Consider the following 72,089-nt stretch of genomic DNA (forward strand, 5'->3'; position numbering starts at 1 on the left):
GTTTATAATATTATAATGTTAATTAATGCAATAGTTACAGTATATCTCATCCAAGTTCTGATGACATGAAAATGTTAAAAGTTCTTAAACTAGATCAGTTTAAGAAACTGTGGAAGAATTCACTACTTGTTACCATATGGCATAAGTCAAATATTGGAAAGTGCAGCAGTAAGTGCGATAGTAGAGTACATGATCATCTAAGATGACATCACTTTCCACAGCTTATTGTGATCCACACAGTCAAAGGCTTTGGCATAGTCAATAAAGCAGAAATAGATGCTTTTCTGGAACTTTCTTGCTTTTTCCATGATCCAGCGGATGTTGGCAATTTGATCTCTGGTTCCTCTGCCTTTTCTAAAAGCAGCTTGAACATTTGAAAGTTCATGGTTCACGTATTGCTGAAGCCTGGCTGGGAGAATTTTGAGCATGACTTTACTAGCATGGGAGATGAGTGCAATTGTGCGGTAGTTTGAGCATTCTTTGGCATCACCTTTCCTTGGGATTGGGATAAAGACTGACCTTTTCCAGTCCTGTGGCCACTACTGAGTTTTCCAAATTTGCTGGCATATTGAGTGCAGCACTTTCAAAGCATCATCTTTCAGGATTTGAAATAGGTCAACTGGAATTCCATCACCTCCACTAGCTTTGTTCTAAGGCCCACTTGACTTCACATTCCAAGATGTCTGGCTCTAGGTGAGTGATCACACCATCATGATTATTTCGGTCGTGAAGATCTTTTTTGTACAGTTCTTCTGTGTATTCTTGCCACCTCTTCTATCTTCTGCTTCTGTTAGGTCCATACCATCTCTTGAGAAACCTGTGTGCAGGTCAGGAAGCAACAGTTAGAACTGGACATGGAACAACAAACTGGTTCCAAATAGGAAAAGGAGTACGTCAAGGTTGTATATAGTCACCCTACCTATTTAACTTATATGCAGAGTACATCATGAGGAACGCTGGGCTGGAAGAAGCACAAGCTGGAATCAAGATTGCTGGGAGAAATATCAATAACCTCAGATATGCAGATGACACCACCCTTATGGCAGAAAGTGAAGAGGAACTCAAAGGCCTCTTGATGAAAGTAAAAGAGGAGAGTGAATAAGTTGGCTTGAAGCTCAACATTCAGAAAACTAAGATCATGGCATCTGGTCCCATCACTTCATGGGAAACAGATGGGGAAACAGTGGAAACAGTGTCAGACTTTATTTTTTTGGGCTCCAAAATTACTGTGGATGCTGATTGCAGCCATGAAATTAAAAGACGCTTACTCCTTGGAAGGAAAGTTATGACCAACCTAGATAGCATATTGAAGAGAAGAGAGAATATTTTGCCAACAAAGGTCCGTCTAGTCAAGGCTATGGTTTTTCCAGTGGTCATGTATGGATGTTAGAGTTGGACTGTGAAGAAAACTGAGCACCGAAGAATTGATGCTTTTGAACTGTGGTGCTGGAGAAGACTCCTAAGACTCCCTTGGATTGCAAGGAGATCAAACCAGTCCATGCTAAAGGAGATCAGTCCTGGGTTGGAAGGACTGATGCTGAAGCTGTAACTCCAATACTTTGACCACCTCATGCGACGAGTTGACTCACTGGAAAAGACTCTGTCTGATGCTGGGAGGGATTGGGGGCAGGAGGAGAAGGGGACGACAGAGAAAGAGATGGTTGGATGGCATCACCGACTTGATGGACATAAGTTTGAGTGAACTCCAGGAGTTGGTGATGGACAGGGAGGCCTGGCGTGCTATGATTCATGGGGTCACAAAGAGTCGGACACGACTTAGCAACTGAACTGAGTTGACTTCACTTTATTTTTAATTCCTCTGCCGACAATTCCTGGCAACCACCTATCTTTTTACTGTCTACATAGTTTTGTGTCATAGTTGGAATCACATTATACAGCCTTTTCTGATTATCCTCTTCCACTTAGTAATACGCATTTAAGTTTCCCACGTGTATTTTAGTAGCTTGATAGCTCACTCCTTTACATCACTGAAAAATATGCTATTGTCTTGCTATAGCCCAGGTTGTTTACCATCCACCCTCCAAAGGCATCTTGGTTGCTTCCTGATCTGCCAATTACGAGTAAGGCTACTGCAAAAGTCTTTGCACGGGTTTTTGTGTGTGTGTTCTCAGTTCTTGTGGGTAAATACCAAGGAGTGTGTTTGCTGGGTTATATTGTAAAAGAATGTTTTGTTTTATAAGAAACTGACTTCCAAAGTGGTTTTGCATTCCCACCAATAAGTTCCACATCCTAGGCAACACTTAAAGTTGTCAATATTCTGGATTTTGGCTATTAGGAGTGCTGAGGTGTCACACTGTGGCTGTTTTAATTTGCGTTTCCCTGATGACTTACGGTGTGAAGCATCTTTTCACACGCATATTCACCATCTGTATTTCTTTTTTGTGAGGTGTCTATTAAGGTCTTTCACTCGTTTTTCATTCAAACTGTTTTCTTACTGTTGAGTTTCAGGAATTCTTTTATAATTTGAGTAACAGTACTTTATGATGCTGAAAAGGAGTGGTCAGATATAAGCCTCACCTTATATCTAATCTTAGTGAGAAAGCATCAATTTTCTCAGCATTAAGTATGCTGTTAGCTGTATTTTTTATTTGTTTGGTTGGTTGTTTTTGTAGATATTCTTTATCAATTTGGGGAAGGTCCCCCTACCCAGAGTTTACTGAGTGTTTTTATCATGAATGAGTATTGGATTTTGTCAAAAGCTTTTCCATCTATTGATACGATCATTAGATGTTCTCTTTTAGTGACAGAGTAATACTAGTCAATATTTAAATGTTGAACCAGTCCTGCATATTTGGGACAAATTCCACTCGGTGCATTTATGTAGTTGTTCCTCCATATCCATGGGTTTCATATCAACAGATTCAAACAACCCTGGCATCAAAAATATTAGAAATAAATACAGAAAGTTCCAAAAAGCAAAACTTTAATTTTCCAGGCATCAGCAATTCTTTACTTAGCCTTTGCACTGTATTTACAACTATTTACATGGCATTTATAATGTATTAGGTATTATAAGTAATCTAGAGATGATTTTAAATATACAAAAAGATGCATGTAGGTTATCTGCAGGTGCTACAGAATTTTATACAAGGGACTTGAAGATCCATAGATTTTGGTATCTGCAGTGGGTCCAGGAACAAATCCCTGGTGGATATTATGGCCCAACTGTATGTTATTGAATTTGATTTGCTCATTTCTTTTCTTTTTTTTTTTTTTTAGGATTTGTACATCCATGTTCATGACAGACATCGGCCCATAGATTTCTTTTTCGATAATGTCTTGTCTGATTTGGTATTGGGGTAATGCTGACCTCATAGAATGAGTTAGGAAGTACTTCCTCATATTTCCACTATTTCTCTCCTTTGAAAGAAATCATTAAAAAAAAAGAAATCATAAACAACTAGTATAATTTCTTTCTTAAATGTTTGGTAGAATTCACCAGTTGACATATTTGAGCTTGGTGCTCTCCATTTTGGAAGGTTATTAATTATTGATTCACTTTCTTTAATAGATATAGATCTATTCAGATTTTGTATTTCTTGTGTGAGTTTTAACAGAATATGTCTGTCAAAAAATTGGTCCACTTCATCTGGGTTATCAAATTTAAGGGCATAGAGTTGTATAGCATTCCTTGATTATCCCTTTAATGATCATGGGATGTACAGTGATGTCTCTTCTTTCATTTCTGATGTTAGTAATTTGTGTGCTCTTTTTCTTAGCCTGGCTAGACGCTTATCAATTTTATTCATATTTTCAAAGAAACAGCTCTTGGTTTTACTGATTTTCTCTATTGATCTCCTGTTTTTAGTTTCATTTATTTTTGCTCTGTTTTTGGATCTTTGGGGGCTATAATTGACATCCAGCACTTTATAAATTTAAGGTGCACTGCATGCATAATGATTCCACTTATATACATCATGAAATGATTATCACAATAGGTTTAGTAAATATCCGTCATCTCATACAGATAGAAAAGACTAAAGAAATTGAAAAGGCTTTTTCCTTGTGATGAAATTCTTAGAATTTACTCGTAACAATTTTCATATATAACATACAGCAGTACTAATTTTATTTACTATGTTATACATTATATCGTTTGTCCCTATTTGTCTTACAACTAGGAGTTTGTACCTTTTAAATATCTTCATCTAATTCCCTCTCTCCCATCCCCTGTAACCACAAATCTGATCTTCTTTTGATGAGTTTATTCATAATCTTTAAAATTTTAATATAATTGGGATATAGTTGATTTGTTTTGAATACTAACTAAACAACACTATGTTAGTTCCTGGTATACAACATGGTAAGTCAGTATTTTGATACATTTCAAAATGATCACCACAATAAGTCTAGTGGTAACTAGACTTATCTGTCACAGAAAGGTATGACATTACTATTGACTATATTCCCTGCAGTGTACATTTCATACCTAAGGCTCATTTATCTGGTAACTGGAAGTTTGTGCTTCTTAATCTCCCTCAACTATTTCTCATTTCCCCACTCCTTTTCCCTCTAGCAACCACCTATTCTCTGTATGTAGGATTCTTCCTAGTTTTCCATGTTTTTCTTTTTAGATTCCACATGTAAGTGAAATCATACAGTATTTGTCTTTATCTGTCTGACTTATTTCACTTAGTATAATACCCCTTGGGGTCCATCCATTTTGTTGCAAATGGTAAGATTTCATTCTTTTTTATGGCTGAGTAATATTATGTGTATATATGTATATATATAATTAACTGGTACTTAGGTTGCTTCCATATCTTGGCTATTGTAAATAATGCTGCAATGAACAGAGGGGTACATATGTCTTTCCAAATTAGTGTTTTTGTTTTCTTCAGATAAATATCCAGAAGTAGAATTGCTAGATCACGTGGTAGTTGTATTTTAATATTTTGAGAAACCTCCAGTTTTCCATAGTAACTTTTTTTAATTTTATTGATGCCTGCTCTAATTTTTATTATTTATTTTCTTCTGCTTACTAATTTAATTCACTCTTCTTTTTCTGTTTTTTTCAGGGAGAAACTTAGATTATTGATTATAGAAATTTCTTCTTTTCTAATATGTGTATTCAATACTATAAATTTTCCTCTAAGCACTGCTTTCACTGTATGTCACATATTTTAATAAATTGCATTTTAATTTTTATTCAGTTGAAAGTATTTTTTAAATTCTTGTGAGATATCTTCTACATTATTTCGAAGTTATGTGTTATTTAGAAGTGTTGCCTAATCACAGCATATTTTGGACACTTTCAATTACCTTTTTTTTCTTGATTTCTAGTAGATTCCACCATAGTCAAAAAGCAGACATTTCATTATTTCTGTTCTCTTAAATTCGTTAAGGTGTTTTCCAGAATGTGGTCTTGGTGAATGTTTCCTGTGAGATTGAGAAGAATGCATATTTTATGGTTTGGTTTTTTTTGAATTTTGTTTTTTGTGGTTTTTTTCTGTTGTTGTTTGTTTGTTTGTTTGTTTTGGCTGTGCTGGGTCTTAATTGCCACATGCCGGATCTTTAGTTGTGGAATGTGGGATCTAGTTCCTTGACCAGGCCCAGGATCCCTGCATTGGGAGCACAGTCTTACTGCTGGACCATCATGGAAGTCCTTGTATATTTTACTATTGTTGGATGAAGTGGTCTGTAGATGTTATTATATCCAGTTGATTGATGGTTCAACTATGGTTCAACTGATTGAGGTCAACTATGTCCTTACTGCTTTTTTGCCTTCTGGATCGGTCCATTCTGATAGAGGGACACTGAAATCTCCAATTATGATGATGGATTCATCTATTTCTCCTTGTAACTCCCTTAGCTTATGCCTTACATGCTCTAAGGCTGCATCACTTTTTTTTAAGCAAAGGTATCCTGTATAATTTTTAAAATTATATGAATAATGCAAATGCTTAGCACTTAAAATTATCAAAGCTTAATTTAAATAAAAAACTTTATTAAACAATGATGATTAACTCCAAGAACTATTTCATTTCTGCTATATAATGCCAATCCTACGTGATACAATGAGAACTGCATCTTCACTGTTCATTTTTTTCCACTGCTCTTCTGAATTCTAAAGGGCAGAGGAGGGAGTAATCAGACAGACACAAAGCAAAACACAATCCAAATATAGTGCTCCCGGGCTGATAAGTTTTGTTTTTACAGCTTAGTAAAAGCTTTGTACTAAGTACTTAGTGTATTTAGTAAAAACTTTGTCACAGTTTAAGGATGCATGCTATTTAAATAGAAATTACATATATACATTTAGTGTCTGTAAACAGTAGAAATATGTTAGACAGGGTGGGTCTATGTATTCCTCAAAAGTTGGGTAGATTTTAAAAAGGATGAAGTAACACGAATTTCAAGGTCCAGGGGAATCCTGCCTGAAGGGTTTATCTTCATTGTGCAGGAGTTAAGGCATCTCTGGGACCCTTAGGGTTTGTCCAAACTGGATTTTCTGGTCTTCAGTATAGCAAGTGCATCTTTCACTCTGTGGTAAGTAACATTCTTCACCTTAATTTATCTTCATGATTAGTATAAGTTTGTGACAGATACCAGAATTCCTGAGTTAGCCAGAAGCATTAACATGCTCTGGAGAAACAAAATCTTCAAACACTTTGATGTGACTATGTAGGTTATGAACCTTACAAGGAATTCCAGCTGGGATAAATGCCACATCTCTAGAAACTGTATAAACTGTATAATAGCCCAGCCTTGAATGCCATATTCTTTATGAAGATATTTTCTTAGTGATCAATCTAAATACCAGCTCTAATCACTGATAGGATCATGGTTACAGGGTTTTCTTGACTATTCTCTTTTGATGCCTTTTTAAAGAAACTTCACATCTTCTTCGTGTCTTCACTAGCATATATTTGCCAGAAGGCTCCTGCCTTCTCTTCCAATAAATTGCCTTGTTGTGAGTTCTTGAGAATTTCCATCTTGCACAGCTTTAAGGATTTCCTAGTCACACTGTCCTTTGAGAATTCCCACATAGACCAGAACATTAGCCGTATCTGATGTCTCAGTAAAGACACTGCTCCACATTTTTAATCTTTTGGAGTAATTAATCCATAAGCATTATGGACCCCATTATGGGACCTCAGTCTGAGCAAATAAAGTAGTTAGGCAGCCTAGAGACAAAATTCAATTGTCATCTCACCCTGCATACTCAAGTAACGGGTGCTGGCTTTGGTTTGATCATCAAACCTGGAGGACCTGGTATCTCTGAACTTCCCCAATAGCCAGTCCTTACGTATCAACATCATTAATTATTTTTCATCTTCCAAGAGATTTGGAAAATCTTCAAATCCATTCCAGAAGTATCCTACTGTGGCTTCTGTGACGATTTCATTGTTCCTTGGTACAGACTAAATGTTTGTGTCCTCCCAAAATTTTATGTTGAAACCTAATCCCCAAGTGTGATGGTATTTGGAGGTGGGACCTTAGGTTTGAAGGCAGAGCCCTCACGAATGGGATTAGCGTCCTTATCAAAGAGGCCCCAGAGAGCCTCACTGCCCCTTCCATCACATGAGGACACATGAAGACAGCCAGCTGTGAACCAGGAGGTGGGCCCTCCCCAGATACCAAATCTACTGGCGCCTTGACCGTGAACTTCCCACATTCCAGAACTGTGAGAAATAAATGTTTATTTTTTTTAAGCTATCCAGTCTATGGTATTTTGTTATAGCAACTCGAACAGTCCTACAGTTTAGTAGATCTACCTCCTGGTCCCCAAACACTTTGCTGAAGGACTCAGGTTTCTAAAATTCAGTGTCCAGTTTATGATGGCTGGTTGCCCCTGTTTCCAGTACTCTCTGAACACATTCCAATTGCTCTCAATATTGGATCTTGCAAGTACTGAACGCAATTACCCCCACAGTCAGTAGTAAAGAGCATAGAATGTCAGGTATGTCATGTGTCCTTGAAGTTCTTACATAAATCAGAGAAAGACATTTTCTACCAAAGAAGGAAAAATGTCACCAAGGATTTTTACTGCATTCTTAAGTTCATCATATGTCTTTTTCCCCTCCCTGTGGACATGCCTGCTGGTTAGATCTCACAGCCAGTTTAAAAGGGAAGCGCTAATTGGACAGGCTGATTTCATGCTGCTAGCTGGATTGGAGGCTGCACCCCTCCTCAACAATGCTCATTCCAACAGAGAGATTCTGCAGGAGGAAAGCACCAAGAATATTTTTTTTTTCTTGACTAAGGCATTCTGTTTTATGTCTTCCTTTGAGACTGGCTTTATAAAGAGTTCAAACTGCCTGTGTGAACAAGGACAATTTGCCTGACTACTCTTACAAAATGAACAGACTTTAACATCATAGAGGGTTTTTCTAAGAATGATCTGTGTAGGCATCAAGTTCCCTGGTTCATGTATTTAACTCTTCACACATCTCAACCAAGAAAACGTCTTGTAGGTAATACCCCATTGGCAGTCTTTCCCCGTCATCTACTAGCAATTCACACAAACTCCAAATTCACACTGAGGATACACTCAGTGCAAACTGAAGGCGGTGGAATCACACACATCACACATTTCCTGAACACTTTGACAGCTCACTCCTAGCAACCCTCCAAGAGACGCTCTTACTATATGGTTGCACTGTGGACATGGCTTCCTTTTCAGAAATTGCCATTTGATATAGATGTCTCCAACATGGTCCAGGATGTACTTTTCTATACCCACATCAGTCACTAATATTTTTGGTTACAGGTACCCATAAGCCATGAAATTAAAAGATGCTTATTCCTTGGAAGAAAATTTATGACCAACCTACATGGCATATTAAAAAGCAGAGACATTACTTTGCCAACAAAGGTCCATCTAGTCAAGGCTATGGTTTTTCCAGTGGTCATGTATGGATGTGAGAGTTGGACTGTGAAGAAAGCTGAGCACCGAAGAATTGATGCTTTTGAACTGTGGTGCTGGAGAAGACTCTTGAAAGTCCCTTGGACTGAAAGGAGATCCAACCAGTCCATTCTAAAGGAGACCAGTCCTGGGTGTTCATTGGAAGGACTGATGCTAAAGCTGAAACTGCAATACTTTGGCCACCTCATGCGACTAGTTGACTCACTGGAAAAGACCCTGATGCTGGGAGGGATTGGGGGCAGGAGGAGAAGGGGACAGCAGAGGATGAGATGACTGGATGGCATCACCAACTCGATGGATATGAGTTTGGGTAGACTCTGGGAGCTGGTAATGGACAGGGAGGCCTGGAGTGCTGCGATTCATGGGATCGCAAAGAGTCGGACATGACTGAGTGACTGAACTAGACTTACTGCCCACAAACTAACTACTTCATTGTTATTAGAAATATTTTGACAAAGGCCAGGTTCTAATAACCTAGTAAATAAACCACTAGCATCTGTGTGAGGAGACTTGTAATCATATAACTCCCTTCTCTCTTTCATCACTCACCTCAGAGAAACAGTGCCTAGGATGACTAAACTGACATTATTTTAAGTATACTAGGTCAGGAGTGCCTTGGGAAGCAGAAAATCTAACTAAATAAAGAATGTAGAGACTGGTGGTCATTGATATTGGTCAACCACTAAGCCATGTCATCAAGAGCCTATACTTAATTTGCTCCATCATCCTTAGCTGTGTGGCTTCCCAGATGGTGCAGTGGTAAAGAAACCACCTGGCAATGCAGGAGACACCAGGGGTGTGGGTTTGATCCCTTGGTCAGAAAGATCCCCTGGAGTAAGACATGGTAACCCACTCCAGTATTCTTTCCTGGAGAATCCCATGGACAGAGGAACTTGGCAGGTTACAGTTCATGGGGTCACAAAGAGTTGGACACAACTGAACATGCATGTACAACCTTGATCCTTAGCTGTTAGCTTTACATCTTTTTTCCTCTCAATTTATGGTCTCAAGATGCCCACTGAATTTTCAAGCAAAGAAGAAGAGGGAAAGACCACTTAAAGTCCCTACCATGCCTTTTATCAAGGAAGAAAAAGCTTTTCCAGAAGTCCCCAGTAAACATCGTTGCAAATTTCTTTGTGCAGTCTGGGTCATTTGGACACTCTTACCTCCAAGAGAATCTAGAAATCAACTGTATTGAAGAAAAATAACAGAATTAGCTGAGATCAATTATGATTCATCCCCTGGAGCTGGGTAGACTGCTGCCTGTATCAGTTGGCTACTGCTGTGAAAATTCTCGATAACAAGCAACCCCACATTCTTAGTGGTTTACAAGAACAAGCATTTGTTTCTTAATTATGAGCAAGTAGGTCATGTGTGTGGAGTAGGAAATGGCAACCCACTCCAGTATTCTTGCCTGGGAAATCCTATGGACAGAGGAGCCTGGTGGGCTGTAATCCATGAGGTCACCAAGAGTCAGACACGACTGAGCGACTAACACACACAGATCATTTGTGACTCTGCTGGGTTTGACTGGGATCAACTGGACTTGAATGTAGTCTGTGTGTTTTCATGTCCACTCCATATATCTTCTTATTCTGGCACTACTGGCCACATAGCATATTCTTCTCATGGCAAATGGTAGGTGCACAAGAAGCCAGGTAAAAATCATACTAACACATTCAGAGGATCTGCTCGTGTCCTGTCCAGTAACATTACATTTGCCAGACAAATCACCTGGCCAAGTCCAATACAAACTAGGCAAGAATATATGCTCTGCCTATCCCAGTGGAAAGTGCTATAAAGTCACGTACCAAAAGGTGTGTTAATGGTTGTATAATTCTATTAGAGAGAGAGAATGAAAGACTGGAAACAAAAATTCAATCTGTCCCCTCATTCCACCAAGCTGGGGAATGAGAGAGAGAGGAATGGCTCTTGGGTAGGCATCCAACAGTGTCTTCCCACCAGAGTAATCAAAAGAAGCCTTAGAAACTTATTTTTCTGATTCAGTTAGCAGAGGGAAGAGAGGAAAGTAAGGAAACAGTAAAGTTACAAACTGCTTTCCTGGGCAGGGGTCTCCAGCTATAACATTGATGGATAGTTGAATAGGCTGGCATAGACTGTTTAACAACTCAAAGTCTATTTCACAGTCTGACTGCCTGCAAATAGCCCGTGTCTCTGATGCAGGAGGTGCCAGGTATGACACTAAGTACTTCGAATGCATTAACTCACTTTATCTTCACAACAAATTTATGAAGCTTTTTCACTTTATAGTTAAGTGGTCAAGGGACTTAGGCAGCTGCGCACACATGGCTAAACTACCACTGAAGCCCAAATGCCTCTGATTTCATTCACTCAGCCATCTATTATTTACCAAGTGTTGACTGAGGATGCAGGCCAGTAACACAGTCCCTGACCTCCAGGACTTCAGATCTCAGTCTCCAAGTTTCCCAGCCAACTGGACTTTACATGTCAACTAAAAAAAAAAAAATGAGTCCAGGACAAATGTGCTTTATTTTTTAAATCCATATACTTTATGCCAGTTACAGTTCTAAAGGCTTATCATTTTATATTCCAATAAACCATCATGCCCTCTCTTTGAGATAAGTACTATTATTCCACAACTTAAGTATGAATAAACTGAGATTCTGAGAGGTTACCTTTGTTACCTTTGTGAGTGGGAGTGTTCTCACATCATGTATGGATGTGAGAATTGGACCATAAAGAAAGCTGAGCACTGAAGAACTGATGCTTTTGAACTGTGGTGTTGGAGAAGACTCTTTAGAGTCCCTTGGACTGCAAGGAGATCCAACCAGTCAGTCCTAAAGGAAATCAGTCCTGAATATTCATTGGAAGGACTGATGCTGAAGCTGAAACTCACCTGATGTGAAGAACAGACTCATTGGAAAAGACCCTGATGCTAGGAAGAACTGAAGGCAGGAGGAGAAGGGGACAACAGAGAGTGAGATGGTTGGATGGCATCACTGACTCGATGGACATGAGTTTGAGTAAGCTCCGGGAGTTGGTGATGGACAGGGAAGCCTGGTGTGCTGCAGTCCATGGGATCTTAAAGAGTTGGTACCCAGCTGAGTGACTGAACTGAACTGAGAAAAGGATGGAGCAGGGTTAGAAACCAAGCCACTTGACTCCAGAACTCACCTTTTCACCACACCTGCCATACGCAGTCCATGACCAGTAGAATATAGATTTCTTCAAGTAAAGTAATAAATCAATACAGCTTTTCCTGATGCATTTTCTCATTAAAAGATACTAGTTATAAACTTATTGCATAAAGGCCTATTAACTGCTGCTGCTGCTGCTAAGTCACTTCAGTCGTGTCCGACTCTGTGTGACCCCATAGACGGAAGCCCACCAGGCTCCCCCATCCCTGGGATTCTCCAGGCAAGAACACTGGAGTGGGTTGCCATTTCCTTCTCTAATGTGTGAAAGTGAAAAGTGAAAGTGAAGTCGCTCAGTCGTGTCTGACCCTCAGCGACCCCACGGACTGCAACCTACCAGGCTCCTCCATCCATGGGATTTTCCAGGCAAGAGTACTGGAGCCTGTTAACTACTTTATGTTAGAGTTCCTCACACTTAACACAGGATTTCCAGGTGGTGCTGAGTTCAGCTCAGTTCAGTCACTCAGTCCTGTCCAACTCTTTGCAACCCCATGGACTGCAGCACTCCAGTCTTCCCTGGCCATCACCAACTTCCGGAGCTTACTCAAACTCATGTTCGTTGAGTCAGTGATACCATCCAACCATCTCATCCTCTGTCGTCCCCTTCTCCTCCTGCCTTCAATCTTTCCCAGAATCAGGGTCTTTTCCTGTGAGTCAGTTCTTCACATCAGGTGGCCAAAGTATTGGAGTTTCAGTTTCAGCATCAGTCCTTCCAATGAACACTCAGGACTGATCTCCTTTAGGATGGACTGGTTGGATCTCCTTGGAGTCCAAGGGACTCTCAAGAGTCTTCTCCAACACCACAGTTCAAAAGCATCAATTCTTCAAAAGCACCAGGTGGCGCTACTGGTAAAGAATCCACCTGCCATTGCAGGAGATGCAAGAGACACAGGTTCGATCGCTGGGTTGGAAAGATCGCCTGGAGTAGGAAGTGGCAAACCACTCCAGTATTCTTGCCTGAAAAATCCCATGGACACGGAAATCTGGCGGGCTACAGTCCATGGGGTCACAAAGAGTCGGACACAACTGAGCAGACGTAAAACACTTGGGGTCGTGGGTCTGGTATTTTTTTAAGTGTTTCAAAATTATAAATTAAGAGGGAAGATATTAAAATATAAAATGACAGTTGTAGTTTCTTTTTCTTTAAATCTCAGAGACTAGATTTCATTGATTCCACTATTTTATCTGCTTGATGGTCACACAATACTTTACAACTGCTAATTAATCACACTACATTTTAGCAATAATTATTAAAATCACCTCGTATGGGGGTGCTGGAGGCACTTCTGGAGCCCTCTTGCCGGCCAGTCCCAACGAAGAGTCAGAAGTGGGGCGGCAGCCGGTCACGCTGGCTCCTGGTCCCCGGCCACCAGGCGACACAACTGCGGGGCGACCTGTCGGCACCCGGGCGGCGCTGCTGAGCGCTGCTTCCCCGAGGCTGCGGGGCTGCCCGCAGCCGCCCGCCTCCTGCAGCAGCTTCCGGTCCAGAGCCCCCGGCTCCACGCTGAGGACCGGACCCCCGCCCACTCTGCAGCAGACTGGCCCTGCGCCATATCCAGGGCGCCTTTCAGCCGGAGCATGTTTTTCAGAGCATCAAGCAAGACGACAGTCATTATCAGAAGTGGAGTCATTCAGAAGTTGTTCTTAAAGCTTGTGTTTCGGGAAGTCATCTCCCTCCTCGCATGCCCAGCATCTAGGTTCTCCAAATTCCTCCTGGATGAACACCAAACAGTCCTCCTTCATCCTCCAGCAAGTTGGAATAATGTGTAAGCATCTCTTACAAGACTAAAAAGATCATATTTAGGAAGGGTATAAGCAAATCCTCTACAGCTAATTAGCAGAATGGTATGAATCTTTTGTGAAATTCACACATCTTGAGATTATGCCATGAGATGAGAGGAGGCCAACAAATTAAGTGTCCTGAGGCTGTTTGCACATCTGGGTACCAGGCTAGCCATCAAAGAGATGGCTGGTATGTACTTTTTGCAGCTGGTTTGGTTTTTCACATTTCACTCCAACTTGACTACATCCTGAGAACACTTAAGTGTTTCTACAGATCCTTTTTATGAACTTAAACTTTCTGATTGCAACAAGGATCTCATTTCTGTTCACCCAATAAACAGCCATGCCCTACTGGGATAGATTTTTCAAACAAAACACCTGGAGGAACAACTTAGCAAAATATACCTTCAGTGGCATTTAATGAATGGAGTTTCCCCATGCACAATTCTGTAAGATGTGTGTGTATGTATCTTTTACATTATTGCTTGTTTTGTTCAATAAAAAAAAAAAATCCTTAGGGATTTTGGCTGTGAATGTGACACGTGATAACTATGGTTAAAAGATCATTAATGTTTTGTGACCATGTATTTAATACATTGCAACAGTGGATTCTGTGTAGGAATTATGGTTAAATACAGGGGTTGTTTCCAGGCACAGACTGTGAATCATAAGTTAGTACGGACATCAGATCTTCTTATAATGATATAGCAAAATCTGTGGTCCTAGGTCTGCAAATGCATGGTGGGGAAGTAGGACAAACCAGAAATGAGCCCCTGACAGCTGGGTTCTCTCTAGCTGGTATTAGGAAAATACTTTGACTCCAACACTTAAACACCCACGTGGCGCCTGTGTTTACTCAGTCGCATAAAGAGCTCCCTAGACACTGAACCTCTAAAAAGAAAACACTTCCTCTGGAGTGAAAGCATCAGGATTTATTTGGGAGCTTAGCAGAGGTGAGAATAGGGTGGGCCTGATTCAGGAGGCATTGCTGCTTGGCAGAAACCACTTGAGCTTTGTATCTGTTCTAAAAATAGAACTTGGATTCTTTGGTCAGATTCCCCCAAATTCTTTTAAGAGGTGTCCACATCCAACTGGCTTGAGCTTGGTTTTGGCAGCCCTTCCATAAAATTGCTTATGGATTGTTTTTCACGTTGTTTCCAAGGCAGAGAAACAGAAAGCAGCCTCTGGTTGGAGGAAGTGGAAGTTAAATATACATTTATTCATTTACAGTGACTTGTTCAGGACTACATCTTATAAAATGCGTTGTTTCTTTTATTATTGTTTCTAGAAAGAAAAGTTCTATTAAAATTAATAGTTTCAATATGGAATAATTTTTTTAATAGGGCTTCTTTGGGGACTTCTCTGGTGGCTCAGTAGTAAAGAATCCACCTGACAACGCAGGAGCCATGGGTTTGATCCCTGGTCCTGGAAGATCCCACATGCCAAGGAGCAACGAAGCCCTTGCGCCAAAACTATTGAGACTGTGCTCAAGAGCCCGTGCTCTCCAGCAAGAGAAGCCAGCACAGTGAGAAGCCCGCGAAACCACAGCTGGACAGAGTCCCCGCTTGCCACAACTAGAGGACGCCTGCACGCAACAGTGAAGGCAGCCAAATCAATAAATAAATACAATTATTAAAAATGGTAATAAAATGGAATAGGGCTTCTTTTGAAAAATTAAGTTTAATTCCAATGGGAAAAAAAATTTTAAGGTAACCTTATTGATAAATACAGTTGCAAAATTCCTAAATAAAATATTCACAAACTACACTTGAAGGAAAGTTACAAGGCTCAAAATAGCCTGGAGTTAAAACTCCCCTCCGGGTCCTCCCCATCATTCTATACAAAACAAAGGACTCTCTCACCCGAAGAAAAAATGGACATTAATGTTGATTACACCCAGCTCCCAGCTGGTCCCAGCCTCTGGCTGATCTCCAGAATTCCTTACCCCATCCTTTTAAGAGATAACTAACCTGAACAACCTTGGAGAAGAACAGGCCCCATTAGGACAGTAGATTTCCACATATATGCCTATATATACTTACTCTTTTCTTGGGTTAGTGCAGCAGCTCACTAATCTGACTGCTGCCCCTTCTTGCCTCATTAAAGGTGATCTGTTCCTGTAAAGTGCCGGTCTCCTTTTTCTGAACCTCGCCTTCTCTTAACACCCTTACCCTACAACACTCATCAATGTGCAAGAAAAAACACTACGTCATAACCAACGGTGGATCTAGAAATGCAAGGATTTTCCAATACTGGAAAATCTATTTATGGAGGTGACTGAAATATAAATAATATTTAAATCCTTAGTAATAAAGGAGATTCCCTAAGAAAGACAACGTAGATAAAGTGATTCCCAAGAATGTAATCTGCAACATTTAAAACGTATGCAAAGGAGATCTCAAAGGAGCAGCCAGTTAAATAAGGGTGGAATTGGCAAGAGGGATGTGTGGTGTCCAGGCATTGGAGAGAAGAAAGTGTTTCAAGTGGTCAAGCCTTGAGATGTCAAGTAAGATGAGGACTGAGAACTATTAATTCAGCATGGTAGTGGTTGCTGTTTCTGGGATAATCACAATTTCTGTGGAGTGATGGGAGAGAGACCTGATCAGACTGGGTTAAGGAAAAATGCGAAGTGAGAAAATGGAGCTCAGGCTATAGAAAATTCTTTTAAGAAGTTAAGAGTTGAAGGGAACAGATAAATGGGGTGGTAACTTGGCTCTTTTAAGAGGAATTGGTGAAAGAAAGGTTTTGTTTCTTTGTATATTGTTTTATATTTGTTGGTGTATTTAAAGATGATGGTACTGGACATATTTTATACCAAAGGGAAAAAAATCAGTGAATAAAAGTTTGATGATGCAGGAAGAAAAGACATAATTATGGGAGTAATGCTTCCCCACTCAGCCAGGAAGACCTTGTGAAGCTTCAACTCAGGTGAAAGTCAACTGTCTTCCATGCTCCTGAGCTTAGTAGGAGGGTGGGGGGTGGGGGTGGGGGTGGAAATACACAGCTAGTGTCACTTCAAATCCATGACTACAGATCTCAAAAGAACACTTAACACTAACCAACAGTCCTTCCACACTTTGCTAATATGATGACTTCGCCTGTCTCCAAAATGACTACATCACACACTCTTCTTTCCCCCACTAAAATAGGAGCTGTTGGGTGGGCATCCCCTCATCTTCATACCGCCACATCTGCCTGCTTCCACGCACCTGTCTCTTCCTTCTGTCTCTCTGTGTGGTCTGGACCCCACCTCATTATAATTGGACACCAGTTAAAGGATAACTGAAATACGCAGACTTTCTTAGAAGAAAGCCTCAGTCTAAATAAAACTGAAAAATCACTAAAACTGTACACAATAAAAATGTGACTAAAATTAATGGAAAAATTCAATCTCCTGGAAAAAGTTAGGCGCACAAACTGACCTGGGAAGATTAGATTTGGTAGTAATAATGCACCCAAACAAAGGTCCAGCGCTATGTGTCATCAGCAATAAAGATCTTTTTTAAAGATTCCATATAAGTACAGTATTTCTCTGATTTACTTCACTTAGTAAAATACCCTCAAGGTCCATCCATGTTGTTGCAAATGGCTGTAATAACCTTTAACGTTCATTACAAAGAACCTCAGTGTCTTTACCGAGAAACAAATTTCAAGCCATTTGCTGCTTTGCATTTAAATAAAGAGCTTGGCCATAGCCCTTTCAACCTAACAAGTAAAAAGCTATACAAACTGAAAAATCCACAATCTTCTTGGATCTATAAAAAGGGGAAACTGCAAACTTCTGCCCCCAAGACTGGAGAGGCAGACAGGAAATACAGAGTCACGACTCGCCAGACCAGAAGCCCCCTCGGGAAGCAGCTGCAGGGCAGGAAAGCTGGGCCTGTAACCGATGCACTGCTGGAGGCTCGGTGTGGACAGCTCTGGGCGTTAAAAACTTCTTGGGACCCAGTCAGAGGGCGCCCCGCAGTATCGTGAGATTTGTTTCCAGGAGCTCAAGCAGGTTCGCATAGTAAATGTTGGAGAAAAACCCTCTCCTGTTCCCGGCGGGAGCGGGGAAAAGGGGCCCATTGTGAAATATGTCAGCGCGTTCGCAACAAGGCCGGCCCTCAGGTGAAACAGTTAACCAGATCCCAACATGCTGGAGCGTTATTAGAACCTAACTCACCTGGCTGGGGAAGGAAATACTCCAGTCAGCTCCAGCCTTTCTCATGGGGAGGGGAAACAGCCAGCCCCAGCCCACTCTTGCCATCCTCTCCCACCTAACTGAGAAACTCTTGTGATGGTCACAGTCCAGAGGCACAACTTCACCAAGAGGCTGAGACCTAATCACAGGGCTGTAGAATCCTTCCCCCCACGCCACATACCTCACCACCATACTACTAAAGGCCCAGTACGGCATTTCCTCTTACCCAGTACATCACGTCTGGTTATCAGAGAAAAAAAATTACAAAACATACTAAAAGCAAACAGCACCACCAAGGCCTACATATTCCAATAGAAGAATGCATTGTATTCTACTTATACGGCTCCGATCTCTGTTGTTTAAATTTTCCACCATCTTAAAATGATAAAAACTCGTGTATATACAGATATTTGTACTTTGATATTTGTAATCAGATGGTAAATTTCCTTAGGATGTAAAAAGTCCTTGCTAAAAGTCATTTGCCCGATGTTTGAAAATAATAGATTATCAGTTAGCTTAGAAAACAAATACTGTACAATATTACTTATACATGGAATCTAAAAACTACAACTAGTGAATGTAATTAAAAAAAAAAAAGACTCATAGAGAACAAATCGGTGGTCACCTGTAAGGAACGGGGACGGAGGGGCAATATGTGCATACATGCTTAGTCACTAAGTTGTTTCCGATTCACTGTGACCCCGCCAGGCTCCTTTGTCCCTGGAATTCTCCAGGCAAGAATACTGCAGGAGGTTGCCATTTCCTTCTCCAGGGAATCTTCCTGACCCAGGGATCGAACTCAGGTCTCCCGCATTACAGACAGATTCTTTATTGTCTGAGCTACCAGGGAAGCCCAGGGGCAAAACAGGAGTAGGGAATTAAGAGGTACAAACTATTAGGTACAAAATAAGCTACAAGTATATATTGTACAGAGAGAGGAATAGAACAAATATTTTATAATAACTATAGAATTTTTGAATTCACTATATTGTATACCTATAACATTTAATAATTTTAAAAAATTCAGCCTCTGGCATAGGAGAGAAGAGCATGGGCAGTGTGGGGGAAGCAGAGAAAATAAGTCAAACTAGACAAAGATATGACCAACCGAGACAGCATATTAAAAAGCAGAGACATTACTTTGCCAACAAAGGTCCATCTAGTCAAAGCTGTGGTTTTTCCAGTGGTCATGTATGGATGTGAGAGTTAGACTATAAAGAAAACTGAGCACTGAAGAATTGATGCTTTTGAACTGTGGTGTTGGAGAAGACTCTTGAGAGTCCCTTGGACTGCAAGGAGATCCAACCAGTCCATTCTAAAAGAGATCAGTCCTGAGTGTTCATTGGAAGGACTGATGCTGAAGCTGAAACTCCAATACTTTGGTCACCTGATGTGAAGAACTGACTCACAGGAAAAGACCCTGATGCTGGGAAAGACTGAAGGCAGGAGAAGGGGATGACAGAGAATGAAATGGTTGGATGGCATCACTGACTCAATGAACATGAGTTTGAGTAAGCTCTGGAAGTTGGTGATGGACAGGGAAGCCCAGCGTGCTGCAGTCCATGGGGTCTCAAAGAGTTAAACATGACTGAGTGACTGAACTGAGCTGATCTGAGACTTATTACCACATTTATTTCTCTTTTTAAAATGTCTATATTAATTTTTTGAGTATGATAAAAATATCCTTGGATTTCAAAGAATGCGTGGAGAAAAGTAAACCTGCCTCTCATAAGTCTCCCCGTTCCTAGTTTTCTCCCTAGTTTCTCTATCCCTTCAGATATCAGAGTGAACCAAACAAAAAAAATGATTTTTGTAGATCAAACACAGTTTAAAGTTTTGAGAAATGCAATATGGTTCCACCTAATATGATATGCATGTCCATTTACTTTTCCAAATATATAACCATAATATGCTCAGTGATGTTTTTATATATATCAGGAAGTTTTGCTCTCAACTTCTCTCCTCAGCAGGGACAAAGAAAGTGAAGTTGCTCAGTCATGTCTGACTCTTTGTGACCTCATGGACTGTAGCCCACCAGGCTCCTCCATCCATGGAATTTTCCAGGCAAGAGTATGGAGTGGGTTACCGTTTCCTTCTCCAGGGGATCTTCCCAACCCAGGGATCGAACCCGGGTCTCCAGCATTGCAGACAGATGCTTTTCCTTCTGAGCCACCAGGAAAGGCCCTCAGTGGGGACAAAATATCCACAAATCAGGTTTTAAAATTAAAACTGCCAAGGGACATCAGATAAGTGGAATAGAGGTCTTGGGAGTGGTATAACTCATTTTCCAAAAATGAGAAATTATTTACTTTAACTTGAAGAGAGAGCAACACTTTTGAAGTCTATAAGTTACATAAACAAATGATAAGAAAACATATTTTGTGAAGAATATCTCCCACTATCAAAGCCCAATAATTTCCTATAGTAGGAGAAAGCCCAGCCTCAGGCTATGAAGGCATGCAGGCTAGAGGGTGCTGTGGTTCTTCCATGCTTGTTCCGGTAGCCAGGATTTGGGGATAAAGTTACCTAGAATAGTTTTTGTACTATTAAAGGACCATGGGTGAATAGTGTGTCTGTTACAGCACCACTTCCTGAAGTACCTTTCCTGATTAAAAAGAAGAAGAAGAGGAAATAATTAAAAATACTTAGCTATGTAAGTAAAATAATATCTTTTCAAGAAAAATGCAGATTATAGAACTGGAAGAAACCATGTAAACTCCATGGTTCTTAACAAGGAATCTTATCAGTTTTGCCATGGCATTTTAGCTAATTGTTCAAGGGCAGTAAAATGACCTTTTTTTCAAGTTTGAACCCGGATCTTTGGACATGACAGCTTTGGAAAGTGATTCTTCCTATTTTTGTTGTCCAGCTTTTCTGAATTACAGCTCAGTCATCTCTTATCATTCTCTCCACAAAGTCAGCATTCCTTATCATTCTCTCCACAAAGTGTGTATGGAATTACTATATCCTGATCAACTCTGCTGACCTATAAAATGCATTTCTTCAATCCCAATCTCTGAGTAAAATTTTCCCTATACACAGTATGAATTCTGTCTATTCATGTATTGGGTTTAATTTGACCTTCCCTCTCCTCTGTATAGTGCGTTCAGTCTCCTGTTAAAAGTAGTTGGTTTTACGTTGGGCTGTTTGTTTCCATGGGAAAGTATGTTTTGTGTCAGTTTAGAAAATTGTGGTTGGGCTTCCAAGACAAAAAAAACGATCCAATCTATAATTTACCTGAACCATGGTGCTGATGCCCCCCTTTTCAATTATACCTCCATTCCATTGATAGGCACTGACAAGGCATGTACTATAAGATTTCATTGTGTTCCTGATGTGGGACACTAGCAGCAAAATTTCTCTTAACTTCAATAGGAAGCATGACCACTGGCTGCAGAGTCAAAAAGAACTGCTGGGCATCAACCTCAGTGTTCACTCACTGTATTTGAAGTACCTCTGGTCCTCAGGGATACTCTTGTTTTCAATAAACAACTATCCTGAAAAATGGTGTGTAATCAAGCTAAGGAAAACATGGCAAAATTCAAGCGGGAACAGTTCCGACAGTGTTTCGTCTAGTAGTTAAATAAGTGAGCCAAGGTAAGCCTTTCTACAAATCCTTTGCTTTTATTTCAAGTTAGCAGCAGATATGTAGGGAGCATTAGGGCAACAGCAAGAAAGAAACTTAGAAGACTTCTCTAAACATTGCCACTTCTCAAAATGGAAGTAAAAGAATGTGGGAAGAAATTAAAAATGGAGAAGATAGAAGGGTTATCTGGGTGCCTTCAGCGAGAGGCAGCATCTGTTCCTGCAATTTGGTGTGGTTTGCCCTGGTTCATTTGTAAGTGGTTGTATGATGTTTTCCTAAAAGCAACAATGATGTTGCTGCTGTGTTATCAGTTTACATCATCTCAAAAACAAGAACACACCTGGACAAGACTTGGACAGGTCACAATTACATTCCTAACCCTCTGCCAAGTGTGTCTCAAATTGCCCGTAAGGTCACCAGCAATGAAGCACGCAAGGTGGATGGCTCTGTGAAAATCCACTGTCACTAATGAAATCAGATTCTAGTGTCCAGTTCAATGTCAATAAGTCAATCACATCCTATTTGTAAAGAAAAGACAGAATTTATTGTGTGAACAGAGGTTCATTAACACAACTCTTTTTTGTTTCAGAATATTAGTTTGTTTGCTTGTAAGTGGACACATTCGCTGCACAAAAACGAATATTCTCATGCTGAGTGGAAGGTAAACACTGTCGGAGAATTTTCTCTCTTCGATGAGCTTTGCTGTATGGGTGGAATATGGAGGCTGATGGGGAAACAGGGAGAATGATTATGGAATAAGTAGCAAATATTTCCCGGTAGTTGGTTTACATAAGATCAAGTACAATTAACCTGTTCCTCTGACTCACTAAAACTTTTCTCAGTCCAAGAGGCAAGGTCTGCACCTGGTATTTGAGGGAAGTCAAAGACCTTTCTAATTACTCACCTGCCAGAATATCCATTAGCTCAGATCATGTGTGTTAGTCGTTCAGTCATGCCCAACTCTTTGTGATCCCATGGAGTGTAACCCATCAGTCTCCTCTGTCCGTGGAATTCTCCAGGCAAGAATACTGGAATGAATTGCCACTCCCTTTTCCAAGGGATCTTCCCAACCCAGGGATCAAACCTGGGTCCTCCCCCATTGCAGGCAGATTCTTTACCACCTGAGCCACCAGGGAAGTCCAGCACAGATCATGTGAGTGGATTAATCCATTGTCAGCTGTGGCCATCTAAGAGAAAATTTTCCTAGAAAATAAATCGATCTTCTTGAGACTGAGATGTTATAATGGATGGTGAATGCTCTAAAAAGGGAAAGAGTATTAACATTAAAGGACAGTTTCCTTAGTTGAATTCAGGACACATTGTGTCAAACTAACAAATATGAATTTGTAGCAGTACCAAGTATGAGTTCTCTGCTGGAAAAACATAAAAGATACAAAAAGGACTAAGATCTTGGAAGGCAGTTTACCTCCTCATAGAAGCTTCAGGCTTAAATCCCACAGGCTTATTCTGAAACAAAAAGAATTATATACTTTTAAAATATTACTTCATACTTCTGAATATGTTTTGCCAGGGAAGACTTCAGGTTACCATCAAACAGAATCAATTCTATTCTTGCTATTTGGTATCACACATAAAGCCACACATTGTCATCTCTGGAGGTGGAACACAAACTTTCCAGTCCAACCATGTGGTCTCGCTCAGTAAGAATCCATTTCTGGGCATCTCCAATGGATGCAATCGTGACAAGCTGTACCAACGGTGGAGATGCTAAATGACAACAACAAGAACGAAAACAACAACAAAGCTCAACTCTAGTTGACCCATATATATTCAACTATATTTGAAGATACTTGCTCAATGTTTGACCATTTTTCAACTAGGAGGAATATTACAAAAACAGTAAAACGTTTGTTTAAACATGTTCAACTTTTGGTAATTGATCAGTAACAAAGGAATTTAACTAGTTATTTTAGCATTTGGTATACAGATACCACAAATAATATATAGGGGCTTTTAGAAATAATGACTCATTATAATGAAAATTCTCTTTACAGACTCTCCCATGCAGACAACAGATTATATTTTTAGAGATCTCATTTAAAAGCATGATTTCTCTAAACCATTGACTAAAGGGCAAGATGTTTTTAGACTAGAAGGAATTTACAGAAAACAGAGACAAACGGCTTTTCTAATATGATTCTGAGTTAAAACTATCACACTTACTTCTTTATAGTTTTTTCCCAACTGCTGCTATTCCCAAAAACTTTCTAAATTTCAGACTACTGACTTTTCTTAGTAATACAAAACTTAATCCTATGCTTGGATTAGAGAACTTTCAGCAGAATATTAGTAGTTTAAAAGCACTTAAACTTTTATCTGAGGCAATGCCAGTCACACTGTTTGCACTGTGCACTTCACCAATATCTGGAGAGCCATCCTCAATGTGGAATTAACAAGTCGTCTCTCGGTAATGCATTCCACTGTCATCGGCATATAAACAGGAAATCATTTTTTTCAGTTTACCAGATCAAATCCATGTATTTTGTTATAGTAAATTTTCCTATGATTATAAATGCTGCTGCTGCTGTTGCTGCTAAGTCGCCTCAGTCGTGTCTGACTCTGTGCAACCCTATAGACTGCAGCCCACCAGGCTCCCCCGTCCCTGGGATTCTCCAGGCAAGAACACTGGAGTGGGTTGCCATTTCCTTCTCCAGATTACAAATGCTAGGGAATCTATAAATGCCATTTCAGTGTAAATGAATTAATCTTTATTTTGTGAATCTATTTTTAAGCCATCTATCTGAAATCACATTATGCATTTCAGAAATGCATTACTGTTTATTTTAGAGCATGGAAGTCAATGTTTCAAAGTCTGAAAAAAACCATACCTAAAATACAAAGGTTTTTGCTTGATTCTTCTCTATTCATTCAGAAAGAATCTAAATGAGATTCTAAAATGTTCAAGGATTTTTTTAAGGAAGAAATATCTGTTGTCAGTAAGCACACATCATTTAAAACTCCATCTTTTAAAATATGTTGAGTTGCACAATAGCACAAATGTTTGGCAAGCAGTGTTGAAGCTCACAGGGTCTGATGTTTCCTCATTTGGGATATCTGGTAAGCAGAATCTCTTGGCTATGCCTTCATCCAAGATTTGGTGTAATGTGTGTAAACTAGAAAAGAATTGGCCACACAGAATTAGCTGCCAGGCTTCCTCTATCCTAAGACATACTTTTCCCCAGTTTAACTTTTCTAAAATCAAATAGTTCTATGTTAGTGTGATTATATTTAAAATAGTGGCATGTTCTTTTCCAATGAGCTGGGAGGAGTTTTGTTTGTTCTTTTGTTCTGCCTATTTTTTTTTTATGAATCCCCTCTGCTTTCAGAGAGATTTGGTGTGGACTGGTACTGCTGGAGCCCTCAGGCCCATCACCTCCTGCCAGTTTTCCATGTGTGGTTTGCCATGAAAAAGAAAGGAAACTATTTTCAAATTAGGGGTGAATCTTATTAATACAGTGGATAGTGTCTGGACAAGTGTCCGTACTTTACAAGTATATTGAGAATGCTCCTTTTAACATCTTTTTTTCCTTCCTGAAACCCCACAGAGAATGTGTTAATTATATTAACATATTGGTTTTAGAACCATGACCTAAGTTTACATGTGACTTTCAAAGAAATATTTATAGCCAAGACTTAGATTATAACTGTCACCATAAAGCTAGCTTTAAGGGGAAATCACTCTTGATAAAAATCTAAATAAACCAAAATCAAAGAGCTTAATTTTCTGCACTGCAATTCTTTTTTTTTTCATATTTTTCATTTTTCAGTAGTAGCTAATAGGCTATTTAAAACTAACAAACCTTGAATTCTGAAATGAACATCTAAAGTCTTTGTAAATCAAATATCTCTCTTCAAGTATAAGAAAGACTGATACAGCTGGAAGTATTCTCCTAAATTAGGAGTGTGTGTATGTGTGTGTGCTGTGATATATTTTGTGTACGCTGTATATGTAACTGTGATGAAAGCTACATCATTCTTGTGGTTTTGTTAACCACAAAAGTTCAAATTCAGACTTGACCAAGTAAAGAGAAGCCAAGAGCAATTACTAGTACTGGGAAAAGACAGAACTTGGCATTGCAAAATCTGGGATGAAGTCCCTGCTCAGTCCCTTGGGTTAGGCCCTTAATACCTCTAAACCTCATTTTGTAACATCTGGCATTAAGAATACATAATATGCTACTTCTTAGGATGGCTGGGCATCCAAAAGCCATAATGGAAATATAATACTTTACAAATTATAAAATGCTCTACAAATGTCATTTTAAAACATTTGAAAAGTAAAATCTGAGATAACTTCCTAGCTGAGCAGGGCCTTCGGGAATTATTTACATAATCAGAAAAGAAGAGCATTAGAAGCTGAACTTGGCACAATTAAGCATGAGATAGTCACAATTCATGCCGACTTACCAGGCCAGTGTATTAACTCCAGGATCCTCATGCCCTTGGCTATGGAAGGAAGCCTCAGTCTGTGGACCTGGGAGCCCTGGGGAAAATTTTCAGGTTCCTGAATGACCAGGATGAGTTGGTTTCTTCATTCATACTCTGCACTAGCCTCTGGAGATACAGAGAGGGCTAAGAGCCAAGGCATCTGCTCTTCTGGAACTTAGAGTCCAGTGAGAGAGACACAACTCAATCAACTAATTACCTAAATACATTAAAATAGTGAAAAGCCTTTAAGAGTTCAGGTGGCTCTGAAGCATACGAAATGCAGACTTAATTTATTTTGGTTTTGTCAGAAAGCTTTCCTGAGGAAGTAACATTGGGGCTAATACATGACAGCAACGAGATGACGTTGGGGGCAGGATAGAGAGGATCTAGCAGAGAGAAACATTTTTGCAAAGACTTTGAGACCGAAACAGCTGAAAGGAGGCTGTGTTGAAGGAAGCAGTCAAAGAAATAAGTAGGATCCATTCTGTGTCTGAGAGCAGAGACGTGGCAATATTACTTTCCTGAGATAACCCTGTTGAGTGAATTGGTGGGCTGAGAGGCAAAAGTGAAAAGCAGTAAGTTTGATCACCATGGCGTGTTTGATTCAATGGAGAGAATTTGCTAATTTCAAAAGAGGTCTGCATACCGTCCTGTACCTGTGGATGTAGATTAAAAAGTTGAGGAATAAGCCTTGAGGGGCTCCACCTTTTAAAGTCTCAATAGAGGAGGAGAAGTCTAAAAACAAGAGGTAGGAAGATGAGAGGAGCATTAAGAGTCAGAAGCGGGGATAGTTGCTGCTGAGTGGTCTAGAAAGGTGAAGACTGAAAAATTGCTCACTGGTTTAGTGACATGGAGGGCATTATGTCAGCAAGAACTATACTGGAGGCGAGATGGGAACAAATGTCAGCCAAAGAGTGAGAGGAAATAAAGAAATGGGACTAAGTTGCTTAAGACAGTTGGTTATGAAAATTACAAGAAAAGACTGTGGTAGCTGAGGGGGGAGATAGGGAATACAGGGGGACTTTTTGTCCATCCCCCAAATCATCCACTGGTCACTCACTCTATTGGTCTAGAATTTCTTTCTCCCTTAAATTTGGGATGTTGTTGGTCCTTAGAGAGTATTTGAAGAGGAGGATGGATAGTCTAATAAATATAGTCTCCAAAATAAATAAATAAATGGGTTATTCATTTCGTCACTACCCACTATCAACAAGTCCCACACCAGCATGTATGATTTCTAAAAGAAACTTTCAATGATATGGTACTGGAAGAAGGAAGAAAGAAAGATGCAATATTTCTCAAAGTAAGTGTGGGCTTTCCTCTCATTCAGACTTCTTTTCCCAGACAATTATTTAAAGCCAAGTCCTGTTCCTTCCTAACACCTCTTGTGGGTTCATTTAATCCGTCTGTGTCTTCTCTGGCTTGGAAATGTCTCCTCCGTGTTAGGCCCTGGACAGGTATGGCCCCAGGGCTCAGGGGAGATGTCACCGCCTTCTGTACCCGGTCATCACTCCTCACCCCTCCCCCTCACAGTGGGGAGACTTCTACTGAGTACCCAGCCACTGGTGTTTTGCTGGGCTGTGCTGGGGTTGCTCAAGATGAGATTCCAGTGCCTCTTGCCACTGGCGTTTCTCCTCTGCCACTCACTGATAGTAAACCGCACACCACAGGTTGGCCATTGGCACTTGTCTTGCAAGCCTGTTGAGTCTGGCCTCCAAACACTGGTTCAACATCTTCTAGATCCTGCTGAGTCTTTTTGGAAGCTTTCTTCTAGCTAAACCTAGATGTCAATGGGCAGTGTAGTATATTCTACAACCGAAATGCATTTTTGTCGAAAAGTAAATTTATTTTCCATTACTGATCTAATTTAGTAACCATTTAACTGAAATAAATAGAATCGCTGAGTATGTGTCTGACTGTTGGTGACCCCATGGACTGTAGCTCTGCAGGCTCCTCTGAACATTGAATGCTCCAGGCAAGAATACTGGAATGGGTGGCCATTTCTTTCTCCAGTGGATCTTCCTGACCCAGGAATCAAACCTTGGTCTCCTGCATTGTAGGCATATTCTTTACCATCTAAGCCACCAGGAAAACCCAGTTAGAATCCCTAAGGATCACCAATAATTGATAAAGTTAAAAAAATTTTTTTGAGAATGTTCTGGAAGCTATTTCTCTTTTGCTGTGTACTCAGGTGACTCTTGAGTACAAATAAAAGGTTTATATCAGTAGGACATATGTTGCCATCTGTTTGAAATGAAACAATGACAAATAACTCATATATGGCATCAATGTATTTTCCAATTTAAAAACAACTGAAGTTAGAAAGCTGTACACTTTAAAATACAAAGTAGGACAGAAGATGCAAATAGATGTTTCACTGATGAGGCTGTATGGATGGTAAACAGGCACATTAAAGGATATTGAACATCATTAGCTATCAGATAAATGCAGCTTAAAATGACCATGAAATATCACTATATCACTATGCTTTCCAGAACAGCTAAAATAAAATTAGTAACAACCAAACGCTAGTGAGGATGGGCAGAAAGTAAATCACACATTCATTGCTGGTAGGGAGCATAAAGGTGTAGCTGCCCTGGAAAACAGCTGGAAGTTTCTTATATAGCTAAACAAACAATATTATTCAACCCAGCAAATACATTCTTGGGCATTTATCTTAGAGAAATTAAAACATATGCCCACACCAAATGCTGTACATGAATTGTCATGGCAGCTTTATTTGTTAGAGCCAAAAAGTTAAAACAGCCCAGATGTCTTTCAACACAAACTGTGGTACACCCTACCATGGGACACCACTAAACAATAAAAATAAATGAACTATTGATATCTGCAAGGGGCTTCCCTGGTGGCTCAAACAGTAAAGAATCTGTGTGCCTGCAATGCAGGAGACCCAGGTTCGATCCCTGGGTTGGGAAGATCCCCTGGAGAAAGGAATGGCAACCCACCCCAGTATTCTTGCCTGGAGAATTCCATGGACAGAGGAGTCTGGCCGGCTACTGTCCAGGGGGTTGCAAAGAATCAGACACGACTGAGTGACTTACGCTTTCACTTTCACTGATATTTGCAACAACTTAGAGAGAACTTCGGAGAAGGCAATGGCAAGCCACTCCAGTACTCTTGCCTAGAAAATCCCATGGATGGAGGAGTCTGGTAGGCTGCAGTCCGTGGGGTCGCTAAGGGTCAGACACGACTGAGCGACTTCACTTTCACTTTTCACTTTCACACATTGGAGAAGGAAATGGCAACCCACTCCTGTGTTCTTGCCTGGAGAATCCCAGGGACGGGGGAGCCTGGTGGGGTTCCGTCTGTGGGGTCACACAGAGTCGGACACGACTGAAGAGACTTAGCAGCAGCAGCAGAGGGAACTTCAGAGAATCATGCTGAGTGAAAAACATCAGTGCTAAAGGTTGCATCATACATGATTCCATTTACATATTTTTTAAATGACAGAATTTTGGAAGTGCAGGATGGATTAGTGGTGGCCAGGGGCGAGGTATAGGGTGAGAGGTGCAGAGGGGGGAGGAGGGGATGTGGTCACTGAAGGGGGTGGGAAAGGCACTTGTCCAGTATCATGACTGGCGACACATACAGGAAACCTACATGTGATAAAATCGTATACAACTAAACACACGTTCTAGAGGAAATCAGTCCTGGGTGTTCATTGGAAGGACTGATGCTAAAGCTGAAACTCCAATACTTTGGCCACCTCATGCGACAAGTTGACTCACTGGAAAAGACTCTGATGCTGGGAGCGATTGGGGGCGGGAGGAGACGGGGACGACAGAGAATGAGGTGGCTGGATGGCATCACCGACTCGATGGACATGAGTTTGAGTGAACTCCGGGAGTTGGTGATGGACAGGGAGGCCTGGCGTGCTGTGATTCATGGGGTCGCGGAGAGTCGGACACGACTGAGCGACTGAACTGAACTGAACTGAAACACACATGCACACACACAAGTGAGGACAAGTAAAACCAGGGACATCTCAATGAAATAAAACCGTGGGTTTTACCCTGATCCTGGCTGTGATGACACACTGGAGTGTGCAGAATGTTAGCACAGGGAGAAACTAGGGAAGGTATAAACAGGGTCTCTCTACATTGCCTCTTGCAACTGCATGTGAATCTATAGCGATCAATATCTTAATTAATTTCAAATTAAAAAGTCTTTCTCGTTGTTTAGTCGCTAAGTCGTGTCTGACTCTTTGGGACCCTGTGGACTGCAGCCTGCCAGGCTTTTCTGTCCATGAGATTTCTCAGGCAAGAATATTGGAGTGGGTTACCATTGCCATTTCCTTCTCCAGGGGATCTTCCTGATCCAGGGATTGATCTTGTGTGTTCTGCATTGGCAGGCGGATTCTTTACTTCTGAGACCACAGGAAAGTCCAAAAACGTCTTTACCACAGTTTTTTTAACCACCATGAGTTTCTTTTCTTTGTGAGGTACTCCTCTAAGCAAAATGGTGGTGAGCAGTGAATACTGGTGAGCACACACTTTGCCACATGAAGGTTAAGACAGCTGTGTCAATAGGATGGCTGGAAAATGATAGTTCAAGTAGGTTTTATTCAGATAGTCAATGAGTACTTTATAGTCTTTTCAAATAACATCAGGAGCCAATTTACTGTGCAAAAACCACTACTATTAATTTTTCCCAAACCTTTTTTTTTTTTTCATAATCCACTTCTACGAAAATGTAAGTAGGAACCTCTATCTGGGTGGGAGTTTGCAAAAGCTCTGTAATTTGCCTAAAAAATTTTGACCTTGCTTCTTAGCCATGCAGTGACTATATGAGGAACTCTTATCCATTTATAACTCAGAATCTTGCAGTTTTGGAGTAGGTTTGGCTTTGAACCCTCTTCTCTGCTCTTTGTCTCACAAGCTCATCTGAATCCTGAAGGGGTAACTCATTACCCTAGCTTCTCAACAGCTTATCACTGCATCAATTAGATCACATTTTTAAAAAATGCATTTCTAACTTACTCTAACACAGATATGGGGCTCCCCAGGTGGCAGTAGTAGTAAAGAATTTGCCTGCCAATGCTGGAGACACAGGAGGCACGGGTTCCTCCCTGGGTTGGGAAGATCCCCTGAAGTAGGGAATGGTAACCCGATACAGTATTCTTGCCTGGAAAATTCCGTGGACAGAGAGGAGCCTGGTGGGCTACAGACTATGGGGTTGCAAAGAGTCGGACACAACCGATCAGCTGAGCACAACACAGACATAATTTCCCAGCACAGCTTAACATTTTCCTTTCTATTTTAGAAAGGTTTATTATAAGAAATAACCATCTGAAGACTGTTTCTGCATCTCCTCAAACTATGAATTGAAGGTACTATCTACCATATTATTAAGTGTCTCCTATGTAATAATTCTGTAACAAATTTTTAGGGAGAAAATGAAATGTCCCTTTGAATACAAAAGTATAATTATATTAGGTCACGAGAAATATAGAATCTAACATGATTTAATTTTGTCCTACCTAGAAACTCAGAGCTAAGCTTTGTTCTCATTTACTACTTTTACCTAACTACAGATATTTATCTCTTCCCCATATCTGTTTACTTTCAATATAATTTGTCTTAAAGGTTGAACTTACTAAAATTTTATCAAAGATCTCAGTCAACTCAAGTTCATTTAATTCTAGCAATTTAATAACATCACTATAATACTACTTAAGCATTATGTATTTTAATTCTTTTTCCAAAAAGATAAACAATGTACTCTAAGGAAATAAAACTAGCAAAAGGACACATGCAGGATTACTTAATATATTTGTGTTTCCATTCATTTTAAAACTTAAGACTCAGGGATACTTAGTTCCCTATTTTAACAAACTCATAAGTTCTCTTGATTTAAGAAAAACTGGTTGCCTGTAACTAAATTCAAATCACTAAGTATAACTCACATGGTAGGCATTAAAAAGAAAAAAAGCCCACTCTGCCAGAAATTCCTTCAAATTGTTTTTGGTCCTAAATAGAAGGAATGACTTTTATGTAAATGTATTTTCTGCTCAGGTGTAAGCAAAGGCCTAGGTAACCATCTTTTCTCTTACCCTCTGCTGGAAGCCCAGGATACATTATCACTGTGTACCAGCTGGTCCAAGCTGGCGGTCTCTTTGTCCCAATTTACTTCCATCTCTACCCCTCTCTTCTCTATCAAAAGTGACTTCCACTGGAATTTCAGAGAAAGCTGGAGCCGTGCAGCCTCCCGGCCGGGTGCTTCCAAAGCCGTCTCCTCTTGGGGCTCTCAGCTGTAGATTTCCTCGATTTCTCTGTTAGTTCGCAACATCAGCAGTTCAGATGTGTGATCCCAGACACTTCTCTGGTTTACTATGAATAGTTGTAAACCTACAGTTCCAATCAGTGCTGACCATCCTGTTAGCACTGTCAGCAGCGTTCTCACTTTTGTACATGGCGACCATGACCCTAAGTCTTAACTGAGACTGACTGGTTTATGCAGATACAATCAACACCCAATAAAGGAGAAGCCAAGCATCATTGCTCTGCTCATTGCCAAAAGTCCAGGCCTAGACCCCAGCTCCAATGCTCTGGCCACTGATGCGAAGAGTCAACTCATTGGAAAAGACCCTGATGCTGGGGAAGATTGAGGGCAGGAGGAGAGGGCGACAGAGGATGAGATGGTTGGAAGGCATCACCGACTCAGTGGACATGTCATTGCTGTTGTTCAGTCACTAAGTCGTGTCCAACTCTTCATGACCCCACGGGCTGTAGCACGCCAGGCTTCCCTGTCCTTCACCATCTCCCGGAATTTGCTCAGACTCATGTCCATTGAGTTGGTGATGCCACCCAACCATCTAATGAGTTTCAGCAAACCAGGCAAAGGTGAAGGACAGGGAAGCCTGTTGTGCAGCAACCCATGGGGTCACAAAGCGTCAGACACGGCTTACTGACTGAACAAGACTCCTTCAGTACTGTACTTTAAACTCCTCTTCATCTTGTTCCTGGACTCTTAGATTCCTTCTTGACTTTTGGATCCTGACTTTTTTTTTTTTGGTCTGATTTTCACCCATAGCACTCTTCCTTAGGTGCATACTTCAAACTAGCTCTCTGGATGCCTCTGACCCACATGGGTTAAATAATAACTACCTTGCGTAGTGCTGCATAGGCCTATCTTACTCTGCCTTCAACCCCATTATGGGGCCTACAGCTTTTTCAGGGGTTACACTCAGAGCCTCTTAAATGAATGCTCATTCCTATGCCTCCAGAGAGGTGCCCCTAGTAAGGGAGAGAGGACAATACTCAGAGCTGCTTCACAGACTTTCTCCTGTTCTTTTTGGAACCAGAGACTAAGCCTACTCTTGTTGCAAATAAGCCCTTGAATATTCAGGAATGTCCACCCAGGGGCTGCTGTGTGGTGTCCATCACTTCTCTACATCCAATTCAGTATGAAGACAACTTGAACACCTAAATTCCATTTCATTTTTGTTACTCACCCAAGACACTAATCCAAATCAGATCATAAGAACAACCTTGGCTATTTCGTAGTGCCCCAAGCCGGATCAATTAGTTGAATTCTAATGTTCAAAGTGCTCACTGCTTATACTGATAATTTTAATTTATACTATAATTTTAGCCATTAACTAGCTAATTTTAACTGTTAACTAATTTTAACTATAGCACTATGTTTCCAGTCACTGCTCTCCTTTCAATTCCTCAAATACACCAAACGCACGGTAACAGTGCTTATCTGGCCTTACGTAATCGCGCTTCTGCAGCTTCTCCATGCTCATCTGTTACCACTTCCTTTCTCACTTCAGTCATGCTGAATTTGTTTCGGTTCCTCGAATGCTCTTACTGGGATTCGCACTTACTTGTGCTTTTGTCTGACACTATTTAGCCCCCAGCTTTTATTCATCCTTGTGACAACACCTCCTTAGCCCAAGTTTGGATCATACGGTCTATCTGTGAACATGCATGGTGGGGAGCTGTACGGTATCATGCTATAATGGGGATTAAAATTACATTTGTTTAGCTTTTTCAAAGTGTTTCCTGGTTATGTCTGTTTACTTGATGGTCTCTACCATTAGACTACAAACTTTGTGAGGTCAGAGGCCGTGTCAACATAGTAAATGGTCAATTCATATTTGTTGAATGAATGAACCATCAAACTGTAATTTTCCAATAAATCTCTTCAAATGAAGTGTACTTAGACTGTTATATTAGTTATATTCACACTCTTGTGAACACGGAAATCCTATGTGGCTGATGTTGCCTCAACTCCATATCCCTATATCTCACAGTCTCACAGCTGAGGCTTACCTATTTTGACAGTGAGAAGTAAAATGGGGCTGCCTTGGTTTCACTGGTAGATTAATTTCCTAAAATGAGAGGGAGGAAAAAGCTCAGACAGCAAATACAACATCATGTTCACAGACTAAGCATTCAGGCTTCAACGGAAGGTACTTGAAAAGCCATCTCATCCTTTCTTCTTCTATATGAAAATATTGACTATGACTGTGTGTAGTCCAAAGTACAGAAACTTCAAGTTAGGCAGAGAATGTTATCTGTAAGGTGATGTCTGACCAAATACTGGATTATTATTTCAGTTCTCCCTGTCAGTCACTTTTTCTGTGATTTTACCACAAGCTTCAAACTGAGTGAATTTTCAAAAACAGCCTAATTTTCCTTCTTCAGACAACTTTAAAAGCAGTATCTTTGAGAGTCCGTGGAAGTGGTACTAATAAATAGATCTGCATTGTTTTTCCCCTGACCACAGCCATCCCCATTTTTGTTAAATCACCAACCATGCTATGCTTTGCTTTTTTTGCTCTCATTGAATCGTGTTTATGTATCTTACCAAAATAGAAACACTGTAATCAGTTCCTTTGAGAAGGAAGTAAACATTGGCTCTTCCCTCATAAGACAAGGTTCAGTTCAAAATAAGTCCTGACCAGAATACAAGGAGTGCTGACTCTTTTTTAGTCAGATTTCTGTATAAGAATAGGTTTCACCTATTCCAGAAGGTTCAATACCTGTTGAGTAAAATACTAATTTTCCCCATTTTTTTCCTTGAATTTATTACACCTAATTAATAGATTCATTTAATCAAACATTTGAAGATACCATTTTATTCTTAAACCTTTTAAGAATGAAAGAAATAATAACCATTTCAGCCTCTACTATCGAAAATCCAGATTATCTTTCAAATAGTTTTATCATTAATCAAGACAACTGCCCAAGCAAATAATTTAATCCTATTCAATATCTTCAGCTAGTCAAAGACTGACTTGAGACTTGAGATCAAACCAGATCTGAAAACTCTCCAGGCTTCTGAGATTCCGGGACATGTCTAGATCAAGACTCAGTACAGTGCAATTAGGTGTAGGGTGGGGATGGTTTGGTAGAGAGGTCAGTCCTGTGGGAACAAGACACAGAAAAGAGAAGTATTGCTGGTAAGGAGGAAGAAAACATGGCAGGCTCTAGTCTTGAGTTGAGCCACAGATTTTTTTAAGTTGAGTTAACATTGGCTTATGCCATGATATAAGTTTCACGTGTATAACATTGTATTTCCACTTCCGTAAGCAGTGTGTTCACCATGCAAAAAACTAGCTTACACCCAACACCAAACAGTTGACCCCCTTTACTCCTTCTGCCCTCTTCCCTGCCCCTTCTTCTCTGGCAATCACTACTCTGTTCTCATTATCTACATGTTTGTCTGGTTTGGTTTATTCATTTATTTTGTTGTTTGTTTGTTATATTCCACATATAAGTTAAATCATATGATATCTGTCTTTCTCTGACTTGTTTCATTTATCATGAAACTTTCAACTTCATCCATGTTGTTGCAAATGGCAAGATTTCTCTCTTTTTATGGCCAGTGTTATTCCATTGTATACATATTCCACTATTCTTTATCCTGGGGTTTTCCTGGTGGCTCAGTGGTGAAGAATCTAACTTGTCAAGGCAGGAGATGCAGGTTCCATCCCTGGGTGGGGGAGATCACCTGAAGAAGGAAATGGAAACCCACTCCAGTATTCTCGCCTGGGGGAATCCCATGGACAGAAGAGCCTGGTAGGCTACAGTCCCTGGGGTAACAAAAGAGTTGGACATGACTTAGTGACTAAACAGCAACAATTCTTTATTCTATCATCCACTGGTGGGCACTGAGGTTTTTCCCATATCTCAGTTATTATAAAGAATGCTGGGATGAACATAGGGTTATATATATTTTTTCAAATGACCATTTTTACATTCTTTGGATAAATATCCAGAAGTGGAAAAGTCAGACCATATGGTAGTTCTGTTCTTAATTTTTTGAGGAGTCTCTATATTGTTTCCACGGAAGCCGTGGGCTTTCTTGAAATACTGACCCAGAGAGAGAGAGCTGTCTGGGATAGCGCACTCACCCATATTCCTGAGTTGTTACTGTCATTTGGCCAAGGAAGGCAAGCTCCAGTCATGGGTTGTTCTGCTTGTTGTTTTGAGTGAAATGATCTCCATTCTTCCCTGTTGCACATGTCTATCACATGTTTTGTCTCATTATGTAGCTATCTTTTTAAGCTTCTTGCGGCAAGCATCTGTGCGTTATAATATTCTATACCATCATACATCTGTGCCTGGCACAGTGTAGTGAAGTCGCTCAGTCGTGTCTGACTCTTTGCGACCCCATGGACTGTAACCTATCAGGCTTCTCCTACCATGGGATTCTCCAGGCAAGAATACTGGAGTGGGTTGCCATTTCCTTCTCCAGGGGATCTTCCTGACCCAGATATCAAACCTGGGTCTCCTGCATTGCAGGCAGATGCTTTACCATCTGAGCCACCAGGGAAGCCTGTCACAGAGCAATATGCAAAAGAGATTTGTTAAATCAATGAATAAATTAATTTTTATAATGCTTGAGGTTCAGTGTAACAAAACACTGAGAAAAGCATATTTTCAACATAGGTCAGTCTGTACTGTTTATACGATGAACAATACACAATTTGCTCCCTATTAATACTTCTAAATGCATAAATTTGAAGAAAACACTAATTCACCAGCACAAGATGCAAGGTAACGTCTTCTTATCTGGAATATGCTGGTATTTAAAGGGATCAATAAGCTCCAAGAGCTGGTGATGGACAGGGAAGCCTGGCATGCGTAGTCCATAGGGTCACAAAGAGTCGGATATGATGGAGCGACTGAACTGAAATGGAACAATACTCAGCATTTTAAATTGCTTAGTTTGAGACTAGTTCTGCTTCCTCATTTTTGTTAATCATCATGTTTGTCACAGGCAATCATATTCTGTATTTATTCCACAATATTAGTTCATCTGTAAGCAGATATGGTGTTTCCCCTCTTTGACATCTTCTATTCCAACTTCCTCCACAACGCATCTGTGCCAAGCAGAGATGCATGGCTGTGCACATTATTATAAGACATAGATGCTTATCTCAAGAAGCTTAAAAGGATAGCTACGTAACTAGATAATACATAAATTGTTTCTCACCTTCAGCTCGTTCAACAAAGCATAAATAATAAAAAATAATATTCATTGACCTTTGTTATCCCTAGAACATGACAATAAATGTTATATTATTTAATCTTGTAGCAACACTTTACAGCTGGGAAAAAAACAGAAGTTCAGGAACTTGTATAAATTGTCTATAGTCACATAGAGGTCAATGCTACTGGCACTAATGCCTAAATGGAGCTCAAAAGAAGAGGCAGTGTAGGAGAAACAGTGTTGATAGTGGCAGCTGATGGCCCAGTGGGAATTGCTGATAGGGTTCAGTTCAGTTCAGTCGCTCAGTTGTGTCCGATTCTTTGCAACCCCATGAATCACAGCACGCCAGGCCTCCCTGTCCATCACCAACTCCAGGAGTTCACTCAAACTCATGTCCATTGAGTCAGTGATGCCATCCAGCCATCTCATTCTCTGTCGTCCCCTTCTCTTCCCGCCCCCAATCCTTCCCATCATCAGAGTCTTTTCCAGTGAGTCAACTCTTCTCATGAGGTGGCCAAAGTATTGCAGTTTCAACTTTAGCATCAGTCCTTCCAATGAACACCCAGGATTGATCTCCTTTAGAATGGACTGGTTGGATCTCCTTGCACTCCAAGGGACTCTCAAGAGTATTCTCCAACACCACAGTTCAAAAGCATCAATTCTTTGGCGATCAGCTTTCTTCACAGTCCAACTCTCACATCCATACATGACCACGGGAAAAACCATAGCCTTGACTAGACGGACCTTTGCTGGCAAAGTGATGTCTCTGCTTTTTAATATACTATCTAGGTTGGTCAAAACTTTCCTTCCAAGGAGTAAGCGTCTTTTAATTTCATGGCTGCAATCAGCATCCGCAGTGACTTTGGAGCCCTAAAAATAAAGTCTGACACTGGTGGGAATGCATGAAATGACTATCTCAGGGAGAGAAAATGAATGTGAATAAGCAATTCCAAATTAATCCTGGGTGAAGAAACAGAAAGAATGAGAGAAACTGAGAAGGAGCCATAGAACAGAAAGAAGAGACCTAAGAAAAGGTAACACTGTAGAAATCAAGAAAAAATGACCAACAGTGTAACTGCTACAAAGAAGTCAAGGAAGGTAGGGCCTGGAAACAGGTTCTGGACTTGTCAGTAATAAAGTTATTAGCAATCCTAACCAGCATATTTTCTGAGGGTTTGTGGTGATAGAAGTCAATTTGCAAAGAGAGATCAGGAAGTCAAAGAGAGAAAATATAGACAAATCTTATACACATTTTGGTGTCAAAAGGAAGAAGATAAAGCAGAACAGTTGGCTGTCTGTATTTGTGAGTTCCTAATGTGTGGATTCTATCAAACTTGGATAGAAAATATTGGGAAAGAATTCCAGAAAGTTACAAAAAGCAAAACTGAATTTGCTGCACACAGCACCTGTGTACACAGCATTTATATTGTTTTAGGTATTATAAGTATTCAAGAGATGATGTAAAGCATACAGGAAAATGTGTGTTAGGTTATATGTTAGTTAGATAAGGGACTTGAGCATCTGTGGATTTGTGCATCTTGGGAGGATCTTGGAACCAGTTCCCCACAGACACAAGGGATGACTATGGTTTGAGTCGCAGGCAGAAACAAGGGGCGGTTCTTTAAGCCCTTCATGGCTCTAGAAGAGCCAATAATAACCAACTGAACAAAGTCGTAAAAGGGAAAGAAAGGATTCCCTTAGGGAGACAAAGCGCAGAGGGAGTGGTGGGTGAAGTTATTCATGCTGGAAGGATAGGGAACGGAAATAAATGGGCTTTATTGTATCTGTGACTTAAGAGATAAAGTCATATACCTAGAATGAGAAGATGAGTAGGATAAAGAATTGCAGAGAGTCTGAAAATAATTGGGACCATCCCAATGAACAAAAAGAAATGAACCTTCTAACAAAAGAAAGAAAGGAAAGAATATCTGGAAGCGCCAAGCGCTCAGAGGGAGGGTGGACTCACCATAAATTCCTTAGTTTTCCCAACATGACTCAGGTCAGCAAGTTTCCTGCCCACCATGCCTCTTAAAATCAACCCCTCTTCCTAGTAAAATGACATTGAAGATGGGAAACCAGATTAGCCAGATTTGAGTCGGGGAGAGGTTGTACTCTCTAAAATAAACTACACTCAAGATAGAGTAAGGGTTTCAAAACCAAACTGTGAGACAAAATAGAAGCTTCTTTGTATCTTTACCCTCTCCACCCTCCAGTTACTTTTCCTGCTCCCGGAGAACACTTCACTTTCCTTTCCTTCCCCCTCACCTATTTTTCTCAAACTCGACCCACGTTGTGCCATCTACTGAATTCAGAACTGAAAAATGCACATGTGTTATTTTTTAGTCCAAGCATCACATGACTGGAGAATATTTCATTTTTATTTCACATTGTCTCAGGTCAATGTGCCAGGTTCTTAAAGCTGTCACAAGTCTCAGAGATCACTCCCGAGAACTGCAAAACAAAGAATCCTGTGACAGAAATGCTGACAACGTGGAAAGACTTTGTGATTTGCTGAATCACTAATCAGAACTTTCAATTTTGAATACTTTCTTTTAGAATTAAAATTCCATATCCTAACATGCCCATCTTTCTCTATATATGCATTAAAAGTCATTTAAAATTGACTTGCATTTGTAAATGAAACAATATATTACGTTTTTGAGTACCTCTTCCCCCACCATACACATTCAACTTTTAAAACGGTCAATTTCTCATTAATTCAATCTTTTCTTTTACTGAAAATTTGGTGTAGTTTAGAAGTGACCTAATTGTAAACTTTCGTTTTGCGCATCTTTCAAGAAGCAAGAAGAGTAAACACAATTTCAAAACTTATGTTTACTTGAGTGGACAAATTGTGTTGAATTTTGGAATGAATATATGCCAATGGAAACATTTCTATGGTGAGATGAAGCACTGCCACATTGTCTAACTATGGATTTGCTGACCGTTCGTCTATATTGCTTAAAAACAACCTCTACTAGAATGCATGTTGACCTAGATCCAGGTCCTGTCTCTATTTGAAAGTACAGTTGACCCTTGAACAACAAGAATTTGAATTGGAAGTGTTCACTTATATGTGGATTTTTTTTTCAACGGTAAATACTACAGTAATACAACAGTAAATACTGCATAATTCATGGTTGGTAGTATCTGCAGATATCCAACCATTGATATGGAGGAACCGCTTATATAAAGGGCCAACTGTAAGTTATACTTGGGTTTTCGACTGTGCAGAGTTGAAAACCTGGGGGCGCTTGGCGCTTCCAACCTCAGGTTGTACAAGAGTCAAATGTAATAAAATTGCATTCCTATTTAAATGTTTTATTGGTTTAAGTAGCATAATAATTCTAATCAGTCTTGATCATAATTACTTAGTGTATTAATATAACCTTATGTTTATCTTACTTCTACCTTGTAAAGTATACATTGTTCTTATTCCTATGAAATTCCTGAAAACAAAAACATTTATTTCACCAGTGTCAGTCTAAAATGCTTCTTTAATATCAGATCAGAGGTAGTATTTTAAAAGGAACAGTTCTCAAAAGCCTTGACAGTTCCTGGCACATAGCTGAGTTAAAATGAAGACTCATCATCAGGCAGGATTTTTAAAGGCTAGTATGAGATATTTTCTCCACTTAAAAGTAAGAAACAGCATCTGCTTTAAAAAAAAATAAAACTTTACTATTTACATTTTGCATTAATTTTGACTGGCTATGTGTTATTTATTGATATACATAATTGTTTAAGATTTTTACTATAGGTTGATCTTATTCAAAACAATCTTTCTCTTCCATCTGTTTCAGAGTAATTGGCTAGCACTGACCTCTCCAAATTTGTAATTTCTGAAATCTGCATTAACTCTGTTTATCTCTGATAAAATGGTCCAATGTTTAGAATTCTCTCAGTGCTACAGACTTATTTGTGCTACAAATGTGTGTAGCTATCAAGGTACTATGCTGGGTGTGATAATCCAGAAAGGCACCCTGGAGGTCCTTCAGGGTCAAGAACTTGCATGAAGCAAGATGACTTTACGAAAAGAGTAGACTACGCAGAGCTGAGGGGAGCAGCAGCCACAACTTGGTGAGATTGGTGTATAGGACTGATTTATAGGGGAGGTGATGCCAAGCTGGGTCCTAAAAGAAAAGGTCTTGAAGATCCCTCCCATGTGTGACGGAGGCCAGCCAGGGCAGGCAAAGACCTGGGGATACAATCTCCCGAGAGCTGTGGTGATGTCTTAGGGGACCTGTATGGCTAGACTTTCAAGGGCACAGGAAAACGGGAGGGGCTCATTCTCCCTGACTTCATAGTGATCAGATTGGACTTCAGTCCTAAATTCAAATTGCTTCAACACTGAAAAACATTTGTGATTCTTTGTTCCTTTGCTCTTGAATGTAAAATGTTGTAGAAATGGTCTCTAAACAGGTTTTTCACTTTGGGAAAGGAAAGGTTCAAAGAGCAGAATTTTAAGCTATCGGACCCTTCTCAGAAGGAATGTACTAGAGGAAGCCACGGTTCAGTGAACTTGGGGGTTGAGAGAGAAGGAGGCTGGATTCGGGACTCTGCATGCTTCCTTGTATGCACCAGACTGGAGGGACTGTGGCTGGTTGTCCCAGAAATGTTTTCTAGTCATGAAGGAAAGTCATGTGAGAGACTGTCTCCGTCCTGATTGTTTCACTTTTAACTCAACAGAACAGCCAGAAAGCAGATTTCCCAGACACTTCAGAAGGAGATAAACAGACTGAAGAAAATCTGACATCTGCAAATCAGCATAGACTAGCTCTTAAATGTTTCACATGAGTAATATATTAAAAGAGCAGCCAAGCAGGACATGGCAGAGGACGACTGGGTGGAAAACTGAAGACTGAGCTGAAGATAAGCACCTAATAAAAACCATTCTTTTCAAAGAATGCCAAGAACTCAGATTTGAAGATTGGCCTTGTCAACACTTTTAAGTCTCTGATTCCTCTCAAGAAAAGATGTGATAAATAATTGAGTGAATTATAATGAGCACATCCTTGAAGACATTTTAACCTGTATTTGTTCCACACAGAGAAGTCATGGATGGTAATTCTTCAGTCACTTCAAACTCATCACTGACTTCTCTGATAACAACTGACTCGTACTGGTAACATCTTTTGACATCAAGAGCCAAGAAAAGCCTCTCAGGATCATTTGCCTTGCTTTAAGTTGATTATTGATGTCACTCTTAGTATTTTCAACTCTTTGAGAAACTGTTCAAGCTAAAAAACATGATAGCCTTGGTTACTTCCTTTCTCTCATTACATTTCTTCAATTGCTAATTCAACATTGGTAGATGAATTTCTTGCTAGGCTAGTAAATGAGCTGCTGAGAAAAAAATTATAATGAGCATGTTAGTGGTTATCTATAATAAAAAGTACTTAAAAGCAGTTCTTTTACGCCTCTTAAATGTTTGGGTGAGTTACTAATTTACTTTATAAAGAAGATGACTGACTTAGCACATGCACACATTGGTCTAGCCAATTACCACAAACCTCAAGTAGCAGAGGCCAAAGCAAAGGCCTGTCCTGATGCATGTTTGCTCACATGCATCATTTGAAGCTAGATTGCAGCTTTTGAAGCTAGATTTAAAAGCAAAAACCAATTACCCTTCATATGAGGCTCCATCAGTTATTAATTAAAGATTATGCATTCTTACACATTAAATACATATGCGCAAGGCCTCATTTTAAGACAAAAATAAAATTTTATAAATAGACTGCAAAGCATGACCAACCTCCCTCGCCAACTGGCTGGGTTGCTCCCTGTTGTGAAAACATCCCAGGAGAGGAGTCTGTCATCTGTTAGGAGGCGACCAAGGATCTGAGTGCTTGGGAGGCAGAGTTCTTCTCTAGCTCTGGGAATCCTAGTGCTGGCTGGGGGCCAAATCAGGAATTACTGTGAAGCCCTTAGTTTACTTGAAGCAGTAACCTCAAAAGATGTAGTAATCTCATAAAAGATACACAAAAAAATCTCTCTCCGGTGTTTCATATTAAAAGTTTTGGGTGGAGTTCTACAGACAGCAGATTCAAAACATAGGTGAGGCTCTAACAAAGCTTGGTGATAAGGCAGATCAGTATACCTTGCTGATGATTTAAAAACCTAATCTAGAGCAATGCCTCAAAATTAAGAATTAAAACACTAATACAAACCTAAACTTTTAAAATTATTGTTGAACTCTGCTTCCAAAGAAAGATCTTTCAGAGGGACTTCCCTGGTGGTCCAGTGGCTAAGACTCTGTGCTCCTAAAGCAGGGGGCCTAGGTTCAATTCCTGGCCAGGGAACTAGATCCCACACACTACAACTAAAGTTCACACACGCCACGACACAGGGGAAGATCTCGAGTGCCTCAGTTAAGACCCAGTGCAGCAAAATAAACAACTAAAAACCCGAAAACAAAGATCGGTCAGAATCCTTTGGATCTCTTAGTTCTTAAGGGCCGTATTTAATTTGTCTAATATAAAGTGTGGTCACCATTTTATGGTTGGCAAACATAAAATCAGAGAGGAATTTTCCTTACATCACACAGTGGATATATGAGTTTGTAACAAAATTCAAGCATCTTCCACCAGTAGCTAGAAATGACAACAATCATATAGCCAATTTTTTATTATCAAGGTTTTTCGTTCTTCAGGTGACTTTTTGTGTTTATCTGATTCTATAACCTATAACGTAGGTACTACTGGCATTTTCATTCCACATGTGAAAAACCAAAGCACAGAGAAGCTACCTGACTGCTCCAGCATCACACATTGGCTGACAAATATGCAGGCAGGAGGGACATTTACAGTCCCTGCTCTTAGCCACTGTACAAAAGTGGTTTTATTTTTCTACCCACTTCTACCTCTTTCTCAACCTACTTCCCTACAAAAATTTGTGGGTTATTTGTCTATCAGATATCATGAAGGAACTCACCATAGAGTAAGTCCTCCCTCTAGACCCAAAGGCAAAACCAAACCACAAGGGTGACTTTGGTCTAACAATCTGTGGCCCAGGATCTTCCAAGAAGAGGCACCCCCTTACAATACCTACACAGCCTCTGTGGTTGAGGGCCTTGACCCCGAGACTCCCTAATTCCACCAGCATTCACATTGGTTGTAGTCAAACATTCTTTCCATGTACAATATTGTTTGTTTTGTAGAAATGTAAAAAACACATTTTGACTACTCATCTGTTTCTTAAATCTCCTCTATGATACTCCAGCCAAGTGGTCTGGAAATTTGAAACCTCCCATGTTAGCACATTCCATCTTGGACAGCTTTAACTGAAAAATGTCTTTTCTCATATTGAAAAAAAAAAATCTGCCTGTGACTTCTTTTTGCTTTTTCTAATTATAAGTATTAAGTCTGTTTATTTGTTTTTATTATGAGAATTTAATGAACTAAATAGACCCTAGCCTCAGAAAAAAGAAAAAAAAATGTAGACTATAGCCATACACAAAAAGGCTGACAAGCAGCCCTCTGAAGGCATACAATGGTCTGTGAACCTCAAGGTTAGAAACCCTCTTCAATAACAGCCTTTCAAATGCTATAAGTGAGAGAGCACTTTCGCCCTCCGTACTGTGAACCATGTCCAAGGAAGGACTTGTGTTCTTCTCTCGCCACTGGATCACATCGGCTTAGATTTTGGTCATTCATCTTTAGCCCACGGAGACCTTCCTGAATCCTGGCTCTGTAGTCTAATCTATTCACTCTGCCTTCTTCAAGTCAGCTCTAGTCTCGATCACCATAGCCCTGGCAAAGACCTTAGCTAGGAAATAGCTGGAGATAAAACCCCAGTGACAGGATAATCGTCCTGTGAGGTGGGAAGTGCCCACTACATTTTTCTGCCAAGATCATATACTGGGACTTGAGTCCGTGAATACACAGGACAGTGTGCACATTTCAACAAACAGAATATAATCATATGCCATTAACTTTATCCCTCAAGAAACCTGCTTTTGTTTCATTTCTTCAGTGTTGGGTTAGTTCAGGACTTAGACAAACCAACTCAGAGGATATGAAAACACATGAGAACCACATGATTGAGGGTCTAGGTACCAATTGCAAAACTTCCTTTTACATCTTAGAATGTGGCCTAAGGAAACCCAAGTATTTTCCCATGTCTAAAGTCCCTTCAAATACAGTTTTCCTAAATAAAACAGAATAGCTGCCTAGGGGCTATCTCTTTGGTGTGAAGAATTCTCACACCAGCAAGTTCACAAATGCCAAACTGCAAGTTTACAAATGCCATGTTGTGTATTAGGGTTTTTTTTTTAATGGTTTAATTTACTTGTTTTTAAATGAGTTTTTTCATGTTTCAAGGATACCTCATAGTGTTCCAGCATTTTGAGGACTAGTTGACAATGACCTTGTTCAAGTATGTTGTAGATTTTAGAAATTAAATCATATCATTTCTAGTGTTTGTCATTTCAAAACTAAGAGCTTTAATATAGCCAGCATTGTGGAAGAAGATTGGAAAAGAATTGAATCAGAGGATCCCACTCTGTCTTTAACTACACAAGTGATAACAAGCAATTCTCTGTCCTTTCTGGGCCTCTTATTTCTCATGCATAAAAGTTACTTCTCCAGTTTTCAAAAATCATTTTATGCTAATTTTGTTAAATTAGATGGATGCACTAAAGCATCAGAACCAAGACAAACAGCAGTATCTGGATTCCTTTCTGTGTCTTAACTTTAAGGCTGAAAGTATGATTTTAACATACAAGGGCTGTCACAAAATAGCCTTTCACTCTAGTGCTGATGCATGGTTGGTCACAGGACACAATGCCTCTATTCCAAAGGTTCCTAAACTTTGGAAACACTTAGGGAATTAAAAAAAAAAAAACTCATGATGCCTAGATCTCACCCCAAAATGTTCCAAAAGGCGTGAGATTACCTCTACCAGTAGAATTATAAAAACTTAGAAAACTTGGAATACATAAAAACGTCTTCAGTTTAGAACCACTGCTCCATTCCAGCTTTCAATTCTGAATGTATGTAAGAATCAACTGATAACTTTTCAAAGCCTGCCAGTGCCTAGGTCCACCCCCAGATTCTGATTCAATTGACCTGTGGGACGAGGGCATTGGCACGTTTTGAAACTCTGCAGGTTATTGTGATATGCAAACAGGGGTGGGAACTACTCCTCTAACCTCTGCTTCACGTGATCCTTCTAGTTGATCATCCTGACATCAGTCCCACACCGGCCATTCATCAAATGAAAAATCTTTGGACCTAATTACAAGGTACAGCGCCACCTTGACTATATCAACCTGGTGTCATAACTTCCTGCTTTTTCTCTAGGACCATAACTACTTATCTTGTCAATTAACCAGGGCTCCTGGTGTTCTGTGACCTGAATTTCCCAGCTATGGGCTCACAAGTGTTTCTTTCAGATTGTAGTCCCACTTCTTTCTATCAACTTCTGTTTGCCTTGTGCATCAATTCTCCCTAGTACTTTGAATGCCCTTGCCTATTCTTCCAAATGTCCTCTGTATCTGGGATTATTCTGATCAAATTTCTCCTATGATCCCAACTAACTGCTATTAAATGGGAGTCAAAAGGATATATCCAACGGAGAAAAAAAAAAATCTGCCTAATTTCGCCAATGGTTAAGCAAATCCTAGGCATAAATATCAAGGAAATTGGAAACACACACACACACAGTTTCTAAAACTGTAACACCTTTTTCCATTCTACACTGGCTTCAGTTCAGTTCAGTTCAGTTCAGTTCACTTCACTTCAGTCACTCAGTCGTGTTCAACTCTGCGACCTCATGAGTCACAGCATGCCAGGCCTCTCTGTCCATCACCAACTCCCAGAGTTCACTCAAACTCACGTCCATCGAGTCGGTGATGCCATCCAGCCATCTCATTCTCTGTCATCCCCTTCTCCTCCCGCCCCCAATCCCTCCCAGCATCAGAGTCTTTTCCAGTGAGTCAACACTTCGCATGAGGTGGCCAAGTATTGGAGTTTCAGCTTTAGCATCAGTCCTTCCAATGAATGCCCAGGACTGATCTCCTTTAGGATGGACTGGTTGGATCTCCTTGCAGTCCAAGGGACTCTCAAGAATCTTCTCCAACACCATAGTTAAAAAGCATCAATTCTTCAGCAATCAGCTTTCTTCACAGTCCAACTCTCACATCCACACATGACCACAGGAAAAACATAGACTTGACTAGACGGACCTTTGTTGGCAAAGTAATGTCTCTGCTTTTTAAAATGCTGTCTAGGTTGGTCATAACTTTCCTTCCAAGGAGTAAGCGTCTTTTAATTTCATGGCTACAATCAGCACCCGCAATGATTTTGGAGCCCAAAAAAATAAAGTTTGACACTGTATCCACTGTTTCCCCATCTGTTTGCATGAAGTGATGGGACCAGATGCCATGATCTTAGTTTTCTGAATGTTGAGCTTTAAGCCAACTTTTTCACTCTCCTCTTTCACTTTCATCAAGAGGCTTTTGAGTTCCCTCTTCACTTTCTGCCATAAGGGTGGTGTCATCTGCATATCTGAGGTTATTGATATTTCTCTCAGCAATCTTGATTCCAGCTTGTGCTTCATCCAGCCCAGAGTTCCTCATGATGTACTCTGCATATAAGTTAAATAAGCAGAGTGACAGTATACAGCTTTGACATACTCCTTTTCCTATTTGGAACCAGTCTGTTGTTCCATGTCCAGTTCTAACTGTTTCTTCCTGACCTGCATACAGGTTTCTCAAGAGGCAGGTCAGGTGGTCTGGTATTCCCATCTCTTTCAGAATTATTCACAGTTCATTGTGATCCACACAGTCAGTTCTGGCCAAGTACTTAAGAAGCATAAGAATCAATCTTGGAAAACTACAAAGATGAGAACTGTACATTTGCAAGAAAATTAAGAAGTTACCAATGAAGGTGAAAGCAAAGATTAGAACCTCAGTCTAGAAAAATGAAAGCTGATGGAGAATCATTTTTTAACAGTGACTAAGAGAAGGAAATGGCAACCTACTCCAATGTTCTTGCCTGGAGAATCCCAGGGATGGGGGAGCCTGGTGGGCTTCCGTCTATGGGGTCACACAGAGTCGGACACAACTGAAGTGACTTAGCAGCAGCAGCAGCAGCAAAATAATATTATTTTCTCAAATATGGAACAGAAGCTAAAAGAACAATGTTCTAGGAAAAATGAAATAGTGCATAGTAATTATAAAATAAACATAAGGAATTTATACAGGGTAAAAATAAATAGACTCTCTGAAGTCTTAGATAAATTTGGTAAATAATTGAGATTGTTCAGAAAAAAAGTACTTAGCATTTGGGGCGTAATTTACAAGTTTTTAAAATGCTTTCATGTGCAGGTTCTTACTTGAGTCTTGTAAAAAATCAGAAATTAGAGCTGTTCTGAGTATATTCTAACAGTTTGAGGTAGTGTTATAAAGCGATCCAACATCTGCTTTGATGAAAGTTTCTTTGAGATGCTAAGAGTGGGCTGGCCGGATCTTTGCTCTAGTGGCATTTATACCCTTGATGACCAGAGGTGGATTTTCCGTAAATGCAGTGAAGTTTTAAGCTTTAATCACTTCTCCTGCGAGGGTTTTTCCAGGCCTCAGGAGGAGCCCTGGCAGAAGGTTCCCACAGTTGTGTGTGTCTGTCACACATCAAAAGCAAGTTATCATTTGCTGTGACTTTTTTCTTCATTCTACTTATTTTTGTATGTACTCTGCATTGGACATTTTGTGTTTTTTCTTAAATATGAACTATGGTGCCTCTGCTGCTTATGAGCTATTATTACTAAGTCATGGCGTCCTGCTACCCACGGCAAGGCCCTGGGCATCCTCTTTGTCTTCTCCCTTTGTTTCTCCATCAGCACTCAGCCTTTGCGCTGCAGCTCTTCCCTGCCGTCTCCTCGGCCGTGTTCCTCGTTTCTGATGAGGACCGTCTCCTCACAGGAAGTGTCTTCCCCAGGGAGACTCAGAGTATCAGGTCAAGCTTTCCAGTTGATCCCTTTCTCTTCCCTGGGCCGGTTCTCCTCCTTCTCCTCACCTTTGGGGTTTCTCCGCCTGAGAGAACTGTTTCCACCTGGAGCTCTGTCCACAGGTCCTCCCAGCTGCGTTTCAGGCGCCCGAAAGGGCTGCTCCTCAGAACCTTCCCTGCTGCCTTTGCCCACACTCAGCCCTTTCAGCAGTTATGGTCTCCTCCAGGGGTTTCTCCTTTCTAAATTTTCATTCCTTAATCACCAGGGAAAAATACACTAGATACTGAAAATGCCTTTTATCTTGAGCTGTTTTGGCACAAGTGCCACAGAAGGGCAGGAGAGAAAAAGCTTTGTGGCAGCCGCTCCTGGGCCAACCCTGGGAGCTGCGCTTCCTCCCCCCTCCCCCCCACCCACTGTGGATAAGCTGTCAAAGTAGACACTGGGAAATGTAAACAAATAAAATAAAATAAAAACATAGGTTTTCTTTCCATGAAACGTGGTTTTGCACACCTGGAGTTCTCAGGTCAGCCTGAGGGAGGCAGAAATAGTAGCGTGGGGCTGTGCATCACCGAGGGATACATTTACACACATGCACACGACATAGAACATGAGTCAGGTGTTTTAGGATGACTTTCACAGCTTAGCTGTGAAATAAAGATCTGCTCGAAATTACCCACCCAATATAGGAAAAGGGAAATTTTTATTTTACAAAGATTTCAATAATGCAGGCTTAAGCAGCAGCACTTTGAAGTTTATCTAGAAGGCGTAATTAAATGTAGACCATCTCAGTCAGTGAATATTTTAGTTATCATGTTTGTTTGTTTGTTTTCTCATTTAAGTAATCTAAATAAGGATTCTGAAAAAGATTTAAAATATGTTATACTGCTATGGTATCCTAATACCCCTCCCCCCCCCCAGAAACCCTTCTAATGGGTAAAATAAGACTTAAATAAAGATGTTAATATCAAGAAGCATTTAAATGAGCATCCTGGCCAAGACCAGCATTGTGTTTAAATAGAAATACACAGAGTCGGCAAAAAAAAAAGAGGAAGGGATTTGACCTTTGCCTTAGATTTCAGTCTAGGAATTTGTATTACTTTAATGCTACACATTTTGTTCAACCTACAAAGCCCCACAATATTTATGGAAGCTCAATGGAGTCAACTTCTTACTTGATGTTCTCAGTACAATAAAACACTAGTACTGTGCAAAAATCAAAAATTTTCATACATACAGGAGAAAACTGTGCTGATTTCCTGGGTGCAAAAGATTTAGTAATAAAAATAAATGAAATGATAGGTGAACACATAGCCCCAGTATTTTTTCACACCTATCATTTTCATATCTACTAATCTGAGGACCATCGTCCTAGGGTATCTCTTTGGGGAGAAGAAGCAACCGTGTACAAATAAGAACCGAGTCCTGTGAATTCCTGACAGCTCTAACATTTCTGACGTAAAGATTTTTAGTAAGATATATATGCCTTGATTTTATCCTATCTCTTATCACCACCCTGGGCATTCTCTTTCTTTCAATAGTTCAACAATATACACTCACTGAAAATGCTGAATCACAGTGATACGGGCTAACCGTGCAATCTCCCGCTTAGGGTTACCCACCGTGAAGAAAGGTCAATGATGCCTGGATGAATAATGACCAGCATGGAATTTAGTCCACACTTATATTGGCTGTCTTTTTGTAGGGGGGATTCCCTGATGGCTCAGCAGGTGAAAGAATCTGACTACAATGCAGGAGACACAGGAGACTTGGGTTCAATCCCTGGGTTGGGAAGATCTCCTGGAGGAGGAAATGGCAATCACTCCAGTATTCTTGCCTGAAAAATTCCACGTAGAGACGAGCCTGGTGGGCTACATTCCAATGGGTCGCAAAGAGTAGGACACGACTGAGCAAGTAAGGAAACACAACCACTTCATTTTTAAGCCAAATTCCACAAGGTCACACTGCCTCGGGCATGAGGAAACAACTGGCCTAACAAAAATACCGATCAGATTCCTTACAATATTAGACCAAAGCTTACATCATCAAAAAAAAAAAAAGTGCTGAAGAAAAAGAGAAACATGACAACAGTTTCCCAAAAGGATTGGATTAGCTTTGTTGAGTCATCACAGAAAAAATGGACTAGCATTCAGCAGCAGTATCAATGCCCCTCACAGCATATGCAGACTGAAAAAGCGTCAAACCCAAACATCAGAGAACACACACAGAAAAAGCTGGGCAGACCCACCTTCTTCAAGCAGTGGCCACAGCAGTCGCCTTTCAAATGTCAGAGAAACATGCCAGAACACTGATATTCAAATTAGTGAATATTTGTTCTGAGCGTTAAAACAACTAGTTTCACGTAACCTTCCTCTTCTTCTCACTGCACCTTGCTGTCCTTCTACTCTATTACCTCTGTGTTTGGCACATAGCTGAATTTTACATATGAATAAATAAATGGTAGAAAAGTGAGGATCTTGGGATATAATGTGGCTGGATTTAATTCTTAAAAATAAGAATTCTTAAGGATTCTTGGACTGGGAGAATTTCCCAGAAGGGGCCCCTAAAGGATGACCTATTCTCAATGCACAATAAAGTTTCATTAATTATTTTATTTCTTCATTTAGTCAGTAAGCATTTTTTGTCTGTCTTCTGCACACCAAGAATTGTTCTAGGTTTCTGTGATTTGCTAAACAACAGCAGAGATATGGACGCTGATCTCATGGAATTTACCTTCTAGGGTGGAAGGAAATAATAAAAAAATAAAAAGGAGACGCAGGAACACATGAATAACAATATAGTTATGATTGTGATTAGAGCCAAAATGGAGCTTTTTTGAGAAATAGAAAGGTGAGAGCCAGATTGTACAGTGCCTTATAAATTATCTCAAGGTTTTTCTATTTAATCCTAAGAAAAATGGTAAATACTGTAAAGTTTAGGAATAGGCTATGATTAAAATTTTATTTTTAAAAGACTACTCTAGGTGTCTATAAGTAAAAAGAGTTAGAAGCGATGAGAATAACATGATTATGGCAGATGTGGATGAGAGTAAAGGTCCAGCTGGGGAGGCTACTGCTGCAGTTTAGGCAAAAGATGATGGCAGCTGAGTCAGAGAAGTAGCTGTGGGTACATGGACAAGTAACCAGATTCAAGACTCATCTGGAAGGTACAAGATACTTATCAAGGAGACAATAGTCAAAGGTAATATCAGCGTTTCTGTCATGAGCAACTTGAAGCATGGGAAATGGGAAGACTGAAAATATTAAATGAAGAATAGGTTTAAGGGATAAAATGCAGGAAAGGTAACCAAGAGGAGATAACAAGTACATGTACGTACAGTTTTGTAGCTCAGAAGGGAGATCTGTGTTGGAGAATGCAACCTCCGAGTCATGGTGAATACACAGTATTATTTATAAGCTGTGGAAGTGAATGAGAGCGTATGGGAAAAGAATGTGAGATAAAGAAATAGGCTCCAAGACTGATCTTTGAAAAGCTCTGGTTGCTAAGCAGAGGAGGAAGCTCTACCAAAGGTGAATGAAAAGGGTGGTCATGATGGGCTGGAAAAAACAGTAGACTCTGTGTGTGTTACACTAAGTTGGGTATTACAGAAGTCAAGAAAAAGAGAATTTCAGATAGAGAAAGTGATCACACAGGAAGTCAAGTAAGGGGAGAATTTTGCAATGGGGTCACCACTGAGGTCTTAGCCAGGACAGCTAGGGTTATGGTAGATTGAAGAGAACTGAGTTGTGAAAGGGAAGTGAAGGCATTAGGAAAATGGGCCTTCTCTTCCCCATCCACAATGTGAGAGTGTAAATATAATCATATTCCGAAAATAACTCAGAAATGCAAGGGCAAGCCTGGTGATCGGCATCACTCCATTCAGTTGAGTTCAAGTAATATTTATCGAGCACAAAGATGAATAGAACAAGGTGCATTCTTGCCAAAAGCTTATGGAGGAGACAGAATAACTCAAACATTTTTGTTTTAATGCAGTAAATTTGAAGATGAACGTTTGCATGCTGTGCTGTGAGAGCAAGGAAGAAGTGCGTTTAACCCAACCAGGATATTTGAAAAATTTCTGGAAGAGAGAAGGCACATGAACTAAACTGTGGAGGAAGTGAAGATGCACCACAGAGGAAATATATGAACACCAGCAAGGGCCCAGAGAGGAGGAACACAAGTTAAATTCTGTGTACATCCTGTCCATGATTTGCTTCGGGCATCGACAAACACATCAGCTTCTAGAATTGAAAGCGGAGTGTGAGAGTTAGGTCTAGAGAGGTAGACAGGCCAAGCTCATGAAGAATTTGTGTGCTCTGTTAAGATTTGACCTGCGACATGCAGACGTAGAAAACAGACATGTGGACATGGAGGGGAAGGGAAAGGCAGGACAAACTGGAGATGAGGCTGACACACACAACCTGAGAGTTAGTCGATCAGTCATGTCTGACTCTTTGTGACTCCATGGACTGTAGTCTGCCAGGAGGTTCCTCTGTCCGTGGAATTCTCCAGGCAAGAATACTGGAGTGAGTAGCTGTTTCCTTCTCCAGGGGATCTTCTTGACCCAGGGATCAAGCCTGGGTCTCCTACATTGCAGGCGGATTCTTTACCATCTGAACCACCAGGGAAGCCCCCATATATACACTACCATGTACAAAATAGATGGCTGGTGGGAACCTGCTGTATAATACAGGGAGTTCAGCTTGGTGCTCTGTGATGACCTAGATGGGTGGGATGAGGTGCGGTTTGGGAGGGAGGTTCAAACGGGAGGGGATATATGTATGTGTGTTAGTCGCTCAGTGGTGTTTGACGCTTGGTGACCCTATGGAGTGTAGCAGGCAGGCCCTTTGTCCATGGGATTTCCCAGGCAAGAATACTGGAGTGTGTTGCCTTTGCCTTCTCCAGGGGATCTTCCCAACCCAGGGATTGAATCCTGGTCTCCTGCATTGCAGGCAGAGTCTTTACTATCTGAGCCCTGGGGTAGCCCAGATATATGTACCCATATAGCTGATTTGGGCCTCCCAGGTGGTGTTAGTGGTAAAGAACCTGCCTGCCAATGTAGGAGACACAACAGATGCAGGTTCCATCCCTGGGTAGGGAAGATCCCCTGGAGAAGGCAAAGGCAACCCACTCCAGTATTCTTGCCTGGATAATCCCATGGACAAAGGGATCTGGCAGGCTACTGTTCATGGGGTTCCAAAGAATCGGACTTGGCTTTCTGACTGATCACCCCCACGTGCATAGCTGATTCACTTCATTGTACAGCAGAAACTGACACAATATTGTAAAAGTAATTATACTCCAGTTAAAAAATAAAATTTACATTTAAAAATTTAAAAAAAGACTGATTCAAATTTAAGATCAACCACCTATTAGCTCTGGGCCATTGGACAATTTACTCAGTCTCCCAGAGCCTCGATTTCCTCAATGAGAGTTTTTATTTTTAGTTTCCTTGAATTAGAGTTTAAATGTTTACATCCTAATGTGAAAATTTCATGAACTCACAATTAGGGTTAAACATTAACTAAGCAGGGAGCAAACTTAAGACTCATCCAATCGACTTATTATACATATAAGGGAACTGAGTCCTGAGGAGATTGATCATTTATCCAAATTCATGCCTTTAAGAAGGAGGAGAGCCTACAGCAAATCTAAGTTCTGTTATCTGACACTATGACACTATTGAGGGGCTCTCGGGGGTAAAGAATCTGCCTGCCAATGCAAGAGACTCAAGAGATTCAGGTTTGATCCCTGGGTCAGGATGATCCCCTGGAAGAAGACATGGCAACCCACTCCATCATTCTTGCCTGCAAAATTCCATGGAGAGAGGAGCCTGGCAGGCTACCATCCACGGGGTCGCAAAGAGCTGGACATGACGGAGCGACTGAGTACGCACCCGTGCATGACCCTATTGAGCATTCCTTTCTTCTTGGAGTTAAAGTCTGAAGTAACCAGAAAGTGAAAGGGGCCGAAGACGGGCTGCCAAATGCCAAAGGGTCGGGGAGACGGCGTTTTCTGAAGAACAATAAGCCAAAGGTTGAGAAACGAGACAGGCGCAAGGCCTGAGGCTACGGCAGCCACGTCTCTAGGTGTCTTTATCCCTGGTGTAAATAACCAGGAACTCACAGCTCCCTTCGTATATTGCAAGAGGCATGGGTTTTGACAGGAACCAGTCCAGGTTCATATCCCTGTTCTGCCATTTACTTGTTACGTGGCCTGAGTTAACATTTTTCTGTATCTATAAAACATGAGAATAAGGCCTTACTGATTTCTTATGAAGCTTGAATAAGTTAATGTACATGGACATGCTTAATATGTTGCCTCACCAAATGTGGCACCTAAATATTTTTTTTATTCCTTCTGAAAATAATACAGGGCACACCAGCACACATACAAGTTGAGTCCATTTAACAACATGTCCCCACCCAGTTTATTCTCAACACCCTCCAGAGAATCTGAAAATATACTATTTGATAGGCTGTGCTTTATTTTCCAGATTTCAGACTGACTTGCTATGTCCTGGACAACCGATGACAGACTAGTCAACAGCTCAGAGACCAAAGATCAGAGTCTGAACTGACTTGGTGGAGCTTTCGGTTAACAAGAAAGGGTCATGTGATGGGTTAGTAGGACAGGTGTGGTGTCTGTGATAGAAATAAATGTAAGCAAAGGTAAGAAAAGGAAAACTGGTGAAGTAGAGAAAGAAGCTGTAACCAGCACATCATCGTCTCAAACATAAAAATGGTCTAGCTAGGCAACCATAAAATACTTTCTCTGTAATTATTAACAGCTGTTGCCTGAAAATTATTTTGCATTCATTCCAAAGTAAACAGTAAGACAGGAAGAGTAAGCACTTTTCTTTAACTGCATGACCTTTAAGGAAGAAAGCTTAAGATGTGCCTAAAGTAGCCATGGCACTAGTTCTATCATCTTCACATGACTGGGTGCACTCCAGCTCTTGATGAAGACTGCAGGAGTCCTGACAGCGAGCCCCAGGCAGGGGGTACATGAGGATTTTGAACCATGTTTCATTGCCACTTCTTTCCTTCCCTGAAGTTTGCTAACTTCTCTGTTTGGGGCATTTGGTAACATGCATACTTCCTGTTGAAACAGCCAGACGAAAACAAAGGTAGACTAAGCTCTTCCCAAGCTCATAATCTTGAGCCTCACAAGTATTTTATTTGCTAAAGTCATACCCTATCATGTCAGCTCTCTTCACCTTTCCTAATCTAAATGAATTTGTCTATAACCCCCTCTTCCTTTTACTGTTTAAGAAATTCTGATAGGAAGAAATTAGGAAATACAGCGGAGTCTCATTTACTTTTCAACTATTCACCGAGGACCTTGAATGAGTCAGATGCTCTGGTAGATACAGGAGACACAAGGATAATAAGACACAGATCTTGCCCTCAGACACTCAGTCTCATACAGAAACAGATATGAAAACTAGTCACTGTACTACAGGGTAACAAGTGCAATGAAAGAGCTAAGCAAGGAACTAAAAGGGGCTCATCAACATCCAAGGCAGAGGAAGGAAACATTCATGAACTGTCAAGGTAGAAGAACAGGACTTTGCCAGAGAAAAGGGGAAATGGCAGTTGCAACAACACTACAAACATAGGGAGATATGAAAGAACCTGACAAATTTGTGTATCTGCTAATAGTTTATTCTTAATGGAATGATGGTACAATGGAACAGAACAGGATTGGGGAAATGAGACCAGAGAAGGCAGTAGAGACTAATTCATGAAGGGTTTCATACGCCATGATAGAAGCTTTTTAACTTTATCCAAAGGGGCATAGGTACCCATTGAAAGGTATTAATCCAGGGAGTGAATAAACAGATTTAAACTCTAGAAAGATCATCTTCACTTGGGTAGATGTAGGGAGAGGATTGGATAGGGTTAAGAGTCAAAGTAGCATTTCTAGTGAGAAGTCACTATACTGGTTCATGGGAGTGGTGATGGAGAGCTGAACTGGAGGACTGGCAATGGGAATGGAGAAGAAGAGGCATATTTATGAAGTATTTAAGATCAGCTAACTAATAAAATACGTAGAGTGAGGGCCAGGGAGAAGTAATGGAGCATGAACAACGGACTGGACCTTTAGCTCCTGGGTAGGTGGTGGTAAATTTAGCTGAAGTAGAAACATGGAAGGATATTAAGGGGAAAATTTGTTTGTATTTAGGTTTAGATTTTTATTTTTATTGTGTTACGAATACTTAGAACACGATTCAGCTTGTAACTATTTTTTAATGTGAAATACAGTACTGTTGACTTATTTGTACAATGTTGTCATAGAACTTAAATCATCTTGCTCAACTGAAACTTTATGCTTGTTGAATAGTAATTTCCTATCTCCTCTTCTCTCTAGTCCCTGGCAATCACTAATTCACTCTTTCAGTTCGTGAATCTTACTATTTTAGATCTCTCATATAAGTGGAATCAGGCAGTATTTGAAATCAGAATCTCAAAGATACATTAGCACTCCTGTGTTCACTGCAGCTCTAGTCATAATAGCCAAGGTGTAGAAACAACCTAAATACCCATCCACAGAGGAATGCGTAAGAAAATGTGGTATAAATATACAACAGAATTTTATCTAGCCTTTAAAAAGAAGGAAATTCTAAAATATGTGGTAATATTAATGAATCTTGAGGACATTAGGCTAAGTGAAATAAACTACTGTGAACTTCCCATAGGGCACTAAGTTGGTGCTGTCCAATAAGTCCCTTAGATGTACATATAGATCTTCAGCTGAAGTAGAGAAATAGTAGAACAAAATCAAAACAGATCCTAAAGCTAAGCAGGCAGTGAAGAAATCATGCATGACATTCTCTGCCTCTAGAAGTCAGACTTGCTTAGGAAATCAAATAGGAACATGTTTACATCTTATTATCAAAACAGGAACAGAAGAATACTGGAAACAAAACTGAGGAAGATATTTTGTGTTATATGTGAGAGTTAAGAGTGTAAATCCTGAGTTCTTATCACAAGAAAAAAATATTTTTTAATTTTTTCTTTTCTATCTATTTGAAATGATGAGTACTCACTATCCTACAGTGTTAATCATTTCATGATATATATAAGCCAAATCATTGTGCTGCGTACCTTAAATATACAGTGCTGCATGTCAATGACATCTCAATAAAACTGGAATGAAAACAATTTAAAGAAAATAGGCTAATCATCCTGGAGAATGAGAAAAATTTCCCAAAAGGAAATATTGAGATCTTCGTGGACACCTTGACAGATTTAAATAAAGTCTGAAAGGCCAGGAGAGACTGATATGCAAAAGGATGCTCCCGTGTCTAACTGCTTTTTTTGAGGGTTTTAGAGAGGGGAATGATGAGTCAGCTGCTATAAATCAGAAACTGTGGCCTTTAACAGCTCTGGGAAGACAGAAAACAATTGAGAAGCATCTTCTTAAAGTCACAGACACCGAAAATAACTTGGAGAACTTGAAATATTGAGAGAAGGGTAAAAAGTGGTAACTGAATATATCGACACATATGATGGGGGAAGATAAGGAAGACCAGCCTAAGAGGTTCAGGGTCAGTTCAGTTCAGTTGCTCAGTCGTGTCCACCTCTTTGTGACCCCATGGACTGCAGCATGCCAGGCTTCCCTGTCCATCACAAACTCCCAGGGCTCACTCAAACTCATGTCTATTGTGTTGGTTATGCCATCAAACCATCACATCCTCTGTCATCCCCTTCTCCTCCCTCCTTCAATCTTTCCCAGCATCAGGGTCTTTTCCAGCGAGTTGGTTCTTTGCATCAGATGGCCAAAGTATTGGAGTTTCAGTTTCAGCATCAGTCCTTCCAATGAACACCCAGGACTGATCTCCTTTAGGATGGACTGGTTGGATCTCCTTGCAGTCCAAGGGACTCTCAAGAGTCTTCTCCAACACCACAGTTCAAAAGCATCAATTCTTCGGTGCTCAGCTTTCTTCACAGTCCAACTCTCACATCCATACATGACCACTGGAAAAACCATAGCCTTAAGTAGATGGACCTTTGTTGGCAAAGTAATGTCTCTGCTTTTTAATATGCTGTCTAGGTTGGTCATAGCTTTTCTTCCAAAGAGCAAGCATCTTTTGATTTCACAGCTGCAGTCACCATCTGCAGTGATTTTGGAGCCCCCCGAAATAAAGTCAGCAACTGTTCCCACTGTTTCCCCATCTATTTGCCATGAAGTGATGGGACCAGAAGCCATGATCTTAATTTTCTGAATGTTGAGTTTTAAGCCAACTTTTTCACTCTCCTCTTTCACTTTCATCAAGAGGCTCTCTAGTTCTTCTTTGCTTTCTGTCATAAGGGTGGTGTCATCTCTGGGTAATGAAGTAGAAACAATGAACAAGCAGAAACTCTGGGCTTGTATGAAGTAGGGAAAAAGACAGGGTTAGAGGTAACAGTTGATTGGTGTTGACAAGAGTAGTACAAGCAGTCAAAAAGAAACTGAGTCACTGTTACGATGGAGAATTGGCTCAGTCTTTCACACTGAGGAAGCCACAGAATAACCCAGTTCCCAAGTGTGTTTCACCTCCATGAGGGCCACTTAGAGTGCCATTCCTATGTATCCATGAAATTTGTATTACCTTATTTCTACAAATATATTTACAATAAATCCCTCAGTACTTGGAGGTAGTTTGAGATCATACTGTTTCCTCTTTTTCTGCAGCAAAAATGGCCTAAGATACTGCTCAACTTTCAAACCAGCTTACTACACCCTTCTTTTAGCGTTGCAGCAATAAATGAGTGGAATATGTCATACAGTCCAATAAACGATCTCTCTCTCTCCAGGAGAGACATGATCACCCTCTCCTCTATGAACATCATTGTATTTTATTAGCAGCCTCATCACACTGCTCACAATGACTTTTCTGTCAACTAAAAGCTTCAATTCTTTTATTATATACCAAGAACTTCTATTATATACCAAGCACTCTATATAAAAGGAACCAGAGGATTTAAAAGACTAAATGCAAAAACAGTAGCCTGCCTTCATGTAGTTTAGCATCTAATGGGGAAGACAGGCACTGAGCCAATAATCACACTCATGAAAGTACCATTCATTACTCACCTAATGGTGGCCCAGGACCACCTACACTCCCCATCAGACAGCCTTCCCTTGTGCTTTGTCCTTCAGTGGCAGGAAAAAAGAGGATGCTCCACAGCTTCCTCCCAAGAGAGGCTAATAGTCTTTCTATCACCATTTACACTTTATCCCTGTTTACTGTAGTTAGCACAAAAGGTCCCGGTTTCAGGAGATCCCACAAACCCAAACCCTAACTCCAAAAGGCTCTGGATCCAGCCCTCACCCTATCTCCTACTCCTCAAACTCTTCTGCTGTCCCCTCAAGAATACACAGTCCAATATTATTAACACCCCAGATAAATAAATTCAGTCCAGCTCAGTTGCTCAGTCCTGTCTGGCTCTTTGTGATCCCATGGACTGCAGCACACCAGGCCTCCCTGTGCATCCCCAGCTCCCAGAGTTTACTCAAACTCATGTCCATTGAGTTGGTGATGCCATCCAACCATCTCATCCTCTGTCATCCCCTTCTCCTCCTGCCTTCAATATTTCCCAGCATCAGGGTCTTTTCCAATGAGTCAGTTCTTTGCATCAGATGGCCAAAGTATTGGAGTTTCAGCTTCAACATCAGTCCTTCCAATGAATGTTCAGGCTGACTTCCTTTAGGATGTACTGGTTGGATCTCCTTGCTGTCCAAGGGACTCTCAAGAGTCTTCTCCAACACCACAGTTCAAAAGCATCAATTCTTCAGCACCCAGCTTTCTTTAGAGTCCAACTCTCACATCCATACATGACTACTGGAAAAACCATGGCTTTGACTAGACGGACATGTTGGCAAAGTAATGTCTCTGCTTTTTAATATGCTGTCTAGGTTGGTTATGACTTTTCTTCCAAGGAGCAAGAGTCTTTGAATTTCATGGCTGCAGTCACCATCTGCAGTGATTTTGGAGCCCCCCAAAATAAAGCCTGTCACCATTTCCATTATTTCCCCATCTATCTGCCATGAAGTGATAGGACCAGATGCCTTGATCTTAGTTTTCTGAATGTTGAGCTTTAAGCCAACTTTTTCACTCTCCTCTTTCACTTTCATCAAGAGGCTTTTAGTTCTTCTTCATTTTCTGCCATAAGGGTGATGTCATCTGCATATCTGAGGTTATTGATATTTCTCCCAGCAATCTTGATTCCAGCTTGTGCTTCTTCCAGTACAGCATTTCTCATGATGTATTCTGCATATAAGTTAAATAAGCAGGGTAACAATATACAGCCTTGACGTACTCCTTTTCCTATTTGGAACCAGTCTGTTGTTCCATGTCCAGTTCTAACTGTTGCTTCTTGAACTGCATACAGATTTCTTAGGAGGCTGGTCAGGTGGCCTGGTATTCCCATCTCTTGAAGAATTTTCCACAGTTTGTTGTGTTCCACACAGTCAAAGGCTTTGGCATAGTCAATAAAGCAGAAATAGATGTTTTTTCTGGAACTCTCTTGCTTTTTTGACGATCCAATGGATATTGGTAATTTGATCTCTGGTTCCTCTGCCTTTTCTAAATCCAGCTTGAAATAAATAAATATATATACACTTAAAAAATCCCCAATATCCTCAAATTTTCCATGAATGTTCCTATCGCCTTTGTGTTCTGCTCCACATCTCCCACTCCCTTGAGGAATCTGGTTTCCCTGTAACCCTCTTTGGTGGTGGCTCTTCTATCTCTCTGGGTATGGAAGTAGGAAATGTGTCCTCCTCGATTCTCTTCTAAGTCTCTTTCTTTCTCACTCCTGATGCCCCACCCCTCTCCTCAACTTCCAGGCTCCATCTTTGAAATCTCCTGTCATCAGACTATACGACCCATTACCCTCTTCCAAAGAGCCTCTGGCTCACCTGCCTCTTTTTTTTTCCACCTTTAAACTTCCTCCAACATCTTCATCCCACCCCACTCTTGCCCTGCACCCAGTCCAAAGTCTTGCCCCCACAGTCCCATGGTAATAGTCCTTTTCAAGATCTCCAGTAACTGCCAAGCGTCCCAATCAGTCACAGTCCTCGTCTCATTTTACTTATCTTTGGCACAGTGGATCACTCCTTTTGCTTGAAACATTGAAACTGTCAAGTAATGACTTCCGGAACTTCATCCTTCCCTGGTCTTCCTTCTACTTCCCTGGACTCTCCTTCTTACTGTGTTCTGTTGATCCCTTCTCAACTTCCTCACTCTAAATGCTCAGGTCCCCTTGGACATTTCTTCTTTAGTTCATTTGCTCTCTGGACAATATAATCTAATCTCTCAAGTGGCTTTTATATGCTGAATGCTCACACATTCATATCTATAGTCCAGACCTAGGATAACCAGTTTATCCCAGTTTTTCCAGGACTTTCTTGGTTTTAGCACCAGAAGTCCCATGTTCCAGGAACCTCCTCAATCTCAGGCAAACCAGGGTGGCTGGTCACCCCACTCAGACTTCTTCCCCAAAAGGTAGATTCATACATCCAACCACCTACTATGCACTAGGCATCTTAAAGCTGACATGTCCAGATGGATCTTTCCACTCAGATCTGCTTCTCTCATGGACTTGCCCGTCTCAGTAAATGGTGACTCTATTCTAGTTATGCCATTAACCTTAATGTAAGCTTTGATAGTTTTTTCTTTCTCCTATAAACTCATATTCAATCTGTCAACGTATTCTGTCATCTTTCCTTCAAATATACCCAGACTCTGACCACTCCCTTCACTTCTACTGTTATTACCTTGATCAAACAACCATCATATCTCGTCTGGATTAGCAGAGACAAGTTTCTAACTGCTGTCTCTGCTCTGTTCCCTGACTCTCATCCACACAGTGTATACTGCCCACACAGTAGCCAGTGCAGTCTTTTGGAAACCCATGTCAGATGAGTTTGTTCAAATTGCATGATTATTCTCCACTCACTCAGACTGAAAGCCAAAGTTCTCACATTGACCTTTCAGGTTCTCCTTCACCTAACCCCTCTCTGTCTTCATCTCCTACTGTTTGCATTTCCATTCATTCTGCTCCAAACACCCTGACCTTCATGCTGTTCTTTCAACGTGGCAAACATGCTTCTATCGCCAGGCTTTTGCCCTTACTCTTCTCTCTACCTGGAGCAGTCTGCCTTTAGGGACATGCAAGTTTCACTCTCTAGTTCAAATGTCACCTAATCACTTCCTTCCTGACTATTTAAAATAACCTGTACTCGTGCACACATAGGTTCTGTCTACACTCTCTGGTGTACTTTTCTCCATAATGCTTAACAGCAATGGACATTTGTTGGTATCTCCTCCATCACCAAATGAAGATTCTTAGGAAGGAACTGATTTTTTAAATTAATTTTTATTAAAGAATAGTTGCTTTACAATGTTGTGTTAGCTTCTGCTATACAGCAAAGCGAATCAGCTGTATGTACACATATATCCTCTCTTTTTTAAGATTTCCTTCACATTTAGGTCACCATAGAGCACTGAGTAGAGTTTTCTGTGCTGCACAGAAGGTTCACAGTGCCTTCAAGGAACTGAGGAAAGCCCACATGATTGGCATACAGAGAACAAGGAGGAGATCTCTGAGACAAGCCTCAGGAGACATATACAGACATGGCTTTTATTTGTGTTAGAAGCACTTAATCTGGAGGTAGATGTGTATATTACCCAAGCATATTTGCATTATAAAAAATTACTAAGGCTGGTATGTTCGATGGGGTGAAGGGAGCCAGAGTATAAGCACAGAGACCAGAAGGAATATAGTAATAGTGAGAAATGATGGCCCTATGGACCGATAAGATAGTGGTGCAGATGACTGAGTGACAGATTCTGAGATTTTAGGAGTTAAAATGAATGAAGTCTGGAGAGGAGTTAGAGACGGGGAGGAGGGAGAGAGCGGTATCAGTGATGATGCCAGATGGACTAACAGCACAGAGAGTAGGAATACTTGCTGACAGAGCATTGGAAGAGGACCTAGCTTGAAAAGGATGCTTTGAGTTCAGTCTTGGACAAGCTAAGAAGGAGGAGTCTTTCAGACCCAGCTCCAAGAGAAATGGGTTGAGTTACTGAACATACGGGACTGAAGCTACGTAGAGATCTGGGCTGGAGAAGAAAGTCTTTGGAAACTATACTTTTAAAGATGGTAATGAAGCCTTGAAACTGATAAGACAGCTGATTTTTCTTTCATGAGTTCCTACTAAGCCACATCTTTCCACCTTTGTACTCATAAAGATAACTTCTCTGACAAAAGCACAGTTTTGGTTTTATTCTCATTTGATTTCATTCTGTTGGAGTCAGATTATTGTTGCCACATGTTACAATTTCTTCTAAGGTTCTCACGCTCAATTTACCCCTCCTCTTGCCATCTTTGCATCAGTTCACTTGAGTTCAGTTGCTCAGTCGTGTCTAACTCTTTGCAACCCCATGAATCACAGCACGCCAGGCCTCCCGGTCCATCACCAGCTCCCGAAGTTCACTCAAACTCATGTCCATTGAGTCGGTGATGCCATCCAGCCATCTCATTCTCTGTCATCCCCTTCTCCTCCCGCCCCCAATCCCTCCCAGCATTAGGGTCTTTTCCAGTGAGTCAACTCTTCCCATGAGGTGGCCAAAGTACAGGAGTTTCAGCTTTACCATCAGTCCTTCCAATGAACACCCAGGATCGATCTCCTTTAGAATGGACTTGTTGGATCTCCTCACAATCCAAGGGACTCTCAAGAGTCTCCTCCAACACCACAGTTCAAAAGCATCAATTCTCCCGTGTTCAGTTTTCTTCACAGTACAACTCTCACATCCATACATGACCACTGGAAAAACCATAGCCTTGACTAGACGGACCTTTGCTGGCAAAGTAATGTCTCTGCTTTTTAATATACTATTTAGGTTGGTCATAACTTTCCTTCCAAGGAGTAAGCGTCTTTTAATTTCATGGCTGCAGTCAGAATCCACAGTGATTTTGGAGCCCCCAAAAGTAAAGTCTGACACTGTTTCCACTGTTTCCCTATCTGTTTGCCATGAAGTGATAGGACCAGATGCCATGATCATAGTTTTCTGAATGTTGAGCTTTAAGCCAACCTTTTCACTCTCCTCTTTCACTTTCATCAAGAGGCTTTTTTAGTTCCTTTTCACTTTCTGCCATAAGGGTGGTATCATCTGCATATCTGAGGTTATTGATATTTCTCCCAGCAATCTTGATTCCAGCTTGTGCTTCTTCCAGCCCAGCATTCCTCATGATGTACCCTGCATATAAGTTAAATAAGCAGGGTGACAATATACAACCTTGACGTACTCCTTTTCCTAATTGGAACCAGTCTGTTGTTCCATGTCCAGTTCTAACTGTTGCTTCCTGACCTGCATACAGGTTTCTCAAGAGGCAGGTCAGGTGGTCTGGGATTCCCATCTCTCTCAGAATTTTCCACAGTTTATTGTAATCCACACAGTCAAAGGCTTTGGCATAGTCAATGAAGCAGAAATAGATGTTTTTCTGGAACTCTCTTGCTTTCTCCATGATCCAGAGGATGTTGGCAATTTGATCTCTTGTGCCTCTGCTTTTTCTAAAACCTGCTTGAACACCTGTAAGTTCACGGTTCACATATTGCTGAAGCCTGGCTTGGAGAATTTTGAGCATGACTTTACTAGCGTGTGAGATGAGTGCAACTGTGCGGTAGTTTGAGCATTCTTTGGCATTGCCTTTCTTTGGGATTGGAATGAAGACTGACCTTTTGCAGTCCTGTGGCCACTGCTGAGTTTTCCAAATTTGCTGGCATATTGAATGCAGTACTATCACAGCATCTTCTTTCAGGATTTGAAATAGCTCAACTGGAATTCCATCACCTCCACTAGCTTTGTTCTTAGTGATGCTTTCTAAGGCCCACTTGACTTCACATTCCAAGATGTCTGGCTCTAGGTCAGTGATCACGCCATCATGATTATCTTGGTCGTGAAGATCTTTTTTGTACAGTTCTTCCGTGTATTCTTGCCACCTCTTCTTAACATCTTCTGCTTCTGTTAGGTCCTCACCATTTCTGTCCTTTATTGAGCCCATCTTTGCATGAAATGTTCCCTTGCTATCTCTAATTTTCTTGAAAAGATCTCTTGTTTTTCCTATTCTGTTGTTTTCCTCTATTTCTTTGCATTGATTGCTGAGGAAGGCTTTCTTATCTCTCCTTGCTATTCTTTGGAACTCTGCATTCAGATGCTTATATCTTTCTTTTTCTCCTTTGCTTTTCACTTCTCCTCTTTTCACGGCTATTTGTAAAGCCTCCTCAGACAGCCATTTTGCTTTTTTGCATTTCTTTTCCATGGGGATGGTCTTGGTCCCTCTCTCCTGTACAATGTCATGAACCTCCGTCCATAGTTCATCAGACACTCTATCTATCAGATCTAGTCCCTTAAATCTATTTCTCACTTCCACTGTATAATCATAAGGGATTTGATTTAGGTCATATCTGAATGGTCTAGTGGTTTTCCCTACTTCCTTCAATTTAAGTCTGAATTTGGCAATAAGGAGTTCATGTCTGAGCCACAGTCAGCTCCTGGTCTTATTTTTGCTAACTGTATAGATAACAGCTTCTCCATCTTTGGCTGCAAAGAATATAATCAATCTGATTTCGGTGTTGACCATCTGGTGATGTCCATGTGTAGAGTATTCTCTTGTGTTGTTGGAAGAGGGTGTTTGCTATGACCAGTGCGTTCTCTTGGCAAAAGTCTATTAGCCTTTGCCCTGCTTCATTCCGTGTTCCAAGGCCAAATTTGCCTGTTACTCCAGGTGTTTCTTGACTTCCTACTTTTGCATTCCAGTCCCCTATAATGAAAAGGATAACTTTTGGGGTGTTAGATCTAAAAGGTCTTGTAGGTCTTCATAGAACCATTCAACTTTGGCTTCTTCAGCATTACTGGTTGGGGCATAAGCTTGGATTACTGTAATATTGAATGAGTAGTAGCAGCTGCATGGTACAAATGTCTCTAATCTATTAACAAAAACATGGAACCAAATAAGCTTTTAACATTTCTCTTGGTACTCCACTTGGAACCTCTCTCCAAAGAGGCACTAATAGAGGCAAATACACGTCAGGCCAGTCACAGCAACAGGTCAAGTTTCATCCGACTATTCAGCAATACATGTTGTCTCCCAAAGATGGTGTGAGAACTTGTAAAACTATTTTTGCATCAGGCGACTTCAGAAACATTACAGGCATACCTTAAACCTAGTGTTCCAATCCCAGTTCCTTGGTTTGCTACAAGTATGAGCAAGCTGCTGGAACTCTGGGTTATAGTCTCCGTTTATAAACTACTGATCATAATATCTGCCCCAAAGATACACAAAGAGGATTAAATGAGATGATGCATGCAAAACAGCTGGCATCTAATAAGTACCCAAAACAAGAGCCTGTTTGTTTTTATGTTAGTTTTATTACCACCACTTCCCCTGAATCTGTAGGCCCTTAATGTGCTACCAGGGTATATCTTTTTTTGATAACCTAGTGGGCTCAAGTCATAGCCTCAGTAGCTATGAGGCTGCTTACCTTATTCCAGCAGATAATAGCAACATAAGAAATGATATTTGGGTAAAGTTGGTCATAAGATGGGTGAAGAGAGTTATCCAGGAATAAACTACCATTGAGAAATATTTTTAAATACAGCATAGGGAATGAAAGGACATTACTGGTGGAGAGTGAAAATAAAAGCAAGGATTTTTTTGTTCAAACATTGGAAAGTATAGTCGTACCTTTATTATCAATTTAGTGCTGAAATATTTGCTACTAGCTAAATGTCTTGCTGCTCCTGCTAAGTTGCTTCAGTCGTGTCCAACTCTGTGCGACCCCATAGACGGCAGCCCACCAGGCTCCCCCGTCCCTGGGATCCTCCAGGCAAGAACACTGGAGTGGGTTGCCATTTCCTTCTCCAGCTAAATGTCTTAGGTACCTAGAAAAATAGGGTATTTATAGAAATTCACATTATAGAAAATATTGACTTTTAATGGAAATATAACTAGTAATGGAATTTTACTAAAATCTGGTCTGTTTTAAGAAAGTATGGAGTGGGAAACCAAAGAGGAAGGTGAGTTTGGGGAGAATGATACATGCGTGTACATGACTGAGTTCCTTTGCTGTTCACCTGAAAATGTCAGCACACTGAAGAAAGTGGGGAAATCCACTAGACCATTCAGGTGTGACCTAATCAAATCCCTTACAATTACACAGTGGAAGTGAGAAATGGGCTCAAGGGATCAGATCTGATAGACAGAGTGCCTGAAGAACTGTGGATGGAGGTTTACGACAATGTACAGAATGCAGTGATCAAGACCATCCCCAAGAAAAAGAAATGCAGAAAGGCAAAGTGGCTGTCTGAGGAGGCCTTACAAATAGCTGAGAAAAGAAGAGAAGCTAAAGGCAAAGGAGAAAAGGACAGATATAAGCATCTGAATGCAGTGTTCCAAAGAATAGCAAGGAGAGATAAGAAAGCCTTCCTCGGTGATCAATGCAAAGAAATAGAGGAAAACAACAGAATAGGAAAGACTAGAGATCTCTTCAAGAAAATTAGAGATACCAAAGGGATATTTCATGTAAAGATGGGCTCAATAAAAGGGCAGAAATGGTATAGACCTAACAGAAGCAGAAGATATTAAGAAGAGGTGGCAAGAATACACAGAAGAACTGTACAAAAAAAATCTTCACAATCCAGATAACCACAATGGTGTGATCCCTCACCTAGAGGCAGACATTCTGGAATGTGAAGTCAAGTGGGCCTTAGAAAGCATCACGACGAACAAAGCTATTGGAGGTGACGGAACTCCAGTTGAGCTGTTTCAAATCCTGAAAGATGATGCACTCAATATGCCAGCAAATTTGGAAAACTCAGCAGTGGCCACAGGACTGGAAAAGGTCAGTTTTTATTCTAATGCCAAAGAATGCTCAAATTACCACACAATTACATTCAATTCAATGCTCAAAATTCTCCAAGCCAGGCTTCAAAAGTACATTAACCGTGAAATTCCAGATGTTCAAGCTGGATTTAGAAAAGACAGAGGAACCAGACTCTAAATTGCCAACATCAGTTGGATCATTGAAAAAGCAAGAGAGTTCCAGAAAAACATCTACTTCTGCTTTATTGACTATGCCAAAGCCTTTGACTGTGTGGATCACAACAAACTATGGAATATTCTTCAAAAGATGGGAATACCAGACCACCTGACCTGCCTCCTGAGAAATCTGTATGCAGGTCAGGAAGCAACAGTTAGAACTGGACATAAAACAATGGACTGGTTCCAAGTTGGGAAAGGAGTATGTCAAGACTACATATTGTTACCCTGCATGTTTAAATTATATGCAGAGTACATTATGAGGAACGCTGGGCTGGAGGAAGCACAAGCTGAAATCAAGATTGCTGGAAGAAATATCAATTACCTCAGATATGCAGATAATACCACCCTTATGGCAGAAAGTGAAGAGGAACTAAAGAACCTCTTGATGAAAGTGAAAGAGAAGAGTGAAAACACTGGCTTAAACTCAATGTTCAAAAAAAAAACAAAAATCATGGCATCTGGTCCCATCATTTCATGGCAAATAGATTGGAAAACAATGGAAACAGTGACAGGCTTTATTTTCTTGGGCTCCAAAATCACTGAAGTTGGTAATTGCAGCCATGAAATTCAAAGACACTTGCTCCTGGAAGAAAAGTTATGACCAACCTAGACAGCATATTAAAAAGCAGAGACATTACTTTGTCAACAAAGGTCTGTCTAGTTAAGGCTATGGTTTTTCCAGTGGTCATGTATGGATGTGAGAGTTGGACTGTAAAGAAAGCTGAGCACTAAGAATTGATGCTTTTCATTGGTGGTATTGGAGAAGACTCTTGAGAATCCCTTGGACTATAGGGAAATCAAACCAGTCAATCCTAAAGGAAATCAGTCCTGAATATTCTTTGGAAGGACTGATGTTGAAGTGAAAACTCCAATACTTTGGCCACCTGATGTGAAGAACTGGCTCACTGGAAAAGACCCTGATGCTGGGAAAGATTGATAGCAGGAGAGGAAGGGGATGACAGAGGATAAGATGATTGAATGGCATCTCCACTCAATGGACATGAGTTTGAGCATGTTTGGAGTTTAGGAGTTGGTGATGGAAAAGGGAGCCTGGCATGCTACAGTCCATGGGATCGTAAAGAGTTGTACATGACTGAGCAACTGAACTGAACTGATTACAATATTGTTAATGAGTTAGACTCAAATATAAAATAAAAAAACTTTTTAAAAATGAAAGAGCACAGATTTTGGAGTCAGACCTAGGTTGGTGATCTAGCTCCCTACTTACACTGGGTTGCCATTAGCAAACTTTGCCATGTGTCTAATTTCAATTTCCTCATCTACCAAGTGTGAACTCTAATGCCAATGTCACAAGGGCTTTGAGTGCATGAAGTGACTTATCATATGCGAAGTATTTTCTACAAAATAAGCATTTAATAAATGTTAGTTCTGTTTTCCTAAACAGTGCTAACTAAGCAAAGGCAAACAATAGGGAAATAAAAGCTTTATTTTGTTCAAATGGACTTAGAACCCAAGCTGTTCTAATAATGCACTCTGCAAACCTCTTGCTATCTTTCATTTTCAGCACTTATCTTTGCAAACCTGTTTCAAAGGCCCTGCCATTCATTAGAGCCAGGCGAAGACAAAGAAACAGTATCTAGTTTTAAATACTTGCTAAATGATGCAGAAAGGAAAATTCATTTCTAATGATTTTGGGCTTAATCCCATGACACTTGGTAGATGAAAAATGAATTTCATTCTTTGATTATATAAATAACTGTTCTTAGAAGTCATTTAACTTTTGTATTAATCGATATAATACACGCATGTGGTAACAAAGCAAATAGGACTCGTGATGAAAGCAAAATTAATATTCCCATCCTTCTCCTCTCACCTTCAGCGCATATCCCAGGGGCATACTTTTTCAGTTGTTTCTGTTTTTAGTTTTGGTCGTTCCCTCCCTAATTCTAGATATTATGATTTTATCTCTGGATTCATCTACTTTAGACATAGTATCTAGTGAATCTTGTGTGTGTGTGTGTGCATACTAAGTCACTTCGGTCTTATCTGACACTGTGACCCCGTGGACTGTAGCCTGCCAGGCTCTTCTGTCCATAGGCTTCTCCAGGCAAGAATACTGGAGTGGGTTGCCATGCCCTCCTCCAGGGCATCTTCCTGATCCAGGGATCAAACCCGAGTCTCTGATATTCCCTGCTTTGGTAGACAGGCCCTTTACCACTAGTGCCACCTGGGAAGCCTGAATCCTGTATATGAGAGCTTAACATTCAGGTCACTTAGTCATCTCTACTCTATATATGTTATTATGATGTTCGTTATCTTTATATCTTTAATAATATATATAAATCTCTATTTTTTTATTCCAGTAGCTTTTGAGATTATCTGCGTCAGCCTCATATCCTAATGGCATAATGTACGGGAAGCTCGCTGAAGGTAAGGAGTTCTCTGACTTTTTTTCTTTCTGTTTCCCATGTGCCTAGAACAGAACCTATACCCAAGTGAATTAGTAAATGACTACACAAATGGTATTAGTACATTAGCAGCCTTTCCCTTCCTT

At 40.5% G+C, this 72,089-nt stretch overlaps 1 long non-coding RNA gene, 1 other non-coding gene and 1 pseudogene across 2 annotated transcripts; 1 reads left to right on the plus strand and 2 right to left on the minus strand.

The window, feature by feature from the left end:
- Nucleotides 1-6,447: 6,447 nt before the first annotated feature.
- Nucleotides 6,448-8,657, minus strand: LOC129538655 (lysine-specific demethylase 3A pseudogene; annotated as a pseudogene).
- Nucleotides 8,658-21,928: 13,271 nt separating this feature from the next.
- LOC148778625 (uncharacterized) lies at nt 21,929-26,314 on the minus strand. The gene is made up of 4 exons (XR_016038891.1): nt 26,046-26,314; nt 23,044-23,084; nt 22,522-22,820; nt 21,929-22,341 (listed from the first exon to the last, which is right to left on the minus strand). It is a non-coding gene; the product is annotated as an uncharacterized LOC148778625 (long non-coding RNA).
- Nucleotides 26,315-43,764: 17,450 nt separating this feature from the next.
- On the plus strand, nt 43,765-43,837 carry TRNAR-CCU (transfer RNA arginine (anticodon CCU)). Its single transcript has one exon. It is a non-coding gene; the product is annotated as a tRNA-Arg (tRNA).
- Nucleotides 43,838-72,089: the final 28,252 nt, after the last annotated feature.

This window comes from Moschus berezovskii, chromosome 2, assembly GCF_049115385.1.
Source record: "Moschus berezovskii isolate FMDL1 chromosome 2, NW_MosBer_1.0, whole genome shotgun sequence".
NCBI lineage: Eukaryota > Metazoa > Chordata > Mammalia > Artiodactyla > Moschidae > Moschus > Moschus berezovskii.